This window comes from Schistosoma haematobium, chromosome 3, assembly GCF_000699445.3.
Source record: "Schistosoma haematobium chromosome 3, whole genome shotgun sequence".
NCBI classification, from domain to species: domain Eukaryota; kingdom Metazoa; phylum Platyhelminthes; class Trematoda; order Strigeidida; family Schistosomatidae; genus Schistosoma; species Schistosoma haematobium.
In genome coordinates, this window is record NC_067198.1 from 34999863 (window position 1) to 35071951 (window position 72089).

At 35.9% G+C, this 72089-nt stretch overlaps 2 protein-coding genes across 2 annotated transcripts in view; one reads left to right on the top strand and one right to left on the bottom strand.

Moving 5' to 3' along the window:
* Positions 1-12666: 12666 nt before the first annotated feature.
* On the bottom strand, positions 12667-47767 carry MS3_00005624 (uncharacterized protein). The gene is made up of 13 exons (XM_012944582.3): positions 47700-47767; positions 47503-47635; positions 47318-47460; positions 47188-47264; positions 45722-47147; positions 41323-41454; positions 39741-39823; positions 34377-34552; positions 30951-31359; positions 27986-28263; positions 26173-26300; positions 22016-22208; positions 12667-13845 (listed from the first exon to the last, which is right to left on the bottom strand). Exons 5-13 carry the CDS (start codon positions 45808-45810, stop codon positions 13201-13203), a joined length of 2133 nt encoding a protein of 710 aa, XP_012800036.3. The 5' UTR covers positions 45811-47147; positions 47188-47264; positions 47318-47460; positions 47503-47635; positions 47700-47767; the 3' UTR covers positions 12667-13200.
* Positions 47768-62473: 14706 nt separating this feature from the next.
* The window catches only part of ANKRD28 (Serine/threonine-protein phosphatase 6 regulatory ankyrin repeat subunit A), a gene marked incomplete at both ends in the record, with an annotated part of 24695 nt that continues 15079 nt past the window's right edge, over positions 62474-72089 (top strand). The window contains 6 exons of the mRNA XM_051219040.1: positions 62474-62626; positions 62670-62748; positions 62786-62875; positions 64584-64708; positions 70010-70120; positions 70317-70424. Coding sequence (XP_051069719.1) covers positions 62474-62626; positions 62670-62748; positions 62786-62875; positions 64584-64708; positions 70010-70120; positions 70317-70424 — 666 coding nt within the window. The remainder of the gene's footprint in view (positions 62627-62669; positions 62749-62785; positions 62876-64583; positions 64709-70009; positions 70121-70316; positions 70425-72089) is intronic.

Here is a 72089-nt window from a genome sequence, read left to right on the forward strand (position 1 = left end):
AACTCGTCCATTGGGTTAGGGTTAGGTTTACGGGTAAGGTTAGGGTTACGTTAGGGTTTAGGGTTAGGATTAGGGTGCTAACATACGGTTAGGGTTAAGTTTAGGGTTAGGGTTAGGTGAGGGTTTAGGGTTAAGGCTAGGGTTAGGATGATAACATACGAGTTTTTAAATCATGTAAAAGAAGAATATCCACTGTAATTCATTACTTTCTTTTAATATATTTTTACTTTATGCTGTCTTCTGATTGGCTAATAACTGAAATTGCTCAAATGCTTCTGATTGACTCATCCCTAAATTAGAGTCTCGCCGTTCCATCTGTTGTAACCTCTCATTAATCACTTACTCTCTAAAATCCGCTGTGCACCGGCCGTATGTTAGCGTCGCGTGTTGAACTTGGCTCCGTGACCTTGAAATAGCTCAAACGCTTCTGATTGGCTCGTCCCTAAATTAGTCTCGCCATAAAACATTGCCACTTTACAATTTCTTTTCTTTCACAAAGTGATACCACAGATTACTAGATGAGTTCATATCAGGTAATATCAATTGTGGTCGTAAGAAGCCTAGATCATAGTCTTAGGGTTTCAAAAGCAATAAATATCAAGTTTACCACCATTTGTAACTTTTCCTCTAAAACAGAAATGAGGAGAATGTTGATATTATGTCAGAAACCTAATAATTGTTTGACTGAGCACCCTATTGCTTCATTTAAGTGGTCTATTCGAAGACTTTCACCAATCGTTCTGTTTAGCCATTTGATTATTGCTTCTGAAACCCTAAGACTATGATCTAGGCTTCTTACGACCACAATTGATATCACCTGATATGAACTCATCTAGTAATCTGTGGTATCACTTTGTGAAAGAAAAAAGAAAGTAAAGTGGCAATGTTTTATTATTCTTGCAAGAAAAGCTTTATGATTGTTTTGAATATTGTCTTTGTTACATCAATGAAATTATCATCAAACGGAATTATTCTTTCTATAAGTGTTCAGATATCTTGCTTTCTGTTAATCCATTGATTTTCACAGTCTTATGTAATTACAGCATATGCTATGTATGATTTTGTGGATTGTTGAGTAAGATTCGGTTGCCTACACTATTTTCAGCTCATAAAGAGGTTTAACCAGGTGGAGTAACAGAAGTAACGATTTAATTACTTCCTTGTTTGAAGTTCCTCTTGTATATCAACTTTTATCCTTATAGACAAGTCCTTATATCTGGTTTATATTACACCGGTAAATATGAATGAGGTGATCCAAATTGTTTTTAAATTTGATAGGAGTTTTCGATTTTTGATTTCTGTTTCAGCGTATTATTCAAAATGTGTCACCTGAGGTGTTCTTTCATCTGTTTTTTTTATGCGACTGTATGTTACAATTTCCTGAAGGTGGTTGTATGTTTTGTTTCTAGATTTAGAATGCTTTAAAGCATCTACATCTTCATCATGCTAAGAATATATAATTGGTTGGCAAGATGCAGTTTATCGCCATATCACTTCGCATTGAGATTTTACTCTAAAAATCAGTGGCTTTTTAATGAATGTGACCTGTCTGAAATGTATGTACTTGGAAGTGGTCCAGGTGGTCAGTCAATTAACACGACTGCCAATTGTGTGGTCTTAAAACACATTCCCACAGGTATCATGGTGAAGTGTCAGGTATTTCCCATGTTTACTTTTCTTCGGATTTGTTCTTTTAAGTGCATTGCTAGCATACAGTGGCCTAAATTAAATGAGTCATGTATCATAAATACGAATTCAGTTCGCAATATGTCAAAATAACTTGAAATAAACTAACGGCAATAAGACCATGATATTGAGACTTTCATTCAACTATTAACTGTTGGTGTAGTTATGTACTTGGTTGCTGTCCTCGAAATGAGTATTTCATGATATTTCGTGTATAACCCGAACACGCTCGGTACGATGGTGATCGCTCCTCAGAAGACGAGATGTCGATACTGAGTTGATATTAGAGAATGGAAATCAGACAGTTGATATATTTGTATTAATTAGTTTGATTTTAAACTATATGGTCCGATGTATTTGACATATGATAATAGTTGTCTCCTGAAGCCAACTTAGAAAGCTGGTATTATCTTACTACTCATATCAATAGTAAATGACTTAATAGATGGGTGCCATGTTTCGATTTATCACACTTAAGTTTTTATCCATTTCCAACATTCGCCAGTGTGGTAACCCCAGTTAGATGACTACGATTATATAATACAAAAAAGATGGATTAATGACTTGCTATCATAATGCCTATTGATTTAAGTACTTTCCAGTGGTCACTGTATAACCCGTTGACTAGTTTCATATTGTAATCGTGTATTTCCTTTAGCTACCTCAGATAATATTTCAGTCTCATTTATTTCATTGCTTTGTTAACTGACTCTCCAGCTACTTTTATATTGTTAAATTGGTTTCGGGTCATTCAGAAAACATTTTCTCTATCCAAGAGATATCCCTTGAAAAGCCATTAAACAATTATGTATAGTGAATGCCTTTTGATCGTCCCTTGTCATTGTGTCAGAAATTAAGTGAAGTAATTGTCCATAGTGTCCTGTAGTTTCAATGATTTTGGTATTATCAATTCGTGGTAAAAACTACCTATTAAATAGTATTTCATTAAGCTTTCGAATATGGGATTCCTGATTATTTGTTAATGCATACAAACCACTCAGACTACCACATAATGATGTATAAAATATAGTTATAGGATTTCTAGTAAACGAAATAGGAAAAAAATGCAACTCAGTTTTATATACCTGACGAAGCTTTCTTTGTACATGGATGGCAACATAACGGGACAGGCGACCCTTTTTATCAGATATCGAGCTAATGAATCTCGGTTTTTCTTCGACCGCATCTAAAGGGCTCAATTTAGTAATACATATAAACTTGGTACACCCGTCCTCATTTCGAAATGCTACATAATTCTGTTTTTTAAAGAAAAAATCTCCGGAGACTCATGTTTACGCTTTTGTAGATAGGTTTAGTAAGTAGATGACTCGCGCAACGAGCTGAGATCATTTGGTAAAACGTTCGAAACCACTGAGCTCCGAACTTCCGTCCGTCATAGTGTAGAACTCCTTAACAGTGCCCAATCATGACATCGTAACAGGGAATCGAACCCATGCCCTTCGGTCCCTCGTGAGAACGCTTGACCACTAGACCACTAAGCCGGAACTCACTGACATACAAACCTAACTCCAATCAGTTTGCGGTACTCCGCGACTACTTTCCATTACTTTCGGTGCGTATATTCATCGAAAGGGTATTTCATGAGTTCCGATCAAAAGCAGTGACCAGTAGAGTCCAACCGTGTTGGGTCCTGATGAGTCTCACACTTGAACGAAATACCTGTCCCGTCCTATGTTTTCAATGGTTATGTTAATTAAATCGGTTCATGATCTCGTTAAAGTTAAAAAATCTCCACAACTTTACACTGGTAATGCAAAACAACTGTTTAATGCTCATTATCTTTTCAAGGTAAAATATTTAGTAGTATTCTATTTACCTGTTCATAATTAATTTTTAATAATATTTTGTTGTTGTTATAGGATAGTAGAGAGCTGGAGAGAAATCGTGAATTAGCGCGTCAAAGATTAAATGATAAATTAGATGTACACTTTAATGGGGAAAATAGCCGAATCCAACAACTTCGTCATCGAGAAAAGTCGAAAGAACATCAACTTTATCTACGGTCTAAAAGACGTCTTGCTGCAAAACAAGCGTTTAAAAGTACTTTAGGTTTGACAAAAAACAGTTTGTTGATTCAGAATGATGAGAATATCGGTTTAAAAGATGACACCTAGTTATGTGAATGACTAGGTAGAGTTATCACTTATCCTAATAATATCTCGCTATGTTGATGTCCTTTTGCAATATGAACTGATGCACATATTTGTCAGGTTTTATGTTGCCTATGACTGAATGTAGATTTTCACCTGTTATATTTATGTGGTTACCTTACCTTTTGTACAGTGTTGTAAAAGTTAGAACACACTAAAGACTTTTGCTTTCTATTGTTGTCATTAATCAATATCGTTTTCTGGAAAAACCCTGCTTCAATTTGTATCACGTAATTAAATTATCTCAGTAGTAATTATTTGTTGAATAATATACAAATAGTACAAGTACGGTTAAATTTTTTAGGTCACATTAATTTTTATTTCTTTAGCCACTTGAATGGATAAAACCATCTATTTAAGCAATACGACTTTCAAAATCAAGTACACGTAATCGCATTACTATCATTATAACAATATTTTCACTTTTTTTAAAACACTCAGAACCAATCTTGTTTATTTTAGTACAGTGAATTAGTTGGATGTATGACTTCAAAAACTTATCCCATTTTCGGTGCTATTACGTCGCGTGACCCGTAGATTACGTATTCATGTTTATTGTATTCATACAAAAAATGCTCGTATTTTCACACATTTTTTGTGTCCACTGACGATCGCTATCGCCTAAATGACAACGAACTCGTGGTATAGAGTAGTTTAAGAACGTTTTACTTATTAGATCCCTCATAAGCTCCAAGCAACAAACTCAAGGTCCGAAGGAGAAGTCGTACTGCTGACTGTACAGAGGTGTGACAGCAGTAAGGTGTTTCCTTCAGACAACCAGCATGACAGCGATGCTGCCTTCCCACAAGGAGGGGTGGGGTTAGAAAAGGTCGACCCTAAAAATGCACACCTCACCTTATCCCACGGATATCCGTCTCCGGCGGTAAGGTCTCAACAAGTACGGAGCTAACACAAAAATTACCCATAAAAAGGTCGTGTGTGACCGACCTCAAGCAGTTGTCCCTTGGGCACTACGGTCACGCTCCCAGGTCATGTAGACCACCTCTAATCCAATTTCCTTTTCAGGTACCTCCAGAACAACTCTTCCACGGTGTGGGCAACCGGGGAGTGAAAACCACCTCTCATACCTCTAATAACACTCAAGACCACTGTATTCATAATCGACCTCCCTCTTCAATTCCTATTATTCCTCCTACATCGACTTTCACCTCTAAACTTCCTTTTTCGGCTTCCCCCTTAAGTGTCACCATAGCCAACGATTCTAGTGCTCAAAACACTGTCCCAGGTCTACTGAAACCTCGCTCCAAACTACACATTGGAGCCTTCAATGTACGCACCTTATGTCAAATCGGTCAACAGGCTTCCCTGACTAGAACCCTGGAATCTCGTACCATTGGTGTATGCTGTGTCTCTGAAACACGCATACAGGATCCCAGTGTGGTCATTCACTTGACCTCACCTCGACAAAACGGAGAGCCAACGAGATACACCCTCCGTGTATCTGGTGACCCGACGGCCAGCTCTCGTGGACTGGCAGGTGTAGGCATAGCACTAAGCATGAGGGCGGAGCAAGCACTGTTAGAGTGGATCCCCGTCAACAGTCGTCTATGTGCTGTTCGGCTAAACGGCTCCGTAATAACTCGGAAGGATAGGGACACACGTCGTTGCCTTTTTGTCGTTTCTGCCTACGCTCTCACCGACTGCAGCTCAGATGAAGTGAAATGTGAATTTTACATAAAGCTATCTGAACTTCTTCAGAAAGCTAAACGTTCAGAAATAGTACTCGTAGCAGATGACTTTAATGCCCAGATAGGTAGTTTAAACCAAACAGAAAAGCATTTAGGTGGGTATTTTAGTATTCCAGCACAACGAACAGATAATGGTGATCGTCTCCTGCAACTGTGCTCAGACAATCGTTTATTTTTAGCAAACACAAATTTTAAGCATGAGGAGAGACATCGTCTAACATGGCGACCCCCTACACCAAACCAACGATGGACTCAAATAGACCATATTGCCACCAGTAATCGTTGGAGAGGGTCGGTAGAAGATTGTCGCTCATTCTGGAGTACCTGCTTGGACTCCGACCACGCCCTGATACGGGCACGCATCTGCTTGCGCCTCACTGGACGCAAAAAAGCCTCAGTAAAAAGACCCGTTGGAACTGAATTGAGTAGCGAGAAAACCAAAATTAGGTTACAAGAACAACTGAGGTCACAATTGTGTAGTTCTGAAGACGAGGTTGACCCAGATGTTGCTTGGACAGCTATACAAACAGCTGTGGAAACAGCAGTGAAATCTATCAGTGATTTAAACCACAGGGTTACAAAGAACCAATGGAGTTCCTCAAGATCTATTGAACTGATGGATTCTCGTAAACTCATTCCATCAGGTTTTGAACGCGATGAAGAGCGAAAACAAATCAGATCTAGGTTAGGCAAAAATCTAAGGAACGACCGTGAGCAGTGGTGGGCAACGAAAGCAAAAGAGATAGAAAAGGCGGCGGCTATAGGGAACACAAGACACCTCTACAGACTAATAAAAGAAACTGGAATTAATAAATCAAGTGTAAGTCAGACTATTTCGGAAAAAGACGACACCCCCAGACGTTTAGAACGATGGGCGGAACATTTCAGAGAACAGTTCAACTGGCCTACAACTACCCTCCATTCCTAGACAGTGTGAATGGAACATTGAAGTAGGTCCTCCAACTCTAGCAGAAGTTCAAAAGGCTATAGTTAATCTGAAACGAGGAAGGGCAGCTGGTCCAGATGGATTGGCTCCAGAGGTCTTTAGGGATGGTGGTCCAATTTTAGCGATTAGGTTGACTAATATTTTAGCTAAGATCTGGGAATTAGACGTTATTCCTTCTGACTAGTCACAATCACTTATCGTCCCAATATATAAGAAGGGGTCAAAATCATCCTGTAATAACCATAGAGGGATTAGTTTGACTAATATAGCATCTAACATACTAGCCTCAATAATTAACAGGCGCCTAACTAAGACTCGTGAACTGCAAACACGAGGAAATTGGGCTGGCTTCAGATCTGGCCATGGCTGCATCGACCACTTATTCACCATTAGTCAGCTTTCAGAGCACAGGCATACTTATCGGCACCCGACAATGATAGTTTTTTCTTGACTTAAAAGCAGCATTTGACTCGGTAGACTGAGAGGTTCTATGACAGTGTCTGTCACTGAAAGGTGTACCTCAGAAGTACATAAACCTTGTGAAGGCTCTTTACTCGAACACTACTAGTCGAGTCAGAGCTTATGGTGAACTGCCATCTGATTTCGCAACCTCAAGTGGTGTCCGTCAAGGCTGTCCACTTTCTCCATTTTTGTTTAACTTAATCATAGACCTATTGATGGAAATAACATTCTCGTCTACTGAATTCTCGGGTATGGATCTCCTTCCAGGAGGTCCACTTATCGACTTAGAATACGCAGATGACATAGTCCTGTTTGGTGAAGACGCTGACAAAATGCAGTTTTTTGGTAGCACTAAGCAACAATGCCAGAATGTTTGGAATGCGCTTTTCTCCCTCTAAATGTAAGTTGTTGCTTCAGGACTGGTCTGCGTCAACACCTGAATAAAGGATAGGGAGTGAAGCAGTCGAACGCGTTGATAACTTCACTTATCTTGGAAGTCTGATCAGCCCTAATGGGTTGGTGTCTGACGAAATCTCAGCACGGATTCGAAAAGCTCGCTTGGCTTTTGCCAACTTACGTCACCTATGGCGAAGGTGAGATATCCGTCTATCAATAAAAGGACGAGTATACTGCGCGGCAGTCCGTTCTGTTTCAATTTACGGCAGAGAACCATGGCCATTAAGAGTAGAAGACACTCGTAAGCTACTAGTATTTGACCACAGATGCCTCAAAAATATTGCTGGCGTGTGCTGGGATCACCGGGTAAGTAATAGTGAGGTTAGACGCAAGGTATAAGAAATGATGGTAAATCAGTTGATGAGGTTGTGAATCTTCATCGACCGAGATGTTTGGGCCACGTGTTACGTATGCCCGAACACCGATTACCACGGCGTGCAATGCTAACCGATGTTGGAGATGGCTGGAAGAAAGTTAGGGGTGGCCAAACCAAAACTCCGCCTGGAGTACCTCCGGGGGCTACTACCGGTCCCAAGCCCGGATAAAGGAGGAGGGATGGGCATGGGGTTAGCGTCCCTATCCCGTAGAAAACTAACTTGCTAAAAAAACGCTAACCAGAAAAAATTATTCAAACCTTTTAAACTCTGCCCTGGGAGTCAGAAGGTCTTCATTTAGAAGAACTATGACGCCTCATGATGAAAGCCGAATTCCTTCGGAAGTTACGAGGCCGATGCCCCTTCTGACAATGTGGGACACCGGGAGAGCCTTCCAAATTGCTGCAGAAATGAGGAGATACAACCTAGAGGTGCTTGGGATCAGTGAAACACATTGGACGCAAGTTGGACAACAACGACTAGCTTCAGGGGAGCTTCTGTTATACTCCGGCCATGAAGAAGAAAATGCTCCACATACACAAGGAGTTGCATTGATGCTGTCCAAACAAGCACAAAACGCACTTATAGGATGGGAATCTCATGGACCAAGGATCATCAAAGCCTCCTTCAAAACAAAGAAAGAGGGCATTTCAATAAACATCATCCAATGCTATGCGCCTACCAACGACTACAATGAAGAAGCTAAAGATCAATTCTACAATAGGCTGCAGTCAATCATCGAGAAGTGCCCAACAAAGGACCTGACCATTCTGATGGGAGATTTCAATGCCAAGGTTGTAACGGACAACACTAGATATGAAGACATCATGAGACGACACGGACTGGGAGAAAGGGACGAAAATGGTGATAGATTTGCAAACCTATGTGCCTTCAATAAACTGGTCATAGGCGGCACCATATTCCCACATAAACACATACACAAAACCACATGGACTTCACCGGATAACACCACGCAAAACCAAATCGACCATATTTGCATCAACAAAACGTTCAGGAGGATTATAGAGGACGTGAGAACCAAGAGAGGAGCTGATATAGCATCAGATCATCACTTGCTGGTCGCCAAGATGAAATTGAAACTCAAGAAGCACTGGACAATGGGGCGGACAATATCACAAAAGTTCAATACGGCCTTTCTTCACGATACTAACAAACTCAACAAATTCAAGATAGTCCTCAGCAACAAGTTCCAGGCCTTTCATGATCTACTCAATGGGGAAGGAACTACTGTGGAGAGCAACTGGAAGAGGATCAAAGAAGCAATCACCTCAACATGTCATGAGGTCCTGGGTCACGAGAAGCACCATCACAAGGAATGGATCACTGTTGATACACTGGATATGATTCAAGAAAGAAGGAACAAGAAAGCAGCAATCAATACCAGTCGAACAAGAGCAGAAAAAGCCAAGACACAAGCTGAATACACAGAAGTAAACAAACAAGTGAAGAGGAGCATCAGAACCGACAAACGTAAATATGTGGAAGATTTAGCGATGACGGCGGAAAAGTCTGCAAGAGAACGAAACATGAGACAACTGTATGACACGACAAAGAAACTCTCTGGAAATCGCCGCAAACCAGAACGACCAATGAAAAGCAAGGAAGGCGAGGTAATCACCAACATTGAAGAGCAACAAAACAGGTGGGTAGAACACTTCAAAGAACACTTGGATCGACCAGCTCCACTGAACCCACCCAACATCGAAGCAGCACCCACGGACCTCCCAATCAATGTTGGCCCACCAACAATTGCAGAAATCAGCAAGGCCATCAGACAAATCAAGAGTGGCAAAGCAGCAGGACCGGACAACATTCCAGCAGAGGCACTAAAAGCAGACGTAGTGGCAACTGCAAGGATACTCCACATTCTCTTCAATAAGATTTGGGATGAGGAACAAGTACCAACAGACTGGAAAAAAGGACTTTTGATCAAAATACCAAAGAAAGGCGACCTCAGCAACTGTGATAACTACAGGGGCATCACTCTTCTCTCAATACCGGGGAAAGTCTTCAACAGAGTATTGTTAAACAGGATGAAGGACTGCGTAGACGCCCAACTTCGTGACCAACAGGCAGGATTCCGTTAGGATAGATCGTGTACAGACCAAATCGCAACTCTACGGATGACTGTGGAACAATCGCTTGAATAGAATTCACCACTCTACATCAACTTCATTGACTACGAAGAAGCATTTGATAGCGTGGACAGAACAACACTATGGAAACTTCTTCGACACTACGGCGTGCCTCAGAAGATAGTCAATATCATACAGAGTTCATATGATGGATTACACTGCAAAATCGTGCATGGAGGACAGTTGACAAAGTCGTTCGAATTGAAGACCGGTGTTAGGCAAGGTTGCTTACTCTCACCCTTTCTCTTTCTCCTGGTGATCGACTGGATCATGAAGATATCAACATCTGAAGGGAAGCACGGGATACAATGGACATCTAGGATGCAGTTGGACGATCTAGACTTCGCAGATGATCTGGCCCTTCTATCCCAAACGCAACAACAAATGCAGGAGAAGACGAACAGTGTGGCAGCAGCCTCAGCAGCAGTAGGTCTCAATATACACAAAGGGAAAAGCAGGATTCTCCGAAACAACACAGCATGCACCAATCCAATCACAATTGACGGAGAAGATTTCGAAGATGTAAAAACCTTTACATATTTGGGCAGCATCATTGATGAACAGGGTGGATCTGATGCAGATGTGAAGGCGCGGATCGGCAAAGCAAGAGCAGCATATTTACAACTGAGAAACATCTGGAACTCAAAGCAACTGTCAACCAACACCAATGTCAGGATTTTCAATACAAATGTCACAACAGTTCTACTCTGTGGAGCGGAAACCTGGACAACTACGAAAGCCATCATCCAGAAAATACAGGTGTTTATTAACAGTTGTCTACGCAAAATACTTCAGATCCGTTGGCCGGACACTATTAGCAACAACGTACTGTGGGAGAGAACAAACCAGATCCCACCGGAGGAAGAAGCGCTGGAAGTGGATAGGACACACATTGAGGAAAGCACCCAACTGCGTCACAAGACAAGCCCTCATATGGAATCCTCAAGACCAAAGGAAAAGAGGAAGACCAAAGAACACATTACGCCGAGAAATGGAAATAGACATGAGAAAAATGAACAAGAATTGGATGGAACTAGAAAAGAAGGCCCAGGACAGAGTGGGTTGCAGAATGTTGGTCGGCGGCCTATGCTCCATTGGGAGTAACAGGCGTAAGTAAGTAAACCAAAACGTGGCATCAGTGCTTTAAGTCACTAACTTCTAGTCTGAGTCATGCAGACTACATGGTTGAGGTCCGCGTGACTATCGTAACCAATGGTTGGAGACTCTTGGTGATATGGCTCAGAATCGATCACAATGGCGTCGGTGTATACACTCTCTGTCTTCGCTTAAACTGAGATTAAAATCGCTCCATATCTTTCTTTCTATGAACTAATTCTTTCTTCCTGTACTATATCCTTATTGCAATCTTCCTTTTATATATTTCCACCTCTGAATTAACTACTTCTATGAATCCGGTGTCCATCTTGTTGTGTTAATGAGGTATGGCAACTTGGACCGATGCATATATGTGCCTGGTCCTATGTTGTAGCTGACTGACTGACTGTTCATGCGATTGAATAAGCTTCACACTGGTAAACGAGACGCTGTTCAACGTCCGTTCACTTTTTACAGCTTCAGCAACACGCAAACATAAATTATAGATTTAGGTATCTGAAGATTGAATTCCATCAATTTGTTGGAAATTCTCTCTGGTTTTTTTCTTCTAAATAACTGAATCACTATAAAATAGCACATTATTCTTAAATTTATAAACCGTTGAAATATTTTTGAAAGAGATGAAATCAGTTTACGGAATAGAGAAGTACTTAGAAATTTACATGCAAATGAAAATTAAATTAATCCGAAATGTAGTCGCTACTGAGTTCGGTTACTTCAAACTCACACTCGTTGACTATTCGAATGAGTAAACAAGGACTCAGAAACTGGATTTTCATTGAAACTCGTGTGTATGCTGGATGCGTCTGTAGTATTCGTCGACACAGCTTCCGGCTCCTGCCAGAACAAACTCATACTGGTCCCACATTAAGTTGCTTATGCCGTTTCAAAAAAGTAATTAAGGATCGAGTATAGTTGGCCAGTGCAGTAGGGGATTTTATCAATTCAGTAGGCATATCAAAACTAATCACACACTATGGGCACTTTATAACACCAAACAGATAAGATTAGACTTTCCGTCAAGAGTTTACTCTGATAACTGCCTATTTGAAGCACAAAGAGAAACTTTGGCTTGGAAATCCTCGATATCAGTTGAAAAATGGAGACAAATGAAATATAACAGTCATCGATGTCGACGATCAGTTGGTGTCACCCCTCCCGAAGCTCGTATATCAATCATAACTACTCTAACGTAAGTTTGTGCCTTACTAAAAGGTCTATTCGGCGTTGACTCGAAAAAAGTCGTATTCAGGAAGGAATTAGTCAGGGACTTAGAGAAAAGTTCGCATAGTAGTAATGGATGCCAAAAGCACAGTAGGAAAGGTCAATAGAGAATTCACATGTAAACTAACTGTATACTTATCATAAGAGTTTCGAAAAACCTCTAAAGCTTACAGATAAATTATGAAGTTCACAAAACAGTCACATTGTTTTTTTGTGTGGATTTTAATAGATCTACATATCTGACGGCTAGGAAGCCTTGAATACCCTTCAAATAGTAATCTGTGCACCATGCACTTCCCTATGCATTAGAATACAATTAGGTTTAGTTACTTCTACATGTTGAAAGTAATCATTGTTGAGTATCATATACATTTAAATTACTATTAAATGGGAATAAAGTCATTTCAATTAATTGAGAAATCGTAATAAGTGAAATAATTATGTATGCGTGAAACAATGTAAACATTTTAATCTAAAATTGGATATACAAAATAAGAATGAAAATGAATTTTTTGATTAATAAGAAAATACAATTTAAGAAATTACGTATTAAATCTCATTGATAAAAACAATTAACATTATGGTTTAATAATGATGAGAGTTACAAACTAGTATTATAGACGATAAAGGAATAAACAAATCATTTGCAAACATGAAATTTAGATAAATATCACTGATTCCAAATATTGACCTCACCATCAACATTGATAAAATGTTATGCAAGACATAACAATATATTCATTTTAAAATATTTACTGTTCAACCAACCAATTTGTATTCTGGATCATATTATAACGACAAAACAACATTAGGAAAGAGTGCTAGTATATGGTAAGTGTATTTTATATCGTTGTAAGTGTACACAAAAAATGCATAAAGAAGTAATTCGTATTATACTTTTCATGGAATCATTTCGGTTGAAGTTCTACTGATCATATTTGAAATCCTTATATTTTGTCGAAGAGCTGGAATGTGATAAGTAGTTGAATTGTCTAAACTGTATGATGAATAAAATTGTGGTAACTTTCTATGAGAGTTAACTTCCAACCTTTCTTCAAAAGACTGTAAATGTGTATGACGAAAGAAGCATGGATTTGTACAACGATTAGTTTTCTTTGTTGATTTATTCACTTTACGTAAAGTACCGTTTACATTACTACTATCACCATTCATACCATGAGCAACTGTTTGACCTGGTTTATTACACGGTGTTATGAAGACCTTTGTATAAGGATTTTTCCCTGATTTAGGCTTGAAGTATTGATCATCAATATCCAAGGCACCATCAGACTCATCAGATATTGAGCGAGGACTACGTACCGAATGGTCGATTGGGCCTGATTTTGGAATATAATGCAAGGAGTATCGTGGCATAGAGTAGGTAGATGAGAATCTAAAAGTAGACTGAGTTACGTCATCCTTCGAAAAAGATAACGGCAGTTGACTCATAGCAAATAACGACTCTCGACTGGCAACCTGGCGTGTCTTGTTCATATTTGAAGTGTTGAAGCGTTTTAAATGATGAAACGAATACATAGAAATAATCTACAAAAAGGAAACAGAAATACATGGAATTCAAAAGTACATTTTCTTACCAAGCACTGAGGTATTTGTACCAGAACAAATAATTTAAAAAATAAGGATTGTAACCGAGCTGAATGTAGTGGTCTTCCTATTACTAATTTACCACTTAGCCACAAGATAAAGTACACAGAAGAGGATGAGGGACGTAATTATTTAGTTGTCAAACTCACTGAACATTTATATCCCTCGTCTCCTCAGCTTGAATCGACTTAGATGAACAGATGTGAGTTGAAGGACATTAGACTGAATTCACCATAAACCTAGTTCTCATTACCATAAGTAATTATTATTGCATAAATGAATATTTTAATTGACCAAAAATCATAGACCGGCAATCTATGCACCTAGATCCAAAATACTTATAGGCAGATGCTTTATTATACTCAGGTTTCGTTAGCTGGCGGTCAATTAAAATGAATATATTCATAAATGTATATAGAACTGTGATATCCGAGTTGGATTAGTAAATTGCTATACACGATTTTCTAATTCTATAAACATTTCTGAAGCAATTCGTCCGACTTTGTAGATGATCTCGAAAGGAATATCTGAATAATAACCTCGATAACTACCTAAAGGTGAATATAAATCAGCCAACAGCCTTATTTTTGATCAGCTGAGTTATTTAGAAGAGATGAAGATTTTACATTATTTCAAGTGAAAAGATAGTTTTTAAGTGGATGAAAGAACAACTGACTAAGTGAATACTGGGAAAAAATTACAAACGATAGAAATAATTGGAGACAATTTAATCGAAATTAGGAATTTACCATGGCAGTCAAAGTAAAATGGGATGAAAATATAGGATTAATTAACTTCAGAATAAATGCTGCAGAGAAGATTGCTTATCAAGCGACAAGGTTCGTCACCTTATGTGAAACGAACTGCGACAAAGGCTTACTTTAGAAGCAAGCCAATCGGAATCGAGGACGCAATTTCTAGGTCTTTGCGTAGAATTTAAATATTGAGGATGTACCTATGGTGAACCATTACTTATTAATTCCCTTTTCACCTAATCACCTTACTTTGATCACGAATGTATTTTCTTGGGGGTGCTTATTCACTCATTATATATTGTAAGTTTTCCAGATTTGTATCCATATACCACTTCACTTAACCATACATTTTAAAAATTATGTAAACTTCTTAAATCTCCTATCATCGTTAGGGCAGATATCTTATCGATTTTCAAATTATAGATCATTACCGATATCCCCCCTCTTTATGATTTCCATGTCTATCTTTAAATAACCATGTTCATGCTTATTCATATATATATATAACTCCGCCTGAAGTCCCTCCGGGGGCTACTACCGGTCCCAAGCCCGGATAAAGGAGGAGGGTTGGGCATGGGGTTAGCGTCCCTATCCCGTAGAAAACTAACTTGCTAAAAAAACGCTAACCAGAAAAAATTATTCAAACCTTTTAAACTCTGCCCTGGGAGTCAGAAGGTCTTCATTTAGAAGAACTATGACGCCTCATGATGAAAGCCGAATTCCTTCGGAAGTTACGAGGCCGATGCCCCTTCTGACAATGTGGGACACCGGGAGAGCCTTCCAAATTGCTGCAGAAATGAGGAGATACAACCTAGAGGTGCTTGGGATCAGTGAAACACATTGGACGCAAGTTGGACAACAACGACTAGCTTCAGGGGAGCTTCTGTTATACTCCGGCCATGAAGAAGAAAATGCTCCACATACACAAGGAGTTGCATTGATGCTGTCCAAACAAGCACAAAACGCACTTATAGGATGGGAATCTCATGGACCAAGGATCATCAAAGCCTCCTTCAAAACAAAGAAAGAGGGCATTTCAATAAACATCATCCAATGCTATGCGCCTACCAACGACTACAATGAAGAAGCTAAAGATCAATTCTACAATAGGCTGCAGTCAATCATCGAGAAGTGCCCAACAAAGGACCTGACCATTCTGATGGGAGATTTCAATGCCAAGGTTGTAACGGACAACACTAGATATGAAGACATCATGAGACGACACGGACTGGGAGAAAGGGACGAAAATGGTGATAGATTTGCAAACCTATGTGCCTTCAATAAACTGGTCATAGGCGGCACCATATTCCCACATAAACACATACACAAAACCACATGGACTTCACCGGATAACACCACGCTAAACCAAATCGACCATATTTGCATCAACAAAACGTTCAGGAGGATTATAGAGGACGTGGGAACCAAGAGAGGAGCTGATATAGCATCAGATCATCACTTGCTGGTCGCCAAGATGAAATTGAAACTCAAGAAGCACTGGACAATGGGGCGGACAATATCACAAAAGTTCAATACGGCCTTTCTTCACGATACTAACAAACTCAACAAATTCAAGATAGTCCTCAGCAACAAGTTCCAGGCCTTTCATGATCTACTCAATGGGGAAGGAACTACTGTGGAGAGCAACTGGAAGAGGATCAAAGAAGCAATCACCTCAACATGTCATGAGGTCCTGGGTCACGAGAAGCACCATCACAAGGAATGGATCACTGTTGATACACTGGATATGATTCAAGAAAGAAGGAACAAGAAAGCAGCAATCAATACCAGTCGAACAAGAGCAGAAAAAGCCAAGACACAAGCTGAATACACAGAAGTAAACAAACAAGTGAAGAGGAGCATCAGAACCGACAAACGTAAATATGTGGAAGATTTAGCGATGACGGCGGAAAAGTCTGCAAGAGAACGAAACATGAGACAACTGTATGACACGACAAAGAAACTCTCTGGAAATCGCCGCAAACCAGAACGACCAATGAAAAGCAAGGAAGGCGAGGTAATCACCAACATTGAAGAGCAACAAAACAGGTGGGTAGAACACTTCAAAGAACACTTGGATCGACCAGCTCCACTGAACCCACCCAACATCGAAGCAGCACCCACGGACCTCCCAATCAATGTTGGCCCACCAACAATTGCAGAAATCAGCAAGGCCATCAGACAAATCAAGAGTGGCAAAGCAGCAGGACCGGACAACATTCCAGCAGAGGCACTAAAAGCAGACGTAGTGGCAACTGCAAGGATACTCCACATTCTCTTCAATAAGATTTGGGATGAGGAACAAGTACCAACAGACTGGAAAAAAGGACTTTTGATCAAAATACCAAAGAAAGGCGACCTCAGCAACTGTGATAACTACAGGGGCATCACTCTTCTCTCAATACCGGGGAAAGTCTTCAACAGAGTATTGTTAAACAGGATGAAGGACTGCGTAGACGCCCAACTTCGTGACCAACAGGCAGGATTCCGTTAGGATAGATCGTGTACAGACCAAATCGCAACTCTACGGATGACTGTGGAACAATCGCTTGAATAGAATTCACCACTCTACATCAACTTCATTGACTACGAAGAAGCATTTGATAGCGTGGACAGAACAACACTATGGAAACTTCTTCGACACTACGGCGTGCCTCAGAAGATAGTCAATATCATACAGAGTTCATATGATGGATTACACTGCAAAATCGTGCATGGAGGACAGTTGACAAAGTCGTTCGAATTGAAGACCGGTGTTAGGCAAGGTTGCTTACTCTCACCCTTTCTCTTTCTCCTGGTGATCGACTGGATCATGAAGACATCAACATCTGAAGGGAAGCACGGGATACAATGGACATCTAGGATGCAGTTGGACGATCTAGACTTCGCAGATGATCTGGCCCTTCTATCCCAAACGCAACAACAAATGCAGGAGAAGACGAACAGTGTGGCAGCAGCAGTAGGTCTCAATATACACAAAGGGAAAAGCAGGATTCTCCGAAACAACACAGCATGCACCAATCCAATCACAATTGACGGAGAAGATTTCGAAGATGTAAAAACCTTTACATATTTGGGCAGCATCATTGATGAACAGGGTGGATCTGATGCAGATGTGAAGGCGCGGATCGGCAAAGCAAGAGCAGCATATTTACAACTGAGGAACATCTGGAACTCAAAGCAACTGTCAACCAACACCAATGTCAGGATTTTCAATACAAATGTCACAACAGTTCTACTCTGTGGAGCGGAAACCTGGACAACTACGAAAGCCATCATCCAGAAAATACAGGTGTTTATTAACAGTTGTCTACGCAAAATACTTCAGATCCGTTGGCCGGACACTATTAGCAACAACGTACTGTGGGAGAGAACAAACCAGATCCCACCGGAGGAAGAAGCGCTGGAAGTGGATAGGACACACATTGAGGAAAGCACCCAACTGCGTCACAAGACAAGCCCTCATATGGAATCCTCAAGACCAAAGGAAAAGAGGAAGACCAAAGAACACATTACGCCGAGAAATGGAAATAGACATGAGAAAAATGAACAAGAATTGGATGGAACTAGAAAAGAAGGCCCAGGACAGAGTGGGTTGCAGAATGTTGGTCGGCGGCCTATGCTCCATTGGGAGTAACAGGCGTAAGTAAGTAAGTAAGTAATATATATAGCACTGATAATTATTTGAAATTTCGCAGTCATCGATGTTTATCATCCAATAGTATGTCAAATTTCAATATATGATCGTAAACAAGTTGATGAGAACCTCCGTAGTGAAAAAAGTTCCCAATACTCTGTGTCAGTGGTTGTTCTGGCTTTATTCAAATATCAAAAATTAAATTTCCATGCTACAATGAAATCGATAAGTGCTGGTGTAAATACCAAATTTCGTAATAATCTTTCTGCACATAGTTCACCAAATGATTAACCTACATATCTTCGATATTGACCAAACTCCATACAAATCAAACACATAAAAGGATGGCTGGTATATAAGGCAATAAGGATTAAGTCTGAAAAAGATGTATTGGTCATAAGCTGATAATGATGACCTACAAAACACACAACTGGCTATCATTTATGAATTGAATGATAACTAATCATGTTTGTACTGTGTGAAATATTTTGCATACATGAATGTTATATATTTTAAATATAAAACGACTTCTTCCTAGTGATTTTTTGTTTCGTCTTTTGATAATACGACTGGGGGTAGGGAGGGTCCGCTCTCCCATTCGAAATGCTCTCACATAGCCACCCGTACACAGCCACTGCCAGGGAAGTCCTCACTGCCTTCTAGCGGCATTACCGATGTTTACGAAATTGAGAGGAAGTAAAGGGAATATTCTGCGCTTTAACCGGGTCGGTCGACACGGAGGATCTACCAAGGGGAGTTGGAAAACCCTGATTCCAAAACAATGGTGTAAATGGGCCCCAGGATTCTGAGGCAATAAACGGCGTATGGACCCATTGTTGGTTCTTGGTTACCATGAGACTGCATCTCTTAACGTTGTTTCACTAACTTTTGGATTAAACCTCTAGGTCAAGAGCTCGGAGAGTGGCTCCTGTAGCAAACCACCTGTTTCGGTTTCGGCGCCTGGGCAATATTTCAGTCCTTTACACAAATCTAATGATGAAGTGTGATGCATGTATATTTGATGCCTCCTTGTACAAATGTTTATGTGCTTAAATAAGTAAACTTTTTATAAACATTCACTAAGAGTTTTCCTGAGTCAGTAATTCAGACTTGTGAATAGTTGTTACTCAGCCACACTACTCTTATCAAGCGCAACAAACATTGGCTCATACAGTTTTCTTCGGTTATAACAATCATTACTAAACAACTCAATTAGTCTGTGACATAACATTTACATAATGTTAACAGTAGAAGCAGAAAAATTATAGTTTAGTTTAAAGAGAACTAAACGCTAGGTTGTTGTAGTGCAGGAGAACGCTATCAATGCATTATGAAAGTCGGTCAGTCAAAAGCAACAAAAAGAATTGGTACAAATTTGTATTGATATAAATTTCCACAGTGAGATGTAATTGTTAAGATGAATATTATAGTAGCAGAAGTAGTATTATTAGTGATGGTAAAAAGAATTACATTTAAAGAATGTGATCACAGAAGAAAGAATAAATCCTCGGAATTCAAAGTTTAAGATATTTTTAGAAGGTTATTGTTCAGATTTCTATCAAAGGGTATGGATTTACTAACATAGATAGACTAACAGTCACTAGCTTTATGGAATGATTTCGCGGCTTGGTTTGACGGTCCTTAGCTTCTCTACCACTTACTATTACACAAGCTCGTAGAGGCAGGCGGTAGCTAAATGTATGTAGTAAATCTCTCAGTCGATGAAGGTTCACCACCTAATCAACCGATTGAATAACCTTCCCTAGTATTCAGAGTTTGACTTCAATATTACTAACTCAATGGTCCTATCAAATGTCAACAATGTTTTAAAAGACACATGTGATAAGATACTAGTAAAATTTGAATGAATAAATTGAGTGAGGAAAAACGAGGTACGAGAAGAAACTCGTAATAGCTAACGGAAGCATTCTGAGGAAAATACATAATAAATCACATGAAGTGTTCGTATATGGCAAGTTTGCATCGTGTTTATATGATTACTTAAGTATATTATCTATCTTCTGATTAGACATAAAGAGATTTGTGAGAACAGTAAAAAGCATTTATCTGATACATTATTCTAAGTGATTGACTCAGTAAAAAAAAACAGTCTGGCAGTCATACAACAAGAGCGGACACTGAGTAAATCTACCTTTATTTGTTGCAACTTACAACAGGTCAGTCTTTGTAATGAATATATTTCTCAACTACCAAGGACAGATTTATACAACTCGTCTTTGAGTTATATAAATGATTTACACGACAGTGATAGAAATTGGCTATCTAAAATAAGACAAATTATGGTTGAATCCCCGAACAGCAAACGACGCTACTTCATGATATATTCTTCACCTAAAATTCCTAACTAACATACATTTACAGTAAATAAGAAAAGAGAGTCAAATTACTGGACAACGCATAATAAACTGGATGTTTATGCACTAAAAAGGTCAAAGCATTATTAACGAGAAGTAAAGGGGATATAAACAAATATAGTAATGTAAAGTTATATTGTGATCAATCAGTTACAAAATGAGCAAATCGTAGAGCAAGGTTTTACTAGTTAATGAATTCAACTTTAAGCTATAGGATACCAGGTTTGAACCCCTCACTAGATCTTTTTCACTTTAACCAGTTGACTTATATCATTATCTTTAAAATGAGTAAATATAATCCAAATAACTGACTTCATATCTGGTTACTAGGTTGGATCATTACGGATAGTTTAGAGAGATTCATTTGGAAATACAAAAGCAATAAATTTTAATCTACATCATACATAATCACAATCTGAGTTACTGCATAAAATCACTCTAACTCAGTCACCAGGTGCACTAAGTATGAACTACACTCAATTTATTAGGGGGATTTTACCATTCAATTCTTTAAACTGAATTCGACGGAGCAGGATTTGAACCTAAAATTTAGTGGACAAAAGTCGGAAGATTCCAAAACTATGTCATTTCATCACAAAACTATTCAAATTACTAAACATTTTAAAAGAACACTTCCGACTGATTCAATTTCTCAGTTTAGCTATTATCATATGTTTTTCTAAACAGTCATTCAAGTTTGGATAGTGTAATAAGAGGACGAAAATCATTGCACTATTCAAATTTATCAAATGGACTAAATGTTTCAAAGTGATTGAAATATCTTAGCAATTTTTAACCGATGCATAAATATGCAAATACACTTTGTATTTATGTAACATTGTTTCAATAGTATTTATACAAATTTTTCTTTATCCTTATTTTAATGTTTACATACATTCTCTTCTTTTCAGTGAGTATTTTACATAATGATAGTTGATTTTCCAAATTATAAAAATTTACTCAATGTTATCAGAAAGGGGTTTTGTGGAGAGTATAATAACTTAATAATTGAATTCAAGAGTCAATCAAAGCAAGACCACCATGGCAAACCTGAGAGCACCTGACGGCTGTTTTGTTCTAGTGTGAGGCTCTTCAGCAGTGCGCACGCATGATCCTGCTCACAGGACTCGAAACTATAGTTAACGGTCAATTTTGATTAATTAATATCTATAATAAAGTAAACTGAAGTTTAGCCAATAAATCATAAACAATACATGATGGATAAGAAATATCAAACTTTCTTATGAAAATAAATAAATCAAAATTAACTATTATCGTATTATTTAAGTAAATTATACAATAATTAAAAGTCCATAAATGCTACTACTATTACTACTACTTACTAATAGGTCTGGTGTCAGTGACTGTAATAATGTTGCACTAGATAAATATGATGATAAGTCATCGAAATTATTAGACAGTAAATCTTTTTCACAAAATTTCAATATTGCCAAAGCTGCATAAAACAAAGCAGATTCTTCATATAGAAAATATAAATCCCATATTCGTATACATGTTTCTAATGGAAGTATTCGACTTGATGAATAATTTGATAAAGAATAAATTAGAAAAAAAAGAAATCAAATTCTCAATAATAAACAATTATTATAATTTCATTGAGATCATGAACCGATCAATGTTAGAACACTATTAAAAACATGGAAGCACTGTACAGACGTTTCGTCCTATTATGGGCTCCTCAGCAGTGTGAATCCACGATCATGTATGCAGGACTCTAACCCAGAACTTTCAGTCTCAAGCGAATGTCCTCCCTCTAGACCAACTCTACACTGGATTTATCTAAGACTTCTTATCGATTGACAATGGTATATTTGGATTATGAGTATTCGGTAAAACGCATTATATGGTTAGAACACTTTTTCATATGAGGTCTACTCTAAACATTTGCTTACCTACGCATACATATGCTGTAGGGGTATATTTGGAAGGGAAAAAACCCACATTATTTGTGGTTAAACAGCGTGATTTCTTTTATGTTGTTGTAGAAAATGTATCGTGCGATGAAAAACAACTAATAGATTACTTAAATTACTTATTACGTGATACAATTTGTTTATTTACTCATTTGAATACGTAAACGTTAGTAAACAAAGGCACCAAAACAAATTTGCACCACACAATAAGACAGTCAAATTGTGAAGAGATTGATAAAGGAAGGTGAATATAATAACATAAAAGAATAAATAAATATAAATAGATGAATGAGAGTAGAAAGAAATAACGATGATAGAAGCAGTACAGTGATACAATAATTACACAAAAAAGGCTAATTCAATGAGCATAAGTAAGAAAGAAAACATGGGTTTTAATAATATAAATATATATTTGTAAAGTCCAGTTGATAGAAAGTCGAATTGATGAAGTTTTGTGTAAGCGAATGAGATCGAACAGTATTTTTCAAAAATGCTCAATATAAACTTAGTGTCTAGCGTTTTCAAGCATTTATTAAAAGTAAGTTTTGAGTATAAGTGTATGATTCTTACTGGAGACTTTATTTCAGTTCTCTAAAACTATCTGTATAATACCGGAAAAGTGCCCGGAAATGCATGAAACTTCACACACAATGAACATTGAATAACTCATGTACTACAATTGCACGGGAATGTATTCTATCTTATCCTTTCAGAGAATAAATAAATAGACGAATTAAATCCATACAAATTTAAATAGTACAAACGGAGTAAAGAGGAATAATATAAATATAATCAACATTAAAATAGATCTGATCATGTTTATATCATTTCATTTAGGTCAAGATGATTCAGTATGAAACTTACTTATGTGTATGTTAGTGAGTGTGGAAAATGTGATATTTGTAATGTGGAAGAATAAGGTCACTTCAAGCGGACTCAGGAATGATTAGAATTTACAATATCTAATAATGATGTTGTTGAAGGAATAATTAGTAAGATTTTCAAGATCTATGTAATTTGATATACAAATTTTGTAAGCATATTAACAAATGTAAATAAGAAGAGTAAATGAATTAATTGATTACAAATAGCAGACATTGTTCCTTTTTTAAAAAAAATGAAAAGTATGTATATACATAGTTCTTTATACACTTTTTATCTATAATGTGTATTGCTGAAAACATATTAATTTTAAAATAGCGACTTCCAATTGTCTAGTTATAATCAAAGTAAGAAACTAGCACAACTTTTTATTTTGAATGTTCTTTCTTTTCTCTGTGTTGAATGGTTTATTCGTGAAGTTTTCATAGTCTTTTTAGACAAAAGCGTTAACACATACTTCAATAAGAAATGAATGATTATAAATTTTCCAAAATTGACCTAGATGAATTTGGTTGGTTGTCGTTCGTAGATTTGTGGCAGTTTTTCTGTTTGTTTTGATGCTATGCTTCTAGAAGCATAGAGTTCTGGTAACGCATCAATCAATAGATATATCGCAACTGAATTACTCTGTCAACCAGTAAGAACAAGGATAAGTGACTTCAAGGTTAGAGATAAGGTTAGATATAGAACGACTACAAGTCTATAGAAAGCAACCAGAAGAATTCACCTACGTCAACACAACACGAGGCTAATCAATTATGGAAAATTTCTAGTCACTCCGTGTTGCAGTGTGTGTATTGATAGTGTTATCGAGGAAGACAATAAAAACTTTACGAGTAAACTATCCAACTGAGAGAAAAAACACCTTCAAAACTCTTATTCTGTGCTAAAAATACTCTTCATCACCATAAATGTGTATCAACTCAAATTATCGCACAACAAGATGAAATTATCAATAAGAATACAAAAATAGTAGAAGTAATAGCATCGCTGACAATAAAAAGGATTAGATATGAGGAATGTGATTTGAAGAGAAAAAGTAAACTCTGGAATGAAACTTACGAAATAATATTAAAGTTCAAGAATTAAAAGATATGAAGTGAATATATTTGATACTGACACTGAGACATCTCACTCAATGTCTTACCTTACGTTAGTCACGCTTCAAAGATGAGATTATAATCATTTAATGTGCTCTACGTTTAAATGTCATGCTCAGAAGATTTATTCAACAGTTAACTGGAAATTATTCGACAATGTTCATCCCATAAAGTTTATAAATAAGCAATTCAATTCAGCAAATGAGGTTGAACAACAAGCCACTTCTCTCAAAAATAATATGTTTCTCAAACTTTCATTGAAAGGCGATGATCTTAGTTCAGTGCAGTGCATTTAAACTGACATATACTGTTGCCAACTTAGTCATTACATATGAAACAAAAACGTATTAAAATAGTTTAACTATAACAATAAAACCTTCTTGGTTACCTCAATCTATATTTATCTATTTACATATACCTGCAGTACCACGAACGTTGAAAAAACAAAAAGGATTCCATAGAGAATAACTATAAAAAACAGAGCAAAGCATTTAAAAACGGATGACTCCAAATTATTCAGCCTTGCAAAAAGAAGACATATGGTGGACAAAGGTTCTTCAGTAGGACTTAGTACTGCCTTTAGAGTGGTGAAAAGACAGAATAATGATAAACGTTTAAACTAAACAGAAGCACCAGCTGTACTCGTTTTCTCAGACTTAATCTATGCATACAAAAATTTTCAGTTCAGCTGCAAATGTTTGTCATGACGACTGATTCATTGCTATCAACACCTTCCTCCCTTCTTTCTTCATTTTTCTCGAAAAATTTGAAATTTTATTTTGTCAGTTTAATCTAGGACGTTTACATGCATTCTTCAACTTTATTACCAACGTTTAGTTAACAACTATAATACCATTATTTATTTAGTCAAGATTTCATTTCTAATTTGTAGTTATTATAACTAGTCTTATTATTTCAATATTATCAGTACAGGGTTGTGGATATTATTAGGTTCTAATTGAGATCATGAATTGATCAGTATTTAATACTCTTCAGTAAATTATTCCATCCCGGATCAATCTAGTCGTCTAGGTAAATGAATTTGCTCATATAGTCGCCCCGCGAGATTCAAAACCAGGACCTATCGGTCTCGATCGTGAACGCTTAACCTCTAGACTACTGACTCGTCATCCAACAGTGGTGCAATTTCGTGGATTGGCTGAAGTTAGACATTAACACCTTGGGTGCCAGCTCAGTAGTCTAGTGGTTAAGCCCTCGCGCGCGAGACCGATAGGTCCTGGGTTCAAATTTCGCGGGGCGTCATCTTGGATGCTCACAGCTGAGGAATCCCATACCAGAATGAAACGACCGCCCAGTGTTTCCAGGTTTTCCATGGTGGTCTAGATTCAATTGACTCATGAATTCAGCTATTAAAAAATAGTGTAAAAATGAGTGTATAATAAGTATGGTATATTTGTAATAACCCGTTAAGTAGAAAATTTTAAATTTTCTGAAGCTTCTTGATTGAATGTAAGACACTTTTTAAGAGAATGAAAATTATTGAATATATTTGAAAGAATATATAAAATGAAACTGAATTCACTTCAGCCTATAATATTTATCATTGTTGTATAATTTATTTACCTGAATAATGTAAAGAACCAATCGAACAGAAACATAGTTGTTTCGAAACCAACTTCTTTAAAATGTTTATAAAGTCGAGGTAGACACCTAGAGAACAACTTATCAAAGTCATTAAAATATAGTAGAAACTGTAAAAAAGAAATTATATAAGAGAATAATTAGTTTATTTGGTTTTGTTAACAAAAAGAACAAATGAATAGAAGAAAGTGAACATTGGTATAGATTTTGTTTAGAAGTGCTTATAAACAGTAAATTTCATTAAATCTTCTCACTGAACATTGTACAACGTTTAATGAGATTTATCTTGATGCGTGATCATGAATAGTTTGAAAGAGAGCTAAGGGCGGCCAAGTCAAGACATGGCATCAGTTCATTAAGTCTAATGTACTGTGTTGTTGATGTTTTAGGTGGTTACCGAGTTGAAGTATATGTGATTAACATAACTAATGGTTAGAGACTTGGGCGATCTGACTAAAAATAGTTCGCAATAGCACCGGTATATTCACTCTTTGTGGTCATCTACATCCTAGATTTTTTAATTATCCTGAAAGCTGTTTCAGTCTACCGATATTTTTCGTAGATGCGCACTACTGAAGAGTCCCATTCTAGGACGAAACGGCCGTCCAGTGCTTCCAGATTTTCCATGGTGGTCTAGCTCCAATTGATTTATGATCTTAACTATTAAAATATATTTCTATTGAATCATATATTGTATCCCTAATCTTCTGTATTATCACCAACACTACCTCTAGTACTCTGGGATTTCCCCCGATAAATCTATCTCTCGATGTTGATGAAATGTAACAACTTAAACCGATGTATATATATGTCATTCTTAAAATTGTTCACGACTGCCCGATTGAGAAATTTTATAAAGTTTACTTACCAAGAAACCAAACCAAACTAGTCCAAATCTAAACGAAACACTGATCGCAGTAAATAACTCCAATACAAATATATAATTTCTCAATAAGTTTCTTAATGATACTATTTCAACTTGTTACCACTCAACATGTATATAAAAGCACGTTTTTCAATCATGATTAGCTGCAACACATCGTACAATATAGTTGACATATGCGTTCCAATTGAATTGCCTCTCACATACGAGGACAAGATTATTAACTACAGTGATAGCTCCATTGGTATTTATTAGTAATTATCTTCCAGACATCATTAAAAGCACTTGAGTTTACTGGGTAGTTAGCATATATAATTAATTCGCAAAAACAAATCCAAAATGCCAAACTTTCTTATAGTAATTACTAAATTAGAAAAAGAACTCGGTCACAAGTTTAAAATTTCCTTAATATGTGATGAAAAAACTTACAACTGCCCACCTGCAAATAAGGTCTATTATAAAGTTGATTCGTTTCAATTAACACTAAGAATTACACAACATGATATTGGTAACTACTAAGTGATTGATCTATTGTCAGCCTTATTGTTAACATGAAAACACTGTAAGACCGTTTCGTCTCAGTATGGGACTCCATAGTAGTGCACGAGACCATAAGAGCCTGGTTTTGGGTGACATGTACAAAACCGTGATGACGCAATGCTTCCAAGTTTGCAATGTTAGTCTAACATCGATTAGTTCATGATCTCTATGAAAAATCAACAATCTTCACAACTCTATACTGATATTTATCATGTCCTCACTAGTGACTAGCTTCGAGAGGTAATTCTCGGAGTTCTAACGAGAAGCCATGATCAATGGAGTTCAACCGTATTGGATGAAGGTAGTTAGTTTCCAAAGATAATGAAAAATGGGTGCGCAAAATTATGAATGAAATAAAATAGTTCAACTTACTTTCTCTTCATCCATACTATAAAATGCTTGATGATATGACCTATTTAAAATATTTGCAAACGTTACAAATGCATCATATGTATTATCAAAAACTATCAAAGCCATACCAGCTATCCATGACATCCCTGGTATATAACCAATTTCAGGTTGATAAGTAATAAAAGCTGATAATAAATCATGTAATCTCTCATGATATGGATAACCAGGTGAGAATAAATTCAATGTTGGATATATTTGATACATGTCTACTTTAATTGCATGCAAATTCATAGTATGATCTATAAATGAATAGTGAGAAAAATAGAATTGTTTATTTAACAAACTAAAATAATAATAATAATATAACACACACAAAAGCTATAGAGGAATCCTAATTTTAAAAAATTTTGAAAAACGAAAGCTGTTTCCCAATCAATCAAAAAAATGGATTCTCTTAGTAACTATTACCCTTTTTTGAAATTGAAAACCACTCGAGTACCATTGAATTAGGAGTTATGACATAGATACTCAAGGATATACCAAGAAAAATTCTATAAATACCCTACATTATTCGTCTGTTTTTATAAACTGAATAATTTATTTTAGATAGATATTCTGACCAGTGACAAGAGATTACATGGAAGTTCCAACATGATTATGGTAAAAAAAATATTGAAAACTATTCACTACGTTATAGATGAACAGTATTATCACTATATCTGACTATATTCGTTTCAACTTCATTTGCATACACATAGAAAAAGAGAGTAGAATGTAATAGAATCCATTACATTTAATGGAATAGTTTAAAAGTAGACATTAATTTCAAAATGAAGAAAATTGCTATTCTACGATGATATGTAATTAAATGTGATAAAAGGAAATAAGGTCAATATATGAATTAATTATATTAAAAACTAATCCAAGATAGAATTTCACAATACAACAACTTGTTGAATTCACTTGTCAACACGATATCATGGATAATTTAAACATTTTATGACAAACTACGATAATAATAACAATAACAATAATCTCTACATAGAACTCATCAAGATATGGATGAATAAAGTTATTCTGTAACAGTACTGAAAATGACCTTGGATACACTGTTCATAAATCAATAGGATATCCACTTACTAAAAATTAATGGTTCCAAACTGATATCGTTTATTATTACAGTTCATGTGAAAAAAACGTACTGCCTAATTAATTTTCAACTATTACACTTCAGCAAGTTTGACAGAATAACGCAGAAACTCATTAAGTTCCTTTACTGTCGAGGGGTCTTTGGAATTTTTTTAGTAAACGGATTATTAGACGATTATTAAACTTAATCGGATACCTTGTGAAGACGGGTCACTCAATCAAGATAGACTCCGCTTCCAAAGTCGCCTACAAGGTAAGTAGAAGTCTTCTAAAGACAACTAGACTGCATCTTCTTTGCATTGCCGAAACAACCATACATCTGGAAAAACCAGAATTGTGTGTACATAAGAGACTGGTACAACCTTTTCTTCTACCATGGTCTTAATGTCTTATAACTTTTTTCTCTCTTTCTCATACTCTTCTTCCTTTACAGTCATATGCTTCACCTCCCATCTTCCCCTTAAATCCTCTACCCCCAACTGGTTTATTTTGTTTCCACGATCATTCTAATTACATTGAATCTCAAGTCCAACATTTTATCTTATCGTACTGAGCCATCCTTTCCCAATGATAATTTCCCTATCTATTTTTTGATGAATACTTAAGCAAGTAACAATCAAACGATTATTAAGCTTTCCTTGTTTTTAAAAGAATTTTTTAATAACTTTGTTTATTTAACCTCACTATCAACATGCCTGACAGAAGTTTATTATCAGTATTATTATCATCCTATTAAAATAAGTATATATATTTGCGATTGTACAGCTTTGAAAATGAATTCGCCGAAAAGAAAACTCTTCGCTGAACTGATCTTTGTTATTACACTCCAAGCAATCCAAAGTTATATATCTGCCATTTACACATTTAACATCGCTATCCACTTGATCATGAATGTAAATTGGCGTATATTCTTACATTATTTTTAGTATATACATCGAAAAAGTGATTAACTACTGTTATGATGTAATTCTTGACATTACTCAACAAATTGACAGTCAATCTTTTTTGTGTGAGTTATTATCTAAAATACAACTTCGTGACAGAATTAACTATTTCAATCTGTATGCTCGAGGTAATATTGTCATATTTGGTAAACAAAACACAACGATATTACTATACGCAACAATAATGATTATAAACTATATCCATAACTTTTTTATCATCACTGGAGATTGTGTTATACGCATGTTCAATGGTCAGTTCTCTGTGAATTAAAATCAATATTCAAGCGAAGATGAACTAACTAGTTACGTGGAAGATATTACTCGTCAAAAACTCTCAATAGATATGGTATATTTGTGGTGTATGCTGCTTATTTAGACGAACATAAGTAGTAAGACTAATCAGAAGTGAAATGCATGACAGAAGAAGGATAAGAAGGTCAAGTTGAACAAAACAAAAAAGGAAATAGAAAGGAATTGTGAATGGGAAGAATCATATAGAATGGGAAAGACAGTTGACGGAAGATTTGCAAATGAAGTATTTAATGTGTGATTCTCATATTTTACGAAGATATTCTGTGATTTCGTATTAAATAATAGATTGGTTGTCCCCACCTGTGTTCTAGTTCACTACATAACTATCTGAATAAATTAATGCTTATGCATCTATAGAGAAAAACAGAAAAATATCTAGCCAACTAGTAATTTCTAAACAACAACTCAATTATAGTTTATCATATTCTACAAGATTGTTTTAATCATAGTTCATTGCTAATACGTATACGGTATATTTCAATCAACACTATTACTATCCGGTAATATATAATAAAGTTTAATTATCAAACCTCGTATTGAATTACATTTCATCATCAATTATTAAAAAAAAACTAGACTACCTGTTCGATTTGATTGTTCAAAATCTGATGGATCTATTTTGAAAGAGTTTGTTGAAACAAATGCTTCTACTACTTCCTCTCCTTCGGAAGAATTTTTCCTATAATGTTGATGTAAATTTGTTAAATTACTAGTAACACAAGGGACATGTGTAAATTCTCGTTTAATTGGTATGGTATTCAATTTACTGAATATAAAATTACACATAGAACAATTAAATGTAGAATTTGCAGTGTTATTTAAGTTAAATAATGAATAATGTTCATAATGATTAGAATTTGTTGTCTCATATTGAATGATACCAGAATGTTCAATGATATTCGTTTTAATATGGTGTTTACTTTGACTAAGACAAGTATTGAATAATTCTCGAGTTATTCCTAATTTATTATCAAGTAGTAAAGACCAAACCTTTGGAAACAAAAAGAAAACATATTTTAGCATATTAGTGGAACCAAAATCATTCTGAAATATATATAATGTTACTATAAACAAACAATTGAGAAAAGACAGTATAATGAATTTAGTCACCATGACATAAAAAACTCTGCTATAGACAGCCAGTTTTTCACGTAGTTCATGATACTTCCCCATCTAATACACAATTCTTGTTGATACGTTACACGGTTAACTACTTTCTCATATGGCACTAACCGGTAATTTAACCAACAAAACATGAAAATACAAGTATCATTAATGAAACAGAATACAATTGAACAATAGCGATAGTCAAATGTCAAACACAGACATCAGTAGAATGGAGTTAAACCTAATCATAACTAAAAGTATGTGTATTGAATATTAAATTTTCTCATGTGTACAATCCTATTCAAAGTTACCATTCGCAACAAATTTACAGTAAAATAGGTTTGCAAGAGGTAATCACGTTAATTTCAGTATATATCAAACTGTGGTAAGCATTAAAATCTAATGTATCCGTTTGGTCTTATCCGAAACTCATCAGTTGAATATACCTGCATAATAGTGTTAATGTTCACAGCTGAGAATCTGACCTAAACCCAGCATGTATTAACTTTGTTCTTATGACATTATCAATCATATAACTATTATGAGTACAAGTTTGGCCTCTATTACTTACACTATCTAACGGAACCAATCGGTTATCTTAGTTTAAGAGTATTACACATGATGATAACATAAATTAGAGCCGATAAATTTGCGTCTGATACTACTAACTATCAAATGACATCGTAGTATATAAGTAAAGTCATAAAGCGGAATACCAACCAATCAGCACTCTATGAATCATATCGAAAATACCTAAATACTTGGCCGATAATAAACATAATAATAATAATAATTGACATAACTTATTGCTGAGCAATTAAATAACTCAAATGTAAGTTAGTTATTATGTGGATATAATAAAAATAACCAAATCTAAATAGACCTACTTACATGTACTAATTTTAAGTTAAATTAGTTATGAACAGTTACTTATTATCATTCGATAGCAAAGTTCAGATATTTAAAAAATAAGTGAATAATGAATTCAGTATCGATAAAATTGACCTTTGAATTAATTAAAACATGAAATCAAAGTATACTTTACGATAGAAGTAAGGCGAATCAAACATGGTGTTTATTTTCAATGAAATCATCGACCGATTTAAGTTAGACTACCAGTGAAAATACAGAAGTACTAGAAAGGAGTTGCGTCCAAGTACGAGACTCCTCAGCAGTGCGCAGCCACGATCCCGCACACGGGACTCGAGCCCAGGTCTTTCGGCCTCATGCGTGGATGTTTAACATCTAGCTAGTGTTCAACGATTTTAATTTCAAACCTCATTATATATATGGAATTAGAAAAACGATTTTTTAAAGGATAAAGTATATAGAATATATTAGGCTGAATAGCCGTTTGATTTTGAATGCATAAATGAATAGATTATTTATAACTGGAAATACTGAAGCATATTTTTAAAACTTATCTCAGTCGCTTTGTTACTATGTGTATAATAGTTAATGAGGTTGTAAAATTTACACAAAAAAGTACGTCAAAATTCAACGAAGCACATATAATGCTCGAGACTTAAGGTAATATCAAGGCAATCAGCACACAATAAGAGACTGATCAATTGCAGTCCTAAACATCAATGGGAAGATTCAAACAATCAATACCAAATTAATGATGATAGAGTAGTTATTTAATTTATAAGCTAAATATTTTAAGTCTAGATTTTCAAGTTGTTTGTTATTTCATATCGATTCTCCATGATGAAAGTAATAAATCTTTTAAATGAACTCTTGAATCGGTATCCTAAGCTCTTCTAATAACTACAGGCTAAATCTACACAACAACGTGAACACGAAAGAAGAGGTGTGGAATATGGAAAGAACGCTTTACTTCAAGGTTCGTCTTATGTGCAGAAAATTTAAGATATTTATAGCATTTCGGATGGTTTTGGACTTCCGGAAATTTCTGGAAAGGTACTAAATCCAGTAACAGGATAAGTAATTATCTAATTAAAAATATGATACGTGACTCTTCACTTTCTAGATGTTTCTGGGAAACTTCTATTCATCTCTGATTGAATAAAATGTTTCACAGTGTTTTTAGTGTTCCTATGGACTTTTTCGAGGAATTCTTCAGATCTCCCCAACAGATATCAATTAAGTTTTTAAAAACGACGTACACAGTTACAACAAAACTTATTTAAAAAAAACTGCTGCTTCAAGTTTGAATTACTCTCACCAAACAGATCGTTAAGTACTAGAGTTAAATACTGTTAAATGATTAATTCATTGAGTTTTAAATATTTAACTAATCTGACCATCAGTTTTAACTGAATTCTGAAGTTATAAGTCATGAGTTAAAATATTTAACTGTCAATGACAAGGGTCATAAATTTGAAGCTTGATTCATTTACAGAAATTCAGATTGTTTAATATTGTTTTTTTACACTATCTATACAATAGACGTGATTAGTAGCATAACACACGGATCTGTAAGTAGTTCGCTTAGTCACAATTAATTATATCTATAGGTTTACTGTCAAACTAAATATCGTTAAAATATTACAATTCACAAAAATAGTAAAATGGATTGATTTAAAAAAAATATTTATACATTGTTATTAACAGATTCTGGCGAGACTATAATTTATAGACGACCTTTAAGCGACGTTACAGTGACCCTGAGAATGTCCACCTATTAACAATGACTAAATGAAGGTTATAAAGCAGTGTGAGGAATTAGAATTATGATTTAAAGTTGATGGTTACAACTAAGAACTAGATTTAGAGTTTTCATCACGAACTGACATCATCTAAAATGCCATAACGCTACTTATTCAAAAGGATGAATGGATTTCGCGCCAAAATCCAAGACCTATTATTTCATATCTGATTGGTTCATCTATAAATTATGGTGTCGCCACAGACCTCCAAAAATTTTCTTTACTTACTTGGGGACGAATAGCTGAAGGAACACCTTCCCAAAAGTATTGTCTTATATGTTTAGATGGATAACCTGATTTCCAATGAGTTAATATATCATATCGCCATACTTTAAGAAGACTTTGCTGTCTATCTTCTTCATGTGAAATAATATCAGTTTCAGTAGTATAAGATTTCTGCAATTCTATGTTTGTTTTTATTTGAAAAAAAAAGAAAAGAGTTGGGAAAATACAAATGGATAATTTTGGACAGAAATATAAAATGAAATCAAAAACGTAGGAAAGTTAATTAAATCAATAGGTGGAATTGTAGTCATAGTGATACGTTAATGCCCTGATTATTAACAAAGTTAAATGAATACTGCTTAGCAGAGTATTAAAACTGGTTTATCAATAAAATTTGTAGATATGGTAGTGTAAGTTTGATTTTCTGTGAGAGGATTACCTAGTTTGTGGTTATTGATCGGCCTCACCAAAAAAAACCGAACTAAATTTAAAACTTCCTATTAGTTATAATTAACTATTCAATCAGCTGAATTACAAATACAAAATTGATAAGACGCTTTTATTTTGATGATGGTGATGATGATTAAAACCGCTCAGTAGACAAAACGACACTTTATACATTACATTAAACAATAAAAGTGACTAGGAACCTACCACCAGTGTACTAATTCAAGTTATTACCTCAAAAATTACTAAATGAACAAGACAATAAATTGGAAAACAGAAAGAAGGCAAACACTACAAATATATCAAAACTATAAATACTTGGCAGTCTGCTTGAATATTTGAGCTACCTGTTCCTGCCATTTGGATATTTCAACAAGTTTCTTATTTGTTTCAAAACATCATTATACTTATTGGTCAAATAATCTATTCAGGCACGCTTGTTAAGGGTTTACGACCTTGCAGTGTATGAGTTACAAAAGAGCCCAATCACAGACATCGTGGTTGCTGGCAATATGCATCGAAAAGAATATACATTAATCAGATTTCGATTCCTGAACTGCTAACATTTAACTGGCAATCACTCAATATTTATCTTAAGGGTCGATCAAGAAATAAAAAACAGAAACTTGATAAAATACTTTGTGCTCAGAATTATATATTGTACCAAAAATATAATATTGAATAAAGCCAATAATAATAGTAAACTAAAATGACTACTGTTTACAGTATTTATATAAATGAGAAAGTATACAGTAATTTCATAAAAATGTTATAATAAACTATTACTATGGTGAATGCTATTTATGTTGATAGATATAAGTAGTATATAACACTAATCAGAAGTGGGATGCCTGGCAGCAGAAGATTGAGTGGAAGAGAACAGAAAGAAAAATAGAGAGCAATTAGGATAAAAGAATTGAACGAATAATGAAACATATAGATGACAATCGAAATAAATAGTGTATTTAATGTATAGTTTTCATATTTCCTACCTGATTTCATCGTTTATCACAGTACAATTGGGAAATGGATATGACATAACATAATGTAGCTTAAGATTGAGAGAAATATGAAGATGAATATATATGTGCAGCAACGAAGTTGATTTTAATCAAGATGAAATAATTTCTAACATGAATTATACCACGAATTCTAACTAGGAATACTGTGCTTTTCAAAGTAAATCAGTTCAACTATAAATGATTATATGGAATAATGCTATAGTTAAAACATAACATCTTGATAACAGAACTAAGCTCATGATTTATTCATTAACTTAAAATTCTGGTGTTTATTTCCATTAGTGACTTGAAACCATAGTTTTTTCTTAATCTACATGCTGAATCCAACATCTTCTCACTTCTTACTTACTTACTTACGCCTGTTACTCCTCGTGAAGGAGCATAGGCCGCTCACCAGAATTCTCCAACCAACCCTGTCCTGGCCAATCATTTCCAGTTTCTTCCAGTTGTTATTCATCCTTTTCATATCTGCTTCTATTTCTCGACGTAATGTGTTCTTTGGCCTTCCTCTTTTCCTCTTCCCTTCAGGATTCCAAGTTAGGGCTTGTCTCGTGATGCAGTTTGATTATTTGTGTAATGTATGTCCTATCCACTTCATCGTCTTTTACTAATTTCCTCTTCAACTAGAAGCTGGTTTGTTCTCTCCCACAGAAGGCTGTTGCTGATGGTATCCGGCCAATGGGTGTTGAGTATCTTGGGTAAACAACTATTTATAAATACTTGTACCTTCTTGATGATGGTTGTAGTAGTTCTCCGAGTTTCAGCTCCGTACAGTAGAACAGCCTTGATGTTCGTATTGAAGATTCTGACTTTGATATTGGTTGAAAGTTGTTTTGAGTTCCATATGTTCTTCAATCGTAAGAATGCGGCCCTTGCTTTGCCAATCCTCGCCTTTACGTCTGCATCTGAACCTCCTTGTTCATCGATGACGCTTCCCAGTTATGTGAAGGATTCTACATCTTCCAGAGAACAATTTTATTGTCTGATGGCAATATGAATGATTGCCGTATAAAAAGCTATAAGCGTACAACTTTACAAATATATTCAAAAGCCGTAGGAAAATCATTTTATATTCACATTATATTATTAACAAACCAATAATGATGACATTTTTTTGGAATATCATGTTCTTGTTATGCCTACAGTGAAAAGTGTGTGCTATAAAAATTGAAAATTAGTTACTCACTCGTTGATTTTCATATTGACTCCATTAAAGAATAATAATTTATGAACAACCATTGTCAAATTAAAAGTGAGTGCCTATTCTACACTTAGGCATGAACTGTTTTAGTGAACAAATAAGATTTCCAGTTTTGATATTTCTTTTAGTAAGTTTGTTACATACAAAATACACTGTTTCTATTAAAAGAATATTGATAAACAGTTGTGATTAGTCTAAACAGACCATGAATTTCTTTCGAACTATTGAATTTCCTGTCTTGTTGATAAACTCCAAAGAATTCTCAATGCCATACTTGACGATTTCTACATCGATTAATTGCAGGATTTATATTAGCCATTTCATTACAGCGTGATAAGCAGAATTATTCATCTCAAAAACTGATTGTTTGAAAAAGGTATTTTTCTACATTTTAAGCAAATAATACAGTCTTGGTGTTGTTGTTTCTTCAGGTCTCAGTATTTCAAACAAGTTCACTACAATCAAACTTTATTTAATCTTTTTAACAAATATGTTAGTTATTTTCCATCCTGTCTGTTACCCTGTTCTTTACTTCCATTACTTGCTCCCAAATGCCTTGATACGGCCGATGGTGGGGCGAGATAGCTCTTCCTCTCGAAATTCTCTCACATAACCACGCGTATCCAGCCACTGCCAGGGAAGTCCTACTGACTACCTTCTCGCGACATTATTGTTTTACTGCTTAATGAAAACATTTGAATATTAATTGAAGTGAAATGAAGATTTTATGCAATCAATGAGCTTTTCTAATATTAAAAAAAAGTTTTTCGAACTACATGAAGACGCTTTTTAAAACACGAAAGGAAAAGACATTCATCAAATTAGTGAAAGGTCTTAAGAAAAAAACTCTTGAAAAGTTTCCATGAAATTGAGGTCAGTATATTCATAATTTTTACTATGTTAATCTTGATATGAGTGAGTTAAAAAAATACTTTTTGTTGTTGTTGAGTTTTGTTACGTTTAAGAAAATGGTTAATAAAATGAATGTTGGAATTGATTTTGTAAACCCGTACTCACAAATTGGAGATTTAGTGTTTCCATCAAACGGTGATATCGAGCGCTCTAAGTCTACAGAATTTAATTACTGATTTAAGTAATTAAATTGTAAGCATGGGTTGCAACACATTTTGACCAATAAACGAAGAAATGCTTTACGCAAACTTAAATTTAATTATAATTTTTTGATCTCAAGACTAAATAAACGTTGTGATGTAGTTCTCATGAACAGAAAACATTATTTAGATGTAAGATGAAAGTATTACCAAGTGATGAAAGTTATTATTTATTTGAACACATGAATATCGGTACAAAGAAATATGGAATACACATGCGCCACACAAGTCACTTGATTTATGTGTGGGTTGTGATACTACCCGGGTGCTTAAGCCGAAGGAGGTGGTTTTCATAGGGGGGCCATAGTCGGAGTCTTCGACCTAAAGGTCTGGTCTACAAGGCAGTGGGGCAACGTCAGGAGATGTGGTCCCATAGTAGCGGGTTGGTTCATATGCCATTTGTTACCTCAGAATCCTGGGGCCCATGTGCACGATTAGTTTGGAATCAGGGTTTTCCAACTCCCCCATGTGGATCCTCCGTGTCCACCAAGCCAGTTGAAGACTAAATAAAGGAGTTTGATTGTAGTGAACTTGTTTGAAATACTGAGACCTGAAGAAACAACAACACCAAGACTGTATTATTTGCTTAAAATGTAGAAAAATACCTTTTTCAAACAATCAGTTTTTGAGATGAATAATTCTGCTTATCACGCTGTAATGAAATGGCTAATATAAATCCTGCAATTAATCGATGTAGAAATCGTCAAGTATGGCATTGAGAATTCTTTGGAGTTTATCAACAAGACAGGAAATTCAATAGTTCGAAAGAAATTCATGGTCTGTTTAGACTAATCACAACTGTTTATCAATATTCTTTTAATAGAAACAGTGTATTTTGTATGCAACAAACTTACTAAAAGAAATATCAAAACTGGAAATCTCTCTATATCAAGAACGTACACCTATAACTTAACAATAAACAAATGGATTGGTTTGAGGTGAGTTCCTCATTAAGTTCGTTCCTTGTAGATTTCTTTTCTAACACAAATAAAGAATTATCCACTTAATAAAAAAGTGATGCATAGCTAAATGTTCGGTAGTTTTATCAAACCAAAAAATCATTTCTCAGGAATTTAATGAAGGTCGATATCATGAAATTTTTTATTTGAAGTTTTTACCAACCTACTAAAATAGTTTAGGTATTCGACAGTAAACCATCTGTCTATACTTTAGATTATAGTTTTATTTACTTCACCTGTAAAAGTTGTGCTGTATTTCTAACTAGAAGACAATAAATGTAGCTGAGAACAAAGTATACAAACTTAATCTGTTTTGTGACTTGTATTTATCATTTAAAACAACTTGGATGAATTGATCCAAAGTAAGTAACCACGTTGGAGACGTACTTGGTATTTGCCTTTTTTTAATGATGACTTGTTATTTTATGCAGCAGTTGTTCTGAATACTTATTTGATCTCCATGATTTAACCTTATTTCTCTCATACCTCTATTTTATTCTTCATTTCTAATGTTATTTTTACCAACTCATGTTGTTTTTTCTGTGAATATTCCTTTAGAGGTTCTTACACTGGATTGTTAACTAATGCTAACTGAAGGCTTTCTTTATTATACAGATATAACTTACTTCTTCTACGCCTTGATGGATTATGTTTATCCCTGTCAATAGTATGCTTTTTCACTTCCAACATTGATTTATTTCGATGGAGGCTGTTTATTAAAAAACACAGGGCATACAGTTTCAAATTAAATGTCTTACTAATTCAAATATCTTTTTAGATCCCATAATAAATTTTAACCAGTTCAAAAACTGTGTAAAAATAACGATGAACTAAACAATGATATACACCTACAACATTTACGGGGAATGAACAGCAGGCTGTAATCTAATAATTATTTCATTATTATTAGGTAATATCTGTTCGCTTGAGTCAAACAAATACTGTATGGACAGTACATCCCTAACTGGTTTAAATACAGTAGAAAAACTGCAGGAGTGAGATTTCAAATGACACTATAATTATCATACAGATACCGAAAACAACTTTGTTCTCTAAGTACGTCAGTGATCTGAGCAATAAATTATGAACTAGTTAAAAATTGAAAACTTTACTTACAAAAAAAAACTACTCGCACAAAGAATTCTCTAGTATGAAGAAATCCATAATCTGAATTGTGATTGTTGACTATTAGATATTTCATGTCAGGTACACCTTTGAACCACATATCTATGAAATGAACTTATTACATCTATTCCTATTACACAAATAAGATTTTAATGTTAAGTGAGAAAAAGTGATCTATATTCAGCTCTCTGACCATATTTAAAAAGTAGGAACACTGCTTTCCAGTTAGAAATTTAGGCACTAAATCTAAATTGATACTAATCGAGTAAATAACACAACTATTTAATTCACTTGATATTTTTTTACATGGATCTTCCCATTGATGTTTAGGACTGCAATTGATCAGTCTCTTATTGGCATATGTGCATTATGTGCGTATTGCCTCGATATCGCCTTAATTTTACTAGCATTATAAGCAAAGATGGACAGTAGCTAGCAGTGGAATCCAGAACGCGAGTTTCGTCCTATTTGGGACTTGCCAGCTGGATGTACCCGCATCTCAGAGTTGATGTAAGTAAAACAATACCAAGTGAATTAAACTTCACCCCATTGCACAAGCAAGTTGATATCAGGACTCAGTAGCTTAGTGGATAACGCGATGGCGTTCAAAACGAATGGTACTGGGTTTGAGTCTCAGAGTGAACATCAACTCTGAGACGCAGGTACATTCAGCTGACAAGCGCCAAATAGGACGAAGGGCGCGTCCTGAATTCCACTGCTAACCACTATCCATCTTCGTTTATAACACAGCTAATTGTTTAAAAATGAGATCATATATAAAATAATCATTATTTGGTATATACTCAAAATTTCTTTCATTAAAGTTCATGAGTAAATCTAAGCTTTAGAAAAATGATAAAATGAAAAGGTAAAGAACAGACGAAATTTACATAAATATTTGAAACGAAAATGCTTTAAAGATAATTATTATACGAATGTGTACTGCTAGCTGATAGAGAATTGACCTAAAGGAATAATTTATTTCAAAATGCTTACATGATTTAAAAAGAGTGTAGAAAAAAGGATGCATTGATTGTTTTTAAGAAAAATACAATAGAAAAAATCACATAGATAAAGTCTTACGTGGGTTTGTCTTGAAGTATCAAATTACTGAATGATTCAGGGTGAAACGTATATCGTTTCTCCACTTTTCTCAATGATAAATTGAAGTCTATCGAGGAGGAAGCAGTTTCTGCAGCCTTCTGCAAAAATTTCCTACATAAAAAACATTAAGCAAAAAAGTAAAAAGATCAGAAGTTATAAACGGTAAATAGTTCATACGACAGATAACCCAAATAAAAAACAATACCCAAGTGTTCTAGCTACGGTAACTTTAGGGCTTTTGGAGTCATTTGAAGTTTAACAGGTTGTTGGGATGTGACATAATGCTGTTATAAATATTAGCATAAATATAAGAAACAAAGAAAATTGTTAGTGACTGGGATGAATGTATGTTCCTGATTAAAGCTTTTCCGATTCATTCATCGAAGAATGTTTTTTTCTTGGAAAGCTTGAAGAGGAGATCCATCATTTAAAGCTTACTTGTGCACGTAGGTATTTCATAATCCAGTGTTGGTTCCTGTAATTTTCCAACCTTAGTAATGACAACGTATATCAGTCGGACGAGAAAAAACATACCATTGCTAAGATCAACCTTTTATGACTCTTCCTTCAGTCTATGCGAAGACAATACTGTTGGTGATGGAGGCTGTTCATATAGAATACTTTAGTGACGCTATTCTATTGTTTAATCAGGGATACTTAGTTTTCAATCTTAATATTAACTGTTCTTGAATACATAGGTCCACCTGTACCCTTTCTAGGGTTACTGCAGATCTCGCGACCGGATAAACGAGGAGGGTTTGGTATAGAGTTAGCAACCTCGTCCTATGGAAAACAACCCTGTTAAAAAACGCTAATCGGAGAAAATAATTCAAACCATTTGAATTTCGCCCTGCAAGTTGAAGGATCTTCATCGAGAAGAATTAGGACGTCTTATGATGAAAGCCAAGATTCTTCAGTAAACACGAGGCCGATGTCCGTGTAGTGTATGCCACTTGTGTCTGTCGACATAAGTAATACATAACACTAATCAGAAATGGAATGCCTGGAAGCAGAAGGTTGAGAAGATCGAAATGATGAGAACAAGAATGTAGACATGAAGTAATTGTAATAACAACAGGAACTGTGGAGTTTATAGGAGACAATTGACGGATAATGCGCAAGTGAAGTATTTACTGTTTGATTTTCATAGTCTATGAAGACATTCTGTAAATTTTTAATAAACAATAAATTGGTCTTCCTAACTCTAGTATTCGTGAACTACATTTCTTATGACAACCGAAACAACAATAAATATCGATGTATGGAATTTCCAGACGCTAACGGAAACCAGGAGGACAAACCAAATAGCTACGCAAACGAGGAGATAAAACCTGGCAGTACTCAGAATAAGTAAAAATCATTTGGTTCAAACTAGATGGAAAAAGTTGGATCCGGTGTAGACGCTGTTGTGTTCTGACCATGAAGAAGAAGTTGCTTAATACTCACTGATGATGTTCGAAGAAGCACGAAAAGCACTTATAGGGTAGGAATCGCATGAATCCAGAATTGTCAAATAATTCTTCACAACGAAGAAAAAGATTACAATGAATCCTGTCCAATACTATGCACCCATCAATGACAGCTACAAACACTAAAGATCGGTTTTATGACAGACTGCAGTCGATCATAGCGAAGTGCTCAGGATGCGACTTGACCATCCTGATGGCAGACACAATCGCCAAAGTCAGAACGAGCAACACTGGGTATGAAGATTATTTATTATTTATTTATTTTAACACATAAACATTGGCACAAGGAGGCACCAAATAGATATGCGCCACATAAATCATCCGATTTGTGTGAGGGCCGTGATACTGCCCGGGTGCCCAGACCGAAGCAGGAGAAGATATCATGAGACGACAATAACTTGGAGAAAGAAATGAGAATAGTGAAAGACTTTTAAATCTATGTACCTTAAAAAATGGTTGTAGGTGGCATGCATAAACCTATATGGGTCTCACCGGGTCACATCACGGAAAACCAGACCGATCATATTTTCACCAACAGAAACATTCGAAAGTCCATGGAAGACATAAGAACGAAGAGAGGGACTGATACGGTATCAGGTCATTACCTGGTTTTCGTCAGGACTAAACTGAAGCTAATGAGGTACTGGACACATGGAGAAACAGAATTTCAAAACTTTAGCACAGCCTTCCTCCGAGATTCTAACAAACCTAATGAACTCAAAATAGCCCCCAGAAACAAGTCCCAAGCCTAACAAAATGTACACAAAAAAGATAAAACTACTATGGAGAACAATTTACAAGTGTTTAACGAAGCACTAACTTGAAAATCAACCCCGCCTGGAGCCCCTTTGGGGCCACTGCCGGTCCCAAGCTCGGATAAAGGAGGAGAGGTTAGTGACCCCATCCCGTTGAAAACTAACTCGCTAAAAAACGCTAACCAGAAAAATTATCCAAAACTTCAACATCCCAGGAGGTGCATGGCTGAAAGAAACATAATCATAAGGAATGGATTTCTATCAAAACTCTGGACAAGATTTTTTTAAAAAGAACAAAAGGATGACACTTAACGGCATTCAAATGAAAACGGTGAAACCGAAAGCACAGGCGGAATACATAGAAGCAAACAAGAGAGTTAGGAGTAGCATTGGAGCCGACAAGCGGAAATACATAGAAGATCTAGCAGTGACAGCGAAAAAAGATTCAAGAGAAGGAAATATGAGAAAACTATGTGATATGATGAAAAAACTAGCAGGGAAATATTGTAGACCGGAGTAAACAGTCAAGGACAAAGAAGGCAAGCCAATCACTGAAATTCAACGGCAGTGAAACATGTGAGTAGAGAACTTTAAAGAGCTCGAATAAATTAGCATCATTAAACCTTTCCGACATCAGTGCAGCACACATAAACTTTCTTACAGATGTCAACCAACCAACAGTTGGGAAATCAGCATGGCCATCAGAAAAGCCAAGAGTAGAAAAGCAGAAGAACCCGCCAACATACCAGCTTAGGCACTTAAATTGGCCATCGTAGTAACTGAAAAAACGCTCCACGTTCAATTCAGGAAGATTCGTGAAAAGGGACAGGTGCCGAAAGACTGCAGCAAAAGGCCTCAACATACACAAGTGAAAACATCAAGATCCTCAAATACAACACAGTCAATACTAACTCAATCACATTTAATGCAGAGGCACTAGAAGAGGTGAAGAATTCATGTATCCGCGCACCATCACTGATAAATAGGGAGGATCTGATACAGATGTAAACGTAAGGGTCGGAAAATTGAGGGCAACATATCAAACTCAAAACAACTGTCAGTCAACATCAAAGTCGGAATATTCAATACAAACGTCAAGAGAGTTCTCACGTACGGAGCTGAAACTTCGAGAACTACTACAACCATCATAAAAAAGTGCACGTATTTATAAACGATTGTCTACACAAGATACTGAATATATGTTGGCCGAAAACCGCCAGCAGCAACCTACTGTGTTAGAGGACAAACCAACTTCCAGATGAATAGAAAATTGGAAATAGACTCTGAAGGTGAATGGATTACAGTGCACAGAAACCATTAAAACGTATCACAAAGCATGCCCTAACTTGAAATTTTGAAGGGAGAAGGAAAAAAGGAATATAAAATAGCGAATGGGACCGGGAATTAGAGACAGACATCAAGATAATCAATAGCATTTGAAAACAGGTGAAAAGAGGAGCCCATTAAACACTTAGTTGAGGGATCTTGATCGGCGGCTTACGCTCCATCGAGGGGTAATAGGAGTAAGTAAGTACCTAAGTAATACGAAACTCCTAACCAAAAACAACTCACAGTTAGATTGGATATATTTGCAATGAGAAGAATGCAGTTGTAGTCCTGTCAAGTTAGACCATCAAGTGGTCAGACACCGAAGGGTATTCTGGAGCATAAAATAAAACAGATAACCCACTGGAAATATTAGTTGAATTAGTGAGATCGTCTGGTAGAGTGATCTTATGATAGTTTGAGTTACACCCTATTTTCCCATGAGGAGTATTCAAACAAAATGGCACAACCGAATAATATTCATTTTGCTATAAAGATAGACGTTTTAGTTAGAGGCTATAAGCCGTTTAACAAGTTGATTGGTTATTTAAAAATTGAGTAGATTACTAAAAAATGTGTTGTGATAAGTGAATTGGATAGCAACACCACCTCACAATTAGAACTTTACATTGTCAGTGCAACCAAAAAAGATGAACGATAAGAGAAAGAAACCCCAATAATGTATGAGGTTATGAAAATTAACGAGTTAGTTAATATATAGAAGCAAGTACATATTAACACGATCAGACCAATAGTAAATTAAACAAATTAAATAGAAATACACTGATGTCTCAAAATGGGTAAAGCTATCGTCTGAACCTCACTTACTTAAATAAGGTTGGACGACTTCTGTCTAAATTCACTGAATTCCGTGAAGAAGTCTTACTATCGATGGTGTGTATATTCATATTATCCATTTACAGGTCACTGCAGTTCTTAAACGAGCATTCGGATGCCTAGATGTATACAAAACTACTTTAAATTAATTTTTATTAGCAATAGCATATAAATTACGAATGAAAGGGATTCAGATCACTCTGAAAGCCTGTTTAAAAAATTATAATATATCACTGTTTATGTGAACACAGAATTCAATGGTCTTCTGTTGTCTAAAGGTTTACGAGTAAGAGAAACGAAAACACTTAACAAGCGAATTAAGGTTAGCGTCCAGCAGTGTTATTCAATCAGTCAGTCACATATAACGTAAAACGAGGCACATACGTGAATTGACTGAAATAGAAACAGCACATCAGCCCAGAGATGCCAGAGTTGTACATGCAATAAAACTATTTGTGGTAGGAAGAGTAATTAAGCATACTAGATATGATTCAAGAAGAAAATATGTGATCACGGGATAAAATTACTTTCAAAATTATTACGAAGTTTAGGATCTAAGTGGATGCAAAATAAGGTTGGCTTCGAGATTATGCTTACTCTAAGCTTTACAATAATTATTGATCCGTCGATTGAAAATGAGGTAGTGTGAAACTCTCTTACAAAAGTTTATCGGTTTGAATGACCGCAGTTTAAAAAACAGAAAAGGAAAGCTTTACACATCACTATTTATTTGCATCAATGAATAGTTGTAGAACACTACAGGCTGGGAGTTGAGCAGTTCCAAAAGCGAAGACCAAGTAATAATCACACTTTCGAAGCAAGGTAAAAATATAACACATTATTACCACTTAACGTATTGAGCTAATATAAATTTTAAGAGACAATGTTAAAGCTCTCCAAAAACTGTAAATTGGTTTTTATACACCATTAAAAGAAACACTAAATTGATGGAAATTCGAAATATAATCGAAATCTGAAACACGTCTTAATTTGACTAGGTTTGAGAATAATGAACTGATAATTGGTGGATTTAGGTACGAGGGTTTAGGCTTGTAATTTCTACATTCAAGTAAATGATGTGGTCACATGCTGAAGTTGACAGGTGATTTTCATCCATCGGTTGTGAACTGGTTTGCAATTGTTCCAAATGGTACAGACGTAATAACTCTTCTTTTAATATTTTAGGATCCAGCATTATTTCATTGATTAGTTACGTGAATCCGCTCCAACGTCCTAGATACATGTTTATACGATAGCCGAACAAGATGTAGAAAGAATGTGACCAACCTGTCATATTCGAATAACGAGATCTTTTTGGCATGAAAACATCTACCTGAAATAAGGTATATACCTATCTTACTTATTGGATTACAGTGTTTATGTGACAGTATTATTTTCAAGGAGAATTCATAGGCACCTATAAGAATCACATTTATATGATTTCAAAACCAAACAACCTATAGTGGCAGATGAAAAAAAGATTAGTGAGTACAACTAATGATCAAGCATTATTGTTGTTTTCTGTAATCTAACACTGAATTGAGAACAGTGGTGATCTAATGAACTTTTGTTTTGGATGAAACATACCAAAATTCTAACAGTTTTAAATCTTATTCGTCAAAACAATCAATTTTTCTCATGTTCCTGAAGCAATAACAGAATGAGACGTTTTAGACATTTTCTTCAAATGTAGGTTCTTAAATTTACGGACATTCAGATTCACATTTTTTCTTAAAACACGAGAATTTGTAACTTGTGATAAAGAACCATACTGTGGTGAGCTGAGGTATCGAAGAAATGTGTTACTTTTCGCCCATTTATTTCATTGTTCATCGTTAGTCGTAAGATTCTGATCACTTGAATTGATCAGCAGCTGGTTTTTAAGGATTTGATATTTGGCAACATCTAAACATTCATAATATCTCAGTAAATTAATTGAAAGAGAAAAAACGCATTTGATTCCCCGTACCTGATGAATTCCGACCCAAGTAAAACGTGACAACGAGATTCAAGGTCAAACTCAACTTAACACCGTTACTCCAAAGCTGGAATCGACACAACCTAACGCAAACCATTCATCTGAACAGATTATCATACTACACAACAGCGTTGCTTCAAAACCATGTCATATACTCATTGGCCCTTTTTTAAATGGATATTTGGTGTATATCAGCTAAGTAGACCTAAAATAACTGTAAAACCTAAAATAAGACAGGAATCCAACATATGTGATGATTTTGTGAAATGTTACTTTAGATGAATCGATTTCTTGGAGCTCAGATCTTAATTTAAAAGGCGGTCGTACGTATTTCTTGGTGTCAAATAGGCTTAGGAAGGATAAATTCTCATATGACTTCATAAGTCTCAACCATACCAATCATGGAATCGTGCCATTTTCATGTCAACATAACACGCATTGACTTAATCTTGTTAAGTCCTCCTAACGTTCGACAGTCACGTTTCTGTGGTTCTCATTGTATTTTGACTTACTGCTTTACCGTTTTGCGCCAATTGTATTGTTCTGCCATATAAACAGAATATATCCATTATATATATATATATATATATATATATATATATATATATATATATATATATATATAAAAGGCTGCTGTAGTGGATCCCAACTTCCATAATGGAAAAGGTAGATAAGAACTTGAAATGAAATCACCAATGAAAATTATCCTTTCGTGTTCAAAATTCAGCAGCTTAATTCAAAAGAAAAATCCTTGATATTCACGCGTATTGGACACTAAGAAAGGGATTCTCCGCGGATTAATGGATATGTATCATTTCCTAGTCCTTATGGATAACCGTATGTTTCTTAAACAGTTTTTTTCAGTAAGTAATTTATAATGCGTTCATTCAACCACTTTGTGGAAATCTTTCATTGATATGTCACCATTTGTTCACGACTGAAATTCTTAAATACGAACTCTTCTCAGTTGGTGTAATTTATTGAACGTTTCAGTGTCACTTAATGACAACTGGGTTGCTCTTCTAAATCCAATTCTTTCTGTTTTTATAATGGCGTAATATTATTAAGCGCTCAAACAACATTCTGAGGTGCTTTATGTGCTCTGTTGGGTGATCTTATCCGCAACGCAACCATGTAAACTTAATGTATCGCACATGGTCATCTGTGCGTTCAAGTAACCACAGATTTTGTCATTTCATAATGTATTTTTAATTAAATAACTAGATTATGTAGTTAATTTTGCTCTGTTTTTAATTTTTATTCGCCACGTCTGACTGCGTTACACTGTACGTCCATTGCACGCTGGGATGATATCTCAAGTCATAGTAAGTTAATTCACATAGTTGATTGTTTCCAGGTAGACTGTCAGTGCATGATTTTACTGAAGAAAAGTTTGTTGTACTGTAAACTGTGTTTCTATGAACAACTCCCTGTTGTCTTCAGTATGAAAGCAGTTTATATGTATCCTTCTTTTTTTTCTTAGGTAAGTTCAACTGGCCTATATTTCGTGTTTTGGTTTTATCGACTTAATTATGTCCATTTAACTACTTTGAGGAACATGTCTTTGCAAGTGAAACAATAACTATGACACTTGCTTAGTTTAGTGTTGATAATGTCACAGGTATTCAGTGTTTGACAACGCTTCTACCAGTAACACCTAATGTATTTCGTTCCCACCCAGAGAAATCAAAAGACAGAGTCGAGGAGATCGGAAGAGTATATTTGGCGATGACCAATATATCGGAATTCTCTGATCTAATCTGGCTAGCGATTGCGGTTGATGTTGAGCACGGCGTTACCACACGTGATCTGGTACGGATGCCTGACCGAGTGTCTTCATCTAGATGAGTCCACTAAAACATATGGTCAGCATCCAATGTCGAAAACTTACAGAGCTATTTATTTTGGGGATTTATTTACCGCTACAGATCACTCCTCCCCCTAGTGGGGCAGTGACGACCCTAAGACGTGGCCAGCCAGAAGTTTAAACCCAACGAGTTTGTCGTTGGTAAACACTCTTCTGATAGCTTACTAAGTGTAGCAGCGTCTGGTCGTCTTTCCTTACTATATGGGACCGAGGTACAACATAGTAAAAAAAGAAAGAGCTACAACGAAAATTTTGACTCCTCGTAAACTGCATCGTTCTTTTCCAGTCGTCCTGGAAAAGAAAAATGAAAGTGTAAGTGCATGTCGAAATACACTCGTATGTGCGTAAAAACACAATGTCGGCGTAAAAATGGAAAATATACTCAAGCACACGTAATAGCGTTAAAAAATTGTTTTTTATGTTTTGTTTTGTTTTTTTTAATAAAAATATAAATATATGGGCATAATAAAATTGTCTTTTTTTAAAAAAAATTATATATCGTTGAAAAGAAAGATCGGGATAATATAAAATGTCGAGTAGTGATTTACGTGCAGTAGTCGTTTAAATGTTCTGGAAATCTTACTCTTCTTCCAGAACGCGTCGTTTTAGGTTTATTTTCAGATACATTCGGAGTATCATCGCTAGTGTTGGTTGTTGGATGAGTCGTTATGTGTCGGATTCGTGTCGTTCGATTGTAACGAAGGAAAGTCGACATGGTTAGGATTTCCTTCTAAATACGCTGCTTTGAGACGATCGATGCTGATGCTATCGTTTGTTCCGTTCTTATCGATTATATAGTACTTCGGTTCGCGTTGAAGAACTTTGAAAGGTCCTTCGTATGCTGATTCGAATGGTCGTCGATGCAAGTCTCGACGAACGAAAACGTGTGTACTATATCGTAGGTCAGGTTGAACGAAAACATCAGTTGATTGAGGTCGAGTGGAAGCAGGTTTAACTGAACGCATTGCGTTTGTATGCCTGTTCGTGTAGGAGGTTAGATCCATGTTCATTGAAAAGGATGAAGGATCCACGAATTCTCCTGGAAGTCGAAGTGTCGTTCCATAGACGAGTTGAGCCGCAGTGTATCCAATGTCAGCTTCGACTGCATTGCGAATACCTAGTAAGACGAGTAGTAGAGCGTCGGTCCACTGTGAAACGTTTGCAGCTGATAGTGGAGCTTTTAGTTGTCGGTGAAAACGTTCTACCAACCCGTTTGCTTGTGGGTGGTAGGCAGTCGTTCGGAAGCGAGTGATTCCTAAAAGTGTGGTCAGACGACGGAAAAGTTCGGATTCAAACTGACGTCCGCGGTCTGTAGTGATGGTTGAAGGGCAGCCGAAGTTGTCGAGACTCACGGGGAGAGTACTTGTCAGAAGGAGAGCTTAACGAGAAAGTGAGCGGTTTATGGTCCGTGAAAAGAGTGAATTCACGGCCTTCGATATAGTGTTGAAAATGTCGTACAGCACAATACATAGCTAGGAGTTCCCTACCGAATGTGCTGTACCTCGATTCGGTGTCTAGCAACCTTCTAGAGAAAAATGCCAAGGATTGCCAGGAGTTGTTAACCCATTGTTGTTAGACTCCTCCGATTGCCGAGTCCGATGCGTCTACTGCGATACTAATGGGTGCTTCGGTGTCCTGATGTGCGAGCATTGTTGCTAGAGCGATAAGTTCCTTAATTGTGGAGAATGCTTTTCGTGCGGTGTCGTCCAAATTAATGGATTTCGCATTTCCACGAAGTTGGTCGGTCAGAGGTTTCATAAGTAATGCGCATTTCGGTATGAAACGTCTATAGAAACTTACGAGGCCGTTAAACGTGCGTAATTGCTTGACGGTGGTCGGTTCTGGGTAATCCAGAATGGCCGCCACTTTGGTTCTAAGGGGTCGGATACCTTGAGCATCGATAGTGTGTCCCAGAAAGTCTAGCGAGTCGGTTCCGAATTGGCATTTCTGAACGTTTACAGTAATGCCATGTTTTCGTAATCGTTCGAAAACAAGATCCAGATGCTTGAGATGTGTTTCTCTGTCCGGACTTGCGATTAGACAGTCATCAACATACGCGTGTACGAAGTTGAGACCTCGAAAAACGTCGTCTATGAATCTTTGGAATGTTTGAGCAGCATTCCTTAGACCGAAAGGCATTCGCAAAAATTCATAGAGTCCGAAGGGAGTTATGAGAGCCGTTTTCGGTATGTCGTCAGTAGCCATAGGGATTTGGTTATACGCTTTAACCAAGTCGATTTTCGAAAAGGCAGTTGTACCTTTCAAGGTAGCTGTCAAATCGTGAATGTGAGGCAACGGGTAACGATCGGGAATGGTTTTCGCGTTCAATAGCCGATAGTCGCCAGTTGGACGCCAATCGTTGCTGTCCTTTTTAGGGACCATGTGCAACGGAGATGCATATGGGCTACTTGACGGTTGTATGATTCCTAAGTCTATCATATGGTCGAATTCGTTTTTCGCTAACCTTAGCTTTTCGGGAGCTAGTCGTCGTGCTTTAGAGAATACAGGTGGTCCTGTAGTCGTGATGTGATATGTAACATTGCTGGTTACACACGGTAGTTTCGGTTGAGTTTGTTGTATCCCAGGGTACTTATCGAGTAGTGGCTGATAAAGTGGGTCGATCATATGCTTAACTGTGACTGGGGATAATCTGCAACCAGAAAAGGAAGTTACGCAAACGGACAAATTAGTGTTTCGTCTACTAGCCTCCGTTTGCGCGTATCGATGATCAGATTGTGGTGTTGTAGAAGGTCCATACCAATGATTGGCATAGAAACATCTGCAACAACGAAAATCCAGTGGATGGGTTTGCATAAACCCACGTTAAGGTAAACGTACCTTTTTCCATACGTAGCGATCGGTTTTCCGTTTGCCGCCTGTAAGTTTAGAGTCGATTCGTGAAGTCGGTCGTTAGGATTTGCTGGGAGAACGCTAACTTCTGCGCCAGTGTCGACGAGGTAGCGAACTCTCATTGTCACATCTGTGACGTATAACAGACGGCTTTGTTCGCCGGCTACGGTTGCCGTTAACGCGTGCCGGCTTGGAAGTTTCCCGAGTTGTTTTTCGAGTCACTCGGTTTCGTGTTGAGAAAATTGCAGGGTTTTCTGCAATTTCTGGAAAACTTTCCATACTGGTTATGATACCAGCACCAGTCGGGGTTATCTGTCTCTCGTGGTCTAGAGACAGATCGCCTACGAGGAATGCTTCTACGTGGGGTGCGCGATCTCTTACGGTCAGTACGAAGACTAAGATAACGCGTGAGTGTGTGACATAAGTCGGTTATATCGTTCTGAGTCGTGTGAGGCCTTTCTTTGACTGAAAATACCTCGGTAGTAGAAGGTTTCGTAATTTCTAAAATGCGGTCGGCAGATGCAGCTAGCTCGTCTAAGGCGTTGTTCTGAAACGAGACCAGAACTGCTTGCACCTGTTGGGGAAGTTTTGACAAGAAGAGTTGTTTGAATAGACCTTCGTCGAAAGTTCTTGGGCCTATTACCTCTCTCATCCGTTGCAACATGTCCGTCGCAGAACCGTGTTGCAGGTCGATGTTATTGAAGAGTTGATCTAACCTTTGTCGATCGGTTAGGTCTCCTCGTTTAAGAACCAAGCGTTTTAAGATTTCGTAAGGATCGGAAACATCACTAGTAAACATACTAGGTGTTACGTACCTGTTGAATTCGCGCGGTAGTGCCTTGACTACTGCGAGGAATTGTGCACGTGTGTCGATCACGCCGTGCTCGGAGAAGTCGGCTTCTGCGTAGCGAAACCAGGCTTCGATGTTGTCGGGCCAGAAAGGCATGAGTTGAAACGAAGGCGGGGACAAAGTCTTAAGCTTGAGTACTTTAGGTGTCTGTTCAGTCATGATGAAGTATGAAGTACGATAATGAACGGTGGGAAAATATATATATCCAAGAAAAAACACGAAAAAAAATCACAATGTTTAAAAAAAATAAAAAGTAAGGCAATGATATATAAAAAATCCCAAAAAGAAACAGACTCACAGTTGCAATTAGGTGTACCAGATCACGACGGTCTCACCAATGATGATGTCACAGGTATTCAGTGTTTGACAACGCTTCTACCAGTAACACCTAATGTATTTCGTTCCCACCCAGAGAAATCAAAAGACAGAGTCGAGGAGATCGGAAGAGTATATTTGGCGATGACCAATATATCGGAATTCTCTGATCTAATCTGGCTAGCGATTGCGGTTGATGTTGAGCACGGCGTTACCACACGTGATCTGGTACGGATGCCTGACCGAGTGTCTTCAGCTAGATGAGTCCACTAAAACATATGGTCAGCATCCAATGTCGAAAACTTACAGAGCTATTTATTTTGGGGATTTATTTACCGCTACAGTGTTCTTGGTTGTCGTATAATTCAGTTTAGTTGAAAGAATTATGATATACTTAAATATAGTGCTTGAAGCCTGTAATGAAACGGATCAGTTTAGTAAGTAGAGTTGCCCGTTTCTAATGTGCATACGGATTCAAATCATTCTGATTAAAAATAGGAAAAAACGTGCCTTTGATGCTGTTGCTGTCATACATTATAAAATAGCGATAAGTATGTTTGGTGTTTATTTCTAAACTGTACATCTATCGCTAACCATACTTCATGATCACTGTCATTAAACAATTTCCCCAGCAATAACATCGGTAGCAAGATAGCTAAGTGTCTGAGCTTTTAGTTGCCCGCAAAACAGCAGTATACAGTCTTAGAAGATGAGTGTTCTGTGTCTCAATTAAATGCAGCTGGCTGTGAACAAATGTTAAGAATCTTTTTGACAACTGGGACTTTTAGTTTATCATACACTTACTCTGCTTGTATGTTTTCCTGTTAAACTAGACTCAGATGCATGGGAATACTTAAATGGGAGCAAAATAATAAAAGCATTGCAATACGGTACTAAGCCCATGTTATGCTTTGCGCAAGTAATAGTAGCTGACCTTATCTAATATTCATGAACTCAAGGTAAATCACAATTGCATAAATTCTTTGCTAAAAAACATGTAATTTGGTTATTTATCTATTCCACATTTCTGACTAAATTCATCACTATTTTTTTCATTCAGAATGCAACAGGAGTGAGCCTTCATAGACCTAGAAACTGTTTCGCCCTTGGAACTATGGCCCTATGGAACTGTTTACGGGAGACCCAACGAACAGCAGATTATAAAAAGGATGCTGGATGTCCATTTTAGTCTCACAACCACTTCCAGTATTTTTTGACTTTTTTTCACTTTTTCGTTTGGGAAAAAATAACAAAAACTGCATCTTAACATTACCAATACAACTTTTAAACGGGAACTTGGTTTAAACCTTTGTTTGATATTCGATTCTTAATGAAAGTTCTCGAATAAATTTTTGAATCTAGTGCTACTTTGTTTTATCTACTTAATCGTCGCAAGAAACTTGTGATAAGCGAGCCTCTCACCACCTAGTTCATGTGTTCAAATGGTTGTGGACGGAATGGAAGGAGCTTTCGCTTAACAGGCTTCCGTGTCTAGTAGCAGGGGGTCACCAAAACCTCCAGGCAGGAACCTAGGTATGTCAACAATAAAAGAGGAAAGAGAAATTAGCAAATCATAGTATGATACTATCCTTAATCCTTAAGAACAAACCCACTTGCTTCTTAAAGGACTCCTGGGAAGTCGCTTGGACTAGCTCAGCCGTCAGACAATTCCAGCATTTGACAACTTCCAAGGAGTAAGAGTTGTGTCTCCAATTTATGGGTGTTGCCCCTTAGGTTGGTATTGGGACTAAACTTAAGCAGGTGTTTTAGGGGATGTCCAGAAGTGTTAAAGTTATTGTAAGCCATTAGGTCACCTCTAAGACGTCTATACTCTGAGTGGAGGTTAAGTGATTGGAGGCACTCTTCATAAGGTGACTTGGTGCATATCTTCATCATTTTCTTGGGAGACCTACAGGCTCGGGTCCTCTCACAACTTGTTCTAACCACCATGTGTTGTCACGGCAGCTGATGGATGGATACGCGTTACACATCCTAACCGTACCTGCGTCTTATCTTACAGCTTCTAATTCAAATGCCATATGACAAGCAAGCAATGCCCCTACCCGCACTAATGGAACACTAGTAACTCAAATGCACCCCGTATGGTACCTTGCACTGGTTTACGCACTCGCTTAGCTCTTCAGTGAGAATATTAATACGGTCCTGCTGAAAATCCCATGAACCCCCTACCTCCATCAAAACAAATAAGTCTGTATTTGCTGCATATAGCTATTTTATTATTCAAAAGTAAGATATAACAGTTAGAATTGGAGTAAAATGGCAGTACACAGCAGATGCATGTGGTACATGTCTTCATCGATTAACTGAAATAGAGAATACGGATATCAGCTTAACAGGCTTATTTAGAAAGACTAATGTCTACTTTGAACTTACAGCGTGAGAAAGTTATACTGGAACTACGAATGTTGTAGAAATAGAGTTTCCCGGGGCGTACGAAGCACTCAGACTGTAAGACAGTTGTCCAAAAATAATTCGAATATGAAGGTGAAAATTTGCGGGTACTTTTCATCGTAAGGGTGAACATATTAGGTACCAGTTGACATCATATCGTAAGAAAACGCATATTTACGAGTGGTGAAATATGATGTATAAAAAAGTGAGCTTAATAACAGTTAATTACCTTTTTACTCCCTGATCATGACCCTTTGGCTTCCTTTTATGGCCAAAACAGCAAACATACACTAGACACTGGTAGCAGATTTCCGGCTTTTCAATGTTAAGCTTGCTTTAACGCACTGAGTAATGAGTACAACCTCTCTATTACTGCCATATGGCATATTTTTCATAACAAACCCTCTGCAACAGATTGGTAGCATCTGTGACTTCATCTATAGTTGTCGGAAGTCTGGGTCCTTTCGAAATCAATACCGATACACCCTACTGCTGGGCACTCTGTATTAGTTTAACTCGTTGGTGGGATAGTGTTGTCCATACTACTGAAGAAAATTAAAAAACGCAGATTGATTCCTTTCATTTTGCCGATAACATCATAAAGGACAGTTAGGAACGAACATGCGAACAGTTAGAGACACAGGCGGTAGCAACAATTATTTTAGCTAAATAAAAACGAATTTCGGCTTCGGACATCTAGAAAACAAGGTAAAACATAACCGATTGTCGTTTAAAACTGTAAGGTCTTATGTCAGTACTAGCCAGCTTAGCTGAATAAATACAGTGACTTCATTAGCAGCAGGTAAAACCCAGAAAACAATGCAAAATCGGGGAAAATTTTGCTCCAACGTTCAGAGTATTACACTAACTTCTGGATTTTAGCACACTGAAACATCAAATTCTGTAGCTACACAAAAGAAATAGCGGAAAATACACAGAACGAAGAAAGCCGACCGACATTTTATAACACAAGACTAGCCAGATTGCCCGAAGAAATACATTGACTTGAGTAGAAGCAGCAAAAACCCAGAAAACATCGCTGATTCGAAATAAACTTCACACCAACATATAGAACATAACACTGACTGCGGCATTTTAGCACACTGAGACATTAGATTACATAACTTCACAAAAGAAATAGCTGAAAGAAGCACAGAACGAAGAAAGCCGACCGCTATTGCTTACAAAGATGGCGGATGTAATAACTCCCGCCTCATTCTGATTGGTTGCTAAGCCGAAGGGCACATTTACGAAATTGAGTTGCGTTTAATTGCAGCCGCTCTGTTTCTACCAATGGCAAGCAGAAGGCCAACAACATATCCGTTTACAAAAACCTCTTGAGCCGATTGCTTGGTATAATATTTGAATAAAATAAGCAAAGATGGGCGCTAGATACCAGTGGGATCCCGGACGGGCGTGTCGTTCTATTTGGGACTCGTCGGCTGGATGTGCCTGCATACTGAAGTTGATATTTACTAAGCTAAGATACAAGCAAACTATACCAAGTGAAGTTATTAATTGAGTGTCTATTATTTAGCTTACGTCAAGAATGCAAGAATTCGTATTGCATCGTAATCATTGTCACTTCATACGAAGGCTTTTTGGAGTCATTCAAGTTATGAATCGGGCTTGTTAAACAAGATCAAAGCATTTGATGATAAAGAATTGAAAAGAAAAGCATGAATTTCATCTATTTCATTCATTGCATACTGCTTACAATCTATCGTCTTTAAAAATTAGAATTATGTAGCAAATTAAAGACTTCTACATCAGCCATTCAGATTTAATAATTTGAAGTAGTTGGAAGCGATTTTATGATGTGATGATATATAGTATGTGCTATTGGGCTAGCGGAAAGACAACAGACGATTACTTACGAAAAATGAGCGACAATGAGCAGTTAGTTTGGAGCGATAAGTCAAATTAGAGTAAAGCGCCATGAAACCTGAGTCAGAGTCACCAATTTAGAGGAAGCTTAAAGTGCTGCAGATATTCGAGCTTTGATAGTCCCTTTACATGTAGCACCTTTTTAATCGAAGTATACTAATCCAGTCAGGCCAGCAGTCAGAAATGAAGAGGTTGGAAGATATTTTTCGAAAGGCTATCGGCATATCAGTATGAGTTTAATCTAAGCTGGCTAGCAGTAAGCGAAGCGTAGCACCACGTGCTTATTCGTAATCTGGTGTGGATTCATGACCGGGCACCTCCAGCTAGCATCCATATCGAAGACATGCAGAACTAATTATTTTGGGGGTTTATTTACCGCTACAGCCCGCTCCCTTTTAGTGGTGTAGTGATGACCCTAAGACGTGAACATCCAGTTTAAATTCAGCGAGCTTGCGTCAGATAAACGAGACGTTTCGGCGTGAATAACGATTAACAACAGGCGTATCGTAATTGTGACGTTGGTGTTATTGGAATGTAGAGAAGCAAAAATAACATTATTAGTATGAGAAGTGCCTGTTTGGCTGAGAAGATGAATACCGATGACAATTTTTTTGGGTTCGACGACTATGGTTTAGACACAATAGGAACATCGCCATCGACGACTGTGGAACATAAGGAATCCCTGTTGTTTTAAGGGATATATCTCCAAAGGTATTGAGTGATCCGTCACTGTATTGCTCGGTTTTTCTTTGTAACAACTGAGATTTTCTGTTTTTGTAAAAACCATGTTTCGCTTTTCTTTTAACTTACTTACAGTTACTGATTGCATATTCTTCTCGAGTTCAGAATGATAACTAACACCTCTTTTATTGTTAACATACCTACGTTCCTGCCTGGAGGATTTGGTGATCCCCTGCTACTAGACACGGAAGCCTATTAAGCGAAAGCTTCTTCTATTCCGTCCACAACCATTTGAACCATTTGAACTGCTTGGTGATGATGGGTCTCTTGACAACTGCCTAACCCCTGTTGGTTTCATGAACCTTTTCAATGAACAATCATTAATTCCTTATCTTTGAAGAAATCTGAGCTGAGACTTCTTTATTTTTGTTGCTTCTTGACTGATAGGGATGTTTTTCAAAATGTGACAGTTGGGCTTCTTCAAGTGTCCGCACCAGATGGAAAGGTGCCACTAAGTACCTCTTCTATGCCATTTCGAAAGTTTTTGACTGTATCATAAGAAAATCACTTGCTGTTATACTTTTTTGAATTACTGTACTCATGGGACCGCCACTATATTTTTATTTAAAAAAAACAAAAAAAACATTTTTTAACGCCATTACGTGTGTTTGAGTATATTTTCCATTTTTACGCCGACATTGTGTTTTTACGCACATACGAGTGTATTTCGACATGCACTTACACTTTCATTTTTCTTTTCCAGGACGACTGGAAAAGAACGATGCAGTTTACGAGGAGTCAAAATTTTCGTTGTAACTCTTTCTTTTTTTACTATGTTGTACCTCGGTCCCATATAGTAAGGAAAGACGACCAGACGCTGCTACACTTAGTAAGCTATCAGAAGAGTGTTTACCAACGACAAACTCGTTGGGTTTAAACTTCTGGCTGGCCACGTCTTAGGGTCGTCACTGCCCCACTAGGGGGAGGAGTGATCTGTAGCGGTAAATAAATCCCCAAAATAAATAGCTCTGTAAGTTTTCGACATTGGATGCTGACCATATGTTTTAGTGGACTCATCTAGATGAAGACACTCGGTCAGGCATCCGTACCAGATCACGTGTGGTAACGCCGTGCTCAACATCAACCGCAATCGCTAGCCAGATTAGATCAGAGAATTCCGATATATTGGTCATCGCCAAATATACTCTTCCGATCTCCTCGACTCTGTCTTTTGATTTCTCTTGGTGTGTACAATTTATATTAGAAGGTGTTACTGGTAGAAGCGTTGTAAAACACTGAATACCTGTGTCATCTTCAAGTCTATCATTGACCGTGGCATCCTGAAGCACATAAATCTTGGATTTTAAAGGTTCCGAGGGGGACTAAGATCTAGCGTGTTTACTTAGCTTAACGAGGTGTACACTCAGGTCAGAAATAAACGTGACTATCGGTGAAGCGATGTACATCAGCACCGATATAACTGACACGGGTGAAGAAACTCACCTTTATCTATCACTGGGTTGAAACAATCTTGAGGTTGGGATATGGTTTACCTATGCATTTAACTTTACTCCAGTGGCCTCTCACATCTCATGCATTCAAATTGTCTCTGAAAGATTCAACCATTTTCATAAAGGTTCATTATATTATGCTTTGGAGGTTGAGGTATCAGGTGCATTCCTAACAGTATAAAACAATTCTAAGTAGACATATGAGGGTGTTGTAAAGAGAAAGGTATTTCAACCTGAACTCGTTCTTGAGTCACTCTCGGTTTTAAACCTTTGTAAATGAGGTGAGTTTGGCATGAGTAATCAAAGAGATGCTGACAATAACAGATAACTTTGTCAGGGGGAATGATGAGTAGTGAATTTTTAAGCAACGTCATCTGTTGCTAGTGTTTATGCAGGTGGCAACATATAACAAGATCTGTGGATGTTCGTGAGGAACAGATGTCACAAGTAACGTATACTGTTTGCTGATATACATGATGTGGGATTTTGAAAGGTTCATCCTTAATTTTTGCCGGTGGGTACTTCTCTTCATATATATTGAAAAACCAGATTAGTGGTTGGACAGGTCTCTAGTCAGACTATGAATCAGGGCAGTTGGAGCGTGAGGTTCTCCTTCTCAAGCACCAACTTTTCAATACTCAGTATAAATAATGATACACATAGTGTCTATACAAAATAAGGAAGTAAACGAACGCTTGAGCTATAAGGATTCGACATTGCCCAGATGTTTTCTGCCAACTTATAATCAATCAACCTAAGTTGTTACCGATCTTCTTTTGTCCATTTACTTAATCAACGCGATGGTTTCATATTATCTCAAGGTAGCTTGAAGGTCGTAGCGGTAAGTAAATCCACAAAATCAATAACTTTGGAAGTCTTCTGTACTGGATGCTTACCACATTAATTTTAATGGACTCACCTAGCTGAAGGCGCTCTGTCATGCGTCCACACTAAATCACGAGTGGGAACGAAGTGCTCAACTTCTTCCGCAACCGCTAGCCAGTTTAGATCAGTTGCTTCTCGATATACTGATAACCCATGAAATATATTTTCAAACCTCCTCGCTTCTGACTTTGAACTTCACTTGGTGGATACGATTCATTTTAGAACGAGTTACTGGTTAAAGTGTTGTCAAACTACAAATACTTGTGGCATTCTTACAGTAATTAGCTGCATGAAACAAGCCATAGCGAAACCAGTTTCACTGGAAATTCACCTGAAGCCAATCTATGGCCGATGGAGATCATAATCGCTCATGTTGAGTGATGGATCTTGAGGTTGAAATCCACCAAAACGGCTACCCAGACGAATAGACACGACTTGGTCGTGTCTCAATTAGGTGAAACTCATTACGTACTATCTGTAAAAAAACAAGTTATTTCAAAAACGTCGTTGAGATGACAACTCCTTTGATTGGTAATCTTTTCACTTTACTAATTAAAATGGCCTGCAGGAATCTAGTGACGAGCCCAAAATAATGCAGATGTCATCAATAGATTGGAAGTTGAAATAACGAAGCACATATTGGAATTCATAATCTTTATTAAGTTGAGGAGAAAATGTCTTTTGATTCAACAATGTAAAAGTATTAAAGTTGGAGAGTCAAAATTTAATACATAAGAACAATATTAAGGAATCAGCATAGCTGAAAAATGTGACCCAGTCGTTTAAATAAACGCCGTTCTATCGTCTATATTTTTGACAATAGATGTTGTCTGACTTGTGAAATGATATTAAGTGAGGTAGCCTCATTATAACTCGCTATTCAATATTAATTCTAAAGACATTTTCGTGGTGAGATTGAGCGAGACCTGTTTGTTTAGATTCTTCTCAGTCATACTGTTTATGAATAGTGGTCGTTCGTCTATTTTTCATTATCTGTATGTGTTTCCACGATCCACCAACTTAGTTGATGTTCGGCGAAAATAGTTTTATAATCTTTATGTGTTTTAACATATATCAGTAGTTTTTTTCATCTGTGGTTTCCCATTGAGCACAAGTTGTCTTTGTTCATTTAACAATCACTAAATGTATATTCCTTTCGATTAAACTTTATCGTCTTAATAATCACTGAACAATTACGTCAAAAAATGTCTGTTGCTTTCCTCATGTCTTATAGATTACATACAAACTAGCATTTATATCTTTATTCTATTAATCATATCTTTTATATGGTCCAGTGATTTTTTTCGTTTCAAGTGATATGGTTCGATGAAAAGCCTCTTTATTTCTACTGTTCACTCAACCTCGCGCATTTGATTGCTGCTTCTGATAGCTAATGTTTCTAGATCTTTACATATGACTTCCCATGTAGGAAAACATGACGGACTATTAATAGAGAACTCATTCTCCAGGTTATTGAATTTGACACACGAACAAAAATAAGAGACGAATGAATGACCGCTCAAAGCTAGAAGACAGCCTTAAAGTCATCTTACAACAACTCAAATCTTTCAGCCCTACCATCCCAAGTGACTCGATTTTCGCTGAATTGAGGGACTCAATCAATTACGTGGTTCTTCAGTCTAAAAAATGTTTAAAATTCGTACGAAAAGTTTTGTCGATTGATAATTCCCTCGACATTTTAGACGGATAGCAGCCTTGTGAAATGTAAACGAGAAATTTCAACCCCATGCTCAGACATCGATACTCCACATATCCCAAAGGGTTGGTGTCATGCATTTAATTATGATATACTACTTAGACTTTTGTTCTTTATGCCTCCCTTATGACCATTTTTATACAGGTCTTTTACCCGATGATCCCAATGGAAAAGACATTCAAAAATTACAAGGTAGTGCATTACTTATTTTTCTGTTTCCATATACATTTTATCCACGGCATTACGAAATTTAGATATTTATGCACGGTTTTGTTTTATGCAAACTCGATCCGAGACAATGACATTTAATCAATGGCTCATAAGGTTAGCATATTTTATTTTGTAGGTGACTTACGACTGATCACCTAGTGAGCCTTGAGAAAGGCTCTCATAATTTTTCAAGTAATTCGATCAGATTCAGCTGGGCGTCCTTCTTAAGCAGAAGGAAAGTTAAGTAGGTAAATATGAAGATAAGCGAACGATGTATATAGGCATAAAAGACTTGAAACCAACCGATTTGAAAGTGAATGTACAGTTTGGTTAGTTTTAAGTTAGAATTGGTTGCTGACTAAGATGACATAAAGAACTGCCGAAAACCAGCAGTGAAGATTTAATTGATTTTGGTTTATGAACTCTTATTTGGTTAAGTCAGTGTCATTACATAATCACCAAATACGTAGCCTCGTACACTTTGTCACGATAATGTACGATTTCAAAGCCTCCTTAACATGTGATATGGAATTCAACTTTTTGTTAGTTTAACTTATTAACATTTCAAGTAAAATTACCTAATGATGTAAACTTTAGGAATCTGAAGTTTGGAAAATGTCTTACTTTGTTTCCTTTGTAATACACTGTCTCTATTAACGATACGTAGCTATTTGCTTTTTGCACTGATTCATTACCGTAACTTTAAATGGACACTCACGTCCGGTGGCCGTTTAGCTCATGTTTACAGGATGCTAGGTAAAAAGCTTTTGTTTGATTTGAGAATATTTTTTCTGTCATCCTCGAGAGCTATGGAATAAACATCAGTCTTAGAACATTTTAATCAACATGGCGTTTATCCTGACTTATAGGTAATAGTTTACAAATAGTTTTCCGACCGAATTTTTTAAACATTTTAATTGTAATTAAATAACCGTTCTGCCTCAACTCTGAATAATCTGGAGACTATAGTGTTCTGGAATTTATACGTGCCTACAGACAATAACTTTGATGTATAGTGATAAGTCATTGTATCGCTTAGACTATTTGATCATAGCTTGTTTGTCTGTAACATAGAATTTATCACCAAATTAATCTAAAAACCATGAATCTATACTTTTTATTACCATAGTCATTACTAAGACATATATCCAACACTGAAAAACTCATTAGTGGTCAAAAATATGGAGATATCACTTATCTTACAAGCACAGTCATTACTAAATATATACCAGCTGATATGTTAATTCACTGATGATTTGCTACCTAAGTATCTGAAATCTATTATTCTTGATTAGATGGACTGAGTAATATTAGTTGAAAAATATTTCGAACCTAATGCTTTTGCAATGATTTGGTCGAATGTTTATTTAAATGTAAAGCGTAAAACGCAGATAAAATTTCATCTAACAGCGGAGCATCAGGACTATTAAATATTCAGTAACTTTTACCAAATGTACTGATTAAATTGTGAAATTATTCAATATGAATGAGTCATTACTGTGGATTAGGTAACCGAATATTAATTAGAAAACGGTAAGGACTAAAGTAAAGTAACAGATCACTGAACGTTTCTTCTCTTCACTGTTTTCCCTCTCATTATAACGTTTTCGTATTTTAATCATGTGTTTATTAAAAATGTATTATTATGCAATTATAGTCTCCCATTTTAAATATCATTTCATCTAAACAGACGGAGAAATAGATGAAATTGTATTTAAGCTAAAGCAAAATGAATTAACCAGGAATTTTGTGAGAAGTGGAAAGAAAACTAGTCTTCACTATGCGGCTTATTGGGGCTCACAGACATGTGTTCAAGTATGTTATAAATGCAGTTCTTTTTTTAATACACATCATTCCTTGTAAAATAAGTGACAAGCATTGGTCGCCATGAAACAGTGAATAAATTTATTTTTAAAAAGGTCCTTTGTTCAAATACCATTCTTTAATAACATCTACAACAAATGTGCATTCTCAGATATCTTTTACTGTTGAGTTTGAACTAGAACATTTTCGTTTCAGTGTCGTGAAAGTGAGGTTCTTTGATATTGACTTTTTCATAGTTGTAAATACATCTTCAAGATGAATTTTAGTTCAACTGTAGTGATTTTGACTATTAACTGTGAATTGTTACATATTTTATGACGGTGTAATAAATTGCATGATTTTATCTAGATCGTGGTATACGATTTTTGCCTATGCACCAAAATAATCCAGGGAAGAGCATAATTTGCACACTATCTTATGTATCTGTACAGTCATATTTGTAACTACCGAGATTACATAGAGTAACGTTATATTGAAACAGTAATGGTATTTACAATTTAAAAACTTTATTTCATGGATATAAACAGGTTTGTAATGGTTGATAAGGCGATTAAATCAACAGCAAATGAAAGCCATCCAGGTCGGTAAAGATTTCTTACAAGAGACGTGTATTTTATTATTATTATTATAGTTAAGCAGTCAGTTAGCCGCTCTAAAGAAGGTTACGTGCGACGTAGATTAGATGTAGTGAAGAGATGGCTATTATTAAAGTTAGCTTATCTTTAGTACATCCACCCACCAGTTTCAAACTGGAAAAGATGCTTCTAAGCTAAGGCCAAAACGTTTCAAAAAATGAACTCACACTGCTAAACGGTACGTACTGCTATCAGCAAAGATATGGATGCGTTTTTTTAAAACAGAAAAATCGTCATAGAGCAATGAATACTAGCGTCATAAAATGTAAGAGTAGCATTTAGCCCTTAGTCATTTTTTGACAGCCATGTGGAAATTTCTCGCGTAGGTGACCAAAAATAAAGTCTGGTATCTAATGGGCTAAATATAATGTACAATCATTGCAGATTTGTTTAAAAGCCTCATGCAAGAAATGAATGAAGCTGATATCGTTTATAAATAAAAACAAGCACAATCGCCAGTACAAGCCATTTTAAGAAAAAATCACAAGAAATGATCTTTTCACAGAAACCCAATATCTCTTCTACATGACCAATTATTTCTTGTATACATAGCAATGATTGCCAATAAACGTTTCATTAAGAGTATTCAATCTTCCCAGAAAATGTGTTGGATGGTCAAACGTAGTTGATAGAGAAATTTAAGCATGGGTTTCATTTGGGTTGATACGCTTCAGAAAGCTGTGAGTGAAATTCTTATAAAACTAAAGCTACCCGCTAGATTCTAATGCACATCACGTTGCTTTACCGTCTGAAGCAGTTTCTCTCAGTTGTTAGGGTTATAACTGGCTGCCTTTAGGGATGAGATATTTACGATGATTATGACTGAGTAATTATCAAAGTGACTTCTTCCTATCCTGAATGGAACGCCAGAATCATGTTTCGACTTCAGATTAAGTTGAAAAACCCATCGCTAATTCAAAACAAGGGAAAGGAGAATGACCTGATCATTTAACTTTCGAGGTTTTTATGTATGGTGGTACAATTTCCGCGTCTAAGCTGACTGAGATATTGACTAGGATATGAGAACTGAACGTAAACCCATCTGACTAGTCTCAACCGCTGATCGTTCCATTTTATGAAAAATGACAGACTGACTTCAAAATAACCGAAGAGGAATTAATATGAATAGTCTAGTGTCCAAGATATTAGTCTCGTGAAGAGTGAACCTGGATGAACCCGAATAAGTTCAGACTTGGATATGAGTGTGTAGACCAAATAATCACGCTTTGTCGGATGAAGCGTGTGATGGAATTTTTGTACTGGTTCAGAAAGTTTGGTAAGCTTTTGCAAATGTACTCCTCTTATGACGTAGGACACATTTGTCTACCAATTAAAAAACAAGAACCAGTTCGTTTCCTTTAAGTTTCTAGCTTTAAAAAGTTGCTTTCAAAAGTAGATATTTGTAGATTACTATTATTTTATAATTGCTTCCTTCTATGCATGGGTTCTGTGTGTTCGGACAGTTGTGTGAGTAGTGCTGTAACTAAACTCAAAATACTAGTTAAGTGTCAGAAGTCGACTCTTGACGTTACGGGCCTTCGATGATTAAGATGAACAAAACAGGTATTAAGAATTCAGATCCATCGCCTACCTTGATAAGTAATGTTGTGTGGTGTAGTGGTTGGTTGGAAGAAAACTAAAGGTAATAGACTCAGACATAATAGCAATCCATGAAGGCAGTGACTGTTCAAATGATTCATATAGGTAAGAGAAGTACACTTGGATGGGGTAGATGTGATTGCCTGCACCAATGGTTTTAGAAATTGCATAACATAGTTCGCAACAACTTAGGTGCATTTACTCTTTTTCTTTCTTTAATGCTGATATTCAAAATTATATATATTGATCCCATGAACTCCTTTCACTCAGAATCATATAGTCCATATCGAATAATTTTTTCTTCTGCTAATCTTACCGACTTTACTACTATGGAATTCATTCTGGTAATTTCACGGCGGTGCAAACTTTGTGTAGCCATTTGAATATATACACATACGTGACGTGTTCTACGTTGAACAGAACTGACAGACTGTATTTTTGTGCGAGTGTTTCAACGTCTTAAATTTCATGATCAAGATGATAATTTTGACAATCTATTAAAACAATAGAATCTAAGATAAGGAATGACGTAATTCCGTACATGTATATGTTTAAACCGTAACGTTTTCAAGGATACAAAATGTCCACTGCATTTTTTTCTGATTTATTCAGCTAAAATAGGAAATTTAATAGTTGAATTCACGAGTCAATTGATGCTAGACCACCATGAAAAACCTGGAAGCACTGTACGGCCGTTTCTTTCTAGTATAGGACTCCTCAGCAGTGCGTATCCACGACCCCGCCTCGCGAGATTCGAACCCAGGACCCTCTTCGATCAAAATAAGGAAGTTGTTGTAATTACAAATTGCTTTAAGATAAACAACTATGGAAAACCTGGAACTGCCAAAAAACTATTTTAATAAAGCTAAATTACAACGTGGGTAACTAGAATACATGCCTCATTAGTAGCACCAGGTTTCTCAAGATTACAGATACATTTCCCTTACCAATGACGTTTGCGTTGTAAACGAGACCTAGGTTTAGAACCTCATACTGATTGTTTACAAATATATCAAAGCCATATGTGAAAAAAATTCTTGGAAACGTTCTCACATGAAAAACCAACTTCAGGAATAAATTTAATCAAGAAAACATATTATATCGCTCTCTGAAAATACCAATATTCGTAAACAAGTTTTAAGCATAATACATCGAAATATTTGTTACTGTTAATGTACATTAAATGGAAGCAAGATGACTTCGTTCTAGCTAATTCTTAATGACCAATACAAAAGTACTAAGTAATAAATTTCATACAAATATATTTTTTACTATAAATTAGATGTATCGAATTCATTTCCAAATATACTTTGAAGTACCACTTAAATAACTTATTAAATATTTGTATTTATAGACACGTGAAGAACTTTATTAAACACTTTATTTGAATTGATTTATGTCAGCATGAGTCAATATTCTTAGTGCTCAGGTTGATTTTAGGTCACAAAATGGTTAACCTTAACTAAAATTAATTATATATTTACAGGGTTATTTAGTTTCAATTGACTATAGTTACAGCATTGCTTTTACAATTAACTATCTTAAATTAGATAGAAAATCCAAGCTAACATATTTTGAGTAGATTATGCAGAAGAAGAGTGCAGAGAAAATATATATTGATTTTAAAATGATTTGTTTATTTATATTTGTGACAAGACAAATACAGAGTCTGTCAACTATAGTACTCAATGATGATACAAAATTATATAGTTTGATTAAATTAGTCGAGCACAAATATTATGAAAACACAATTTTGTGTTTTAATATAATGGGAATTTTTCAGCGATTTAAATATTATAAACTAAAATATTACGTCATTGCTTAAAATACCGAGTGAGAGATTTCGGTAGTTTTAATGCTTTTCAATGTTCAACTCTTCAGTTCAGTTGTGTTTTAGCCATAAATTTATATCTTCAATTAAATCCTAATTAGTAGCAGTTGTTGATAGATTGTTACTGTCACAGATATTATTGACGGAGGTCCTTATTGACATTTAGGGAATACAATATTTTAAAGCTTCAGGTTTTTACGAGCTCCATCAGATGGAGTAGCTATTCAGAAATGAAATTTCCGGTAGACCGAAAGCAAAGAATTAGACCAAAACATACCATTATTATGTAAACTCACTGACTGCTCTTCTTTGACAAAAAGATCGGCGAACTCTGTAAAGCTAAGGCTTAAATGACATTTTATTAAACTTGTCTGTAATATTATCACATAACATTTGTTACTTTACCTTTATTGGTAAAAGTGTGATAATCTGCTCTTGAGGATTTTTTTTCAGAATTTGTGATATTCTGAACAGACAGAACATTTTTAGACAGCTTAGATGTACATTTCTAATACTTATGATACCTGAATACATACAGATATGTTCTCCATACATTTTAATAAGAAAACCAAAGTATTTTGACAGTTACTTCACTTTCTACTCTAAGATAACATTTCTGATTCCACTGTCCAGAAATTAATTAACGTAGATTACAAAGTAGTTTTCTTTAACATCCTGAAATGACATCATTTCATTTCCATAACTTTAATGACTTCAAAACTTGTAAAAGCACTCTCTAACAGTTCGACGGATTAGTCTTACAGTTACGTTTTTTCATCAGAGATTTGAGCTAAATTTTGTATTAGTAATTAAGAATGCATTATGCCATATGGATTCGAATCGACAGTAGTATTTCCTATTTGGTTCACACTACATTAATGAACACAGAAAACTAATCTGTAGTCTAACTTTTCAATTATTATGTTACAGTCTGTTTAAGTGATGGTCACAATTGCAGTTTTTTTAAGAAATGTTCTTAAAAGATGCATTCATACATAGTTCAAAGGAAAATTATTCTGAGTCTCTATTACAATAAACTTAAAACAGGTCTCTCATCAATATTTATATTATTTTACCTTCTTTAACTTGTAATTAAGCTCTGATCTCAATTGACCTGTTCCACTTCTGTTATTTCAGATTCAGGTTTGTTCAGCTTTTTGTAGAAAAAAATATTGTAAAATACAGCTTATAGTTTCAGTAGTAATGATATTTTTTAATACATTCTAGACATTGATACTACAGGGCTCTGATCTTACTGCTCGTGATGAATATGGTCTAACACCAATTATATGGGCTTGCCAGTCGGATCGATTAGGAAATCTAGTAATCTTGTTGAAGGTAGGTTCATTTCCCTACTGTTTTGTGAAAAGTATGAAAATTTCGCCTACTCTTAGTTTGCTCATCTCAGTTACCAGTAGTTTTTAAATGCATATCATTTTTGTAATTAGAACGATTACCTAGCGAATCAAATCAGATTACACTAGAATGCATTAAAACTTTGCTTATTCCTTTATTTTAACTAATTTAACTATAGGCAGCTAAAATTCGAAGTGTTCCAGAAAAACAATGGATGTATGATAGTAGCGGTTATCATTTAATACACCACACTTTATTAAAAGATGATCGTTTAAAATGTTTAGAAGTGAGTTATCTTGTTTTTCTGAAAATAATCTTTGATTATTTCTAAAACTATTTGTTTTATATTTATTCCATTAGAGATTCAAATACTAAACAGAATTTCTAAACTATTTCAAAGTCTCATGAAACTCTTAATTATCATCAATGAATTACTTTATTTTAATTAAACAAGATTATTTAATAAAGGCAACCTTAAAATAAAACTTTATAGTTTCTAGACTGATAAACATAGCAACGAAATTGGTCATCTGTTCGACTTGTTGAATTTTTGTTTTATTTTAAGGGAAGTAAAATTAAAGATTATCGGATTTAGATAGACGACACATCTGGTGAACAAAATTCCTTTTGACACCCTAACGAAATAGTGAGTTGATTAAAAGCTTATAGTTCTCTGGATTGTGACCACTTTATTCATATTTTTTTCTTTTTGAAAGATAGGTATCATTAACAAGGTTCGACTTGATAATTTCGAATAAATTGAGCATTGGGTAGATTGTTATAAATAAATTAGTATATTTGAAATATCCCAATGATTAGGAAAATTAGATTTTCTGACGTTTCGTGACTCAGTGTAAGTCACTTCTTCAGATAATGAATAACCAAATCAAAATTAATTCAGGTTTAAATAGTACAAAGGAACGACAAGAAACTGATTTTTCTACCCAAATATATTATTTATTTTTGATAGTTACTTTTAAATAAAATAAAGTATCTAAAGACTGTCATATAAACCTGAATAACTAGCTTTTCTTATTCTTCTTGCTTGTTTGACTGAACTCTTGCTTTTATTCATGGATCATATGTTCATTTTAGATCCTAACATCATACATGACACCAGTATTGTTTATCGAAATTCACTGAGATGTATCTAACCGGTACTTGGTAGTTCTTAAGAATTTGAACGCTTATTCAAAAAAGCCTTGCCATTTTATTCATAGTGGGTTATAAATTATTATCAGTGGCAGTCGGATACAATGTACTTTTCTTACAGTTAAAAGTCTTTTCAATGTACGTTATATTAATGTAGAAAATGAAATCATCTTCATGCAGTTAAACCGACTGTTCATTATTACTAGTTATTCTGAATATTTAATATCTTGTACTTAACCACTGTTATATAAAATATTTTCACTTTACTCATTAAATCCATTAAAAAACCGAATTGTTTAAAATTTGTCATAAGTTCAGTTCCCATAATGTCGAATAACATACTTCATCTAGGAATCGTTCAGTTAACGTTTGGGAGAATACCATGAATGAATGTTCTCGAAAAAATTGTTGTTTCTGATTACTAGTTGATAGATCACTGTCAACTCTGAACCAGATATTATCATTATTCATTATGATCTGGGGCTTCCAGAAGTTTGGAGAAACAAAACTCAGCTGCTTCAAATAAGATAAGAATTTAAAGGAATAGATGTTGTCTCTGTACTTGTATTTCAGCTTAAGACATCAAAATATAATGTGTGTTGTGAAATGAAATACTCGAGCAGTGACTTCTAGCAACAAATTAGAAACGGTATCTATGGTTTGCAAGTGTCTAACACCTCTCTTAAATACATGTCAGATTGGAAGGTCCGATTTTAGCGACATATCTAAACTGTGGTTGGATTAAATACTGATCTAAATCCAGTTAAGCTATTATTACAAATGCTTAATATATTGTTTA

What these genes read in the sequence shown, in the direction of transcription:
- MS3_00005624 (XM_012944582.3), bottom strand. Translation starts at nt 45,810, where the DNA reads ATGGATAATATGAATATACACACCATCGATAGTAAGACTTCTTCACGG. An exon ending in CTTCAGCTATTCGTCCCCAA is followed by an intron (nt 31,360 to 34,376) that starts GTAAGTAAAGAA and finishes TTGTTTCCAAAG; the next exon opens with GTTTGGTCTTTACTACTTGA. An exon ending in TGGTTCTTTACATTATTCAG is followed by an intron (nt 22,209 to 26,172) that starts GTAAATAAATTA and finishes TTATTCATCAAG; the next exon opens with TCGAATACTTCCATTAGAAA.